The following is a 72089-nucleotide window of genomic DNA, read 5'->3' as shown; positions in this document are numbered from 1 at the left end:
TCCCACACTGCAGGCAGATTCCTTGCCAGCTGAACCACAAGGGAAGCCTCTATCTGTATAACAGTCATCATCTAGTACAATTAGTTTTTACACATGTCTATCTCTTGCTAAAATGTGATGTCTTTGAAGGCGGTGGGGAAGTTATTAGTCATGTTTATAGCCACTGATCTAGTATGTTGCTGACAGGTATACTGTAAGTGTTGATTGATTCTTTTATGTAAGAGGCATTTGGTAGACATTGCTAAGTAAATGAACTAGGAAGGAAGTGGATGGAAGCACTTCCTTCTTGCAACTTATACACACACATGTGTATGTTTATGTAGCATGTACTTCACAAGAAATACTGGTGAAAGGTACCTTTGTATTCTGATCAATAGAATGTTCAGTTGACAGGTGATCGGTGAACTTCTCTGTGAATGATTGCTGGACCTGAAATGATACTTGAGATGTCATTTTAGTACAAAAGAAATGGGATAAAAGAGGTAAAAGTCCTCACATGCCCCAAGAATAATGGCAACTGTATCACATCTATGATAAAGCGACTTATAATGAGCATCATTTAAACCTTTAAGAGTCAAATATAACATACTTGTAGCTCAGTGGCACAATTGTATTAATATTAAATAAAAGCGAAAGCAGCCAGATCAAAAAAAAGGCCAACTTATAGATGTTTAGCTTCTCAGAGATTCTATATAATATGATACTTAACCTAGTTTTAGGGGAAATTATTTGACTTATAATATGTATATAATATATTTAGTATTTATATATAGGTTATATATATAAATATAATATATATTTATATATATTTCATATTTATAATATATTTATACTAAATATAAAGGTCTGATAATTTTTATATTATATAGTATATTTTAGTATAAAACATTACAATTTGTCTTAAAGCTGTACAACAGAAAATTTAAAAATGGCTTTATTGTCCTAAATCACTTGGTTATAAAATAATTGAAAAAATAATAAAAGTTGTTTTTTTTTTCCCCAAAGCAGGATGCATTAGATTGCACTCAGCTTTCAGGGTACAAACTTGTCTAGGAACAGAATGTGAGTTCACAGCACTTCTGCCTTTTTTTTTTTTTTTTAACATTGCTTTGCATTTTAGAGAACAAAATGTATCAGTACCATTGAATGTTTTTACCCCAAGTAACCTCCAAAAGGAACTTAAAAAAACATAATAATGATTACTGCTTGGAATTTATCCAGCTATAAAGATGACATCAGCACTATGCAAACGGAGCCCCAAATAGGTATTCTGTTGTTTTGTGGTTGAGATAGGAGTTAAAATTTTTAGTCACTTTCAAAAATGTTCTTAAATTGTTCTGAAAACCCTAGACAGAAATGCCTCAGAATAATCAAATATATCACCTTTCCACATAGCAATAAGGGTGACAACAGAGATTCTCCCTGAAAACCACTGGCATGTATTTTTTTAAATTCCAAAAGTCAATTTTAAAGAAATGAATCATATCATTTATTACCCATATCAGCAAGAATTGTTTTGGTCCATAAAACACAGCTGAAATAGTATTAAAACTTACCTCCCCTATAGTTCATACTTTTACAAAGAGATATATAATTTATCACATTGTATTTATGGTATCTCCAAAAAAATTACTTCTTTTATTTTATTTATTTATTTATTATTTTTTAAATTTAAATTTATTCATTTTAATTGGAGGCTAATTACTTTACAATATTGTATTGGTTTTGCCATACATCAACATGAATCTGCCACGGGTATACACGTGTTCCCCATCCTGAAGCCCCCTCCCTTCTCCCTCCCCATACCATCCCTCTGGGTCATCCCAGTGCACCAGCCCCGAGCATCCTGTATTCTGCATTGAACCTGGACTGGCGATTCATTTCTTATATGATATTATGCATGTTTCAATGCCATTCTCCCAAATCACCCCACCCTCTCCCTCTCCCACAGAGTCCAAAAGACTGTCCTATACATCTGTGTCTCTTTGCTGTCTCGCATACAGGGTTATTGTTACCATCTTTCTAAATAGAAAATGTGAAGAGGAGTTAGAGATTTTCTTGCTAATAAAAAGTACTTGAAAATCCTTTGCTAAAGACACCATAAATGAAAATATACTTTTAGCAAAAAGAAAAAAGAAAAAAAAGAAATTCTCCCTCCTTGGTCTTTGTTATGACTCCTCTAGGATTTCAAGCTATAGTGCTTTCTTGCTAGTCCTTTAAAATAAAACTGTCCTGAATTAATACACATGTAATTTACTTAGCAATCTGAAGTTCTATTTAAATCGAGGACAGGTCTAATTGTTAGTTCTTCCTGGCTGACTGCTTGATGTTGGCTATGGTGCCTGATCTACAAAAGCCTGAACATTCTTTCATTGATTAACATTTGTCCAAAAATATATATTCAGAGATGTCAGAAAGACAAGGCACATACAAAAATAATATCCATCTACCCCCCCTATCTTTGTGTTAGGCTTTGGCAGAATTTTTAATATCTGAGAAAAACCTCTGACAAGAGAGAACTAGGTACATTTAAAGTGATGGCATTCTGTGCGTACTTTTCAGAAAACACTGTCCAATGTAAATGCAATTTTTGGAAACTCAAGAAGATTATAAGAACAAATTGATATGAACTGCATACTTAATAGGTTATAATTATGTCTTATCAAAAGCTCAACCTTTTAAATCCTTTATTCTTTAGAAATATGGTAATTGTCCCCTTTCCTGTGTAGTTAATTATAAATTTCAGGAAGAATTAAGTCAGCTAAAACTCTTCACTGTTTTTTCTTTGTCTCTATGGTAGCAGTGAAAATAGAAATGAATTGCTTTGATCTTGTTTCTGAATGGCATTTCTTTCCTCAAAGGATGGGCCTTATTTGGCAGACCTGAGATTTTAGATATTTTCATTAGCTGTTTATTCAAAAGAGGTGTCTTTTACAGATGAAGTTTAAAATGTGTCAGGAAGAAAAATGTAGCTTATTTTGAAAAATCACAGGCTTTGTTTCCACAGGAGTTTGTAGTTTATGATATAATAGATCTGCCAATGAAAAATATTCACTGACTATGGTAGTAGATAATGTTCAAAGTTTCTTTCTTGCAAGGAGAAAAGTACAATTGTAGTTCATTTCGCTTGTCTCATCTTATTATGTCAGTAGGATGCAGTGACAGCATGCAAATATCAATGTCATTTAAAGTATTTTATAAGACTGGATTTTTAATCTTGTGTTTAGAAGCTTAAATTACTCTATTGAATCTAACTCTATGTAGCAATAATTCAACTTTGGAGATTTCTAGAGCTTCAGGGATTATTGGAAGATGTTTCCACAAAATTCTATAATATATTTCTTGGAAATATTTACAGACCAATTATTTCAAATATGTGATACCAGACTGCAGAGTCAATTCTAGCTCCCAAATTTAGTCATCCTAAAACTATTGCAGTATTTCAGATGTTCTTTCCAACTTAAATTGAAAACTTAGATTTAAAAATCCTGATGTGTGTAAAGTACTTTTGTATAAGCGGGAGACCTGGGTTTGGTCCTTGGGGTGGGGAAGTACCCTGGTGAAGGGAAAGGCTACCCACTCTAGTTTTCTGGCCTGTAGAATTCCATGGGCAGTCCGTGGGGTTGCAAAGACCCGGACACGACTGAGCAACTTTCACTTTCATAGTTTTTCTCATTTAGTTTTCATAGTGAACATGTGAGATTTGTGAGATACATACTATTTTATACTTGGGGTGAGAAAACAGGTTTAGAGAAGCTAGTGGGATAAGGGGAAAATCTCTGTTTAATAAGATAAATATTAATCTTATTAACTTATATGGAGAAGGAAACGGCAACCCACTCCAGTGTTCCTGCCTGGAGAATCCCAAGGACGGGGGAGCCTGGTGGGCTGCAGTCTATGGGGTTTCAGAGTCGGACACGACTAAAGCGACTTAGGAGGAGGAGGAGGAGGAGGAGGAACTTTTATGTCTCTAATTAATAAATATATTTTATTATATAAATATATACGCTTACTCCTTGGAAGAAAAGTTATGACCAACCTAGATAGGATATTCAAAAGCAGAGACATTACTTTGCCAACTAAGGTCTGTCTAGTCAAGGCTATGGTTTTCCAGTAGTCATATATGGATGTGAGAGTTGGACTGTGAAGAACGCTGAGCACCGAAGAGTTGATGCTTTTGAACTGTGGTGTTGGAGAAGACTCTTGAGAGTCCCTTGGACTGCAAGGAGATCCAACCAGTCCATTCTGAAGGAGATCAGCCCTGGGATTTCTTTGGAACGAATGATGCTAAAGCTGAAGCTCCAGTACTTTGGCCACCTCATGGGAAGAGTTGACTCATTGGAAAAGACTCTGATGCTGGGAGGGATTGGGGGCAGGAGGCGAAGGGGACGACAGAGGATGAGATGGCTGGATGGCATCACTGACTCGATGGACGTGAGTCTGAGTGAACTCCGGGAGTTGATGATGGACAGGGAGGCCTGGCGTGCTGCGATGCATGGGGTCACAAAGAGTCGGACACGACTGAGTGACTGAACTGAACTGATATACACTTCTGATTAGAATGTATATTGGACCCTGGGTTAAATATATTCCATTATTATTTTATATAACCCTTCTAATAATCCTGTAAACTGGGTATTATTCTCTCCACTTTGGATGAGAAAACTGAAATTCACAGAGTCTAAGAAACTTACAGAGCTAAAAAGTGACAGATTTAGCATTCTAAATGTGGATTCTAAAACAATGGATTCCTCATTGTTTTAAATGCTTTCTTCCACTGCCTTTCAGGATAAATAATTTAATGTTAGAATGAACTAACAACTCACTTCAAGTACCTGGCATCTAATAGTACTCAGTAAATATTATTTTATTATGGACCTGGGAAATGCCTTCTTCCAGGGCCCTCTCTCCATTGATGCCATAAAATAAGTTACAACAGTGACTCTCATATATAATAAATATTTAAATATGGTCTGCTTTGAACAGTCAGAGCTTATATAACTCATCATAGTTAATTTATCCAGGTATCCAAATGATTAGAAAATATTTTAACATGGCATATTTAATCCTCTTATGTACTGGTTAGCACCTCTGCTAACCCAGGCAAATGCCTGCTTGGAGAGTCACAAGAGATTTTGGAAAACGTGATCATGACTCAGCATTACCATCACTGTCTACTGAAAAACTCTCTCTCAGCATTCAGCATCCTTTGGAGAATGGGTCAGCAGCATTTTTCTCATTTGCAAAAGAGCTGAATGCATGATTTCCCAGCACGATGTCAATCTTACTAAGGATTTCTTCAGACACTAGTTAGGCCAGCTCATTTTAAACATCTTTGACACCTGAGAAAATACCAATAAAAGGAAGCAAGTATGAAGATAAGCCCAGGAAGGGATAAAGTTGAATATTGAGGAATTAAGCCCAAAATGTAATGACAAATGGTAATGCTGACCTTGAGTGGGTCTATCATCTGTAGTAGATATCTTGAATGAGCAGGATGTAGTACTAGAAATCTTCTTATCTGGGCTCTCTGTTGTTACTTTAAAACTTCTTAAATCAGAGTAGAGTTGATGAATGATATTGTGTATTATATGTGTACAATATAGTCACTCACAATTTTTAAAGCTTATACTCTGCTTACTGTTTCTATACAATGTTATCTATATTTTCTGTATTGTACAATATATCCTTGTAGCTCATTTTATACAAAATTGTTTATTTAAAGCTTCTTAGTATCAGTGATCCCTACTTTGGTCTCTTGATGAAAACTCAAGCAGCCCATGACTTTCCAGGTACTTGCAAAGAATTAAAAGCCCTACAGTCACTTAAAATCACAAATTCAGCCTCAATTAATTAATTTATATTGTCCAGTCTCAAATATTAATCAGAACTCTGAACACTTTTCTTGATTAAATATTCTCTTTTTCTTACTATGGGGTCTTCAGATAGAGTGTCTGCTTTGGGGTAATGCTATAGGTAGGGCTAGGTTTTTTTTTTTTTCTTCTTTCTCATTTGCTAGTTGGTTATTGATCCCTCCAGGTTTGAAGCATGGTAGGGAAATTTAAAAAAAGGAGAGCAGAAAGTTATTACACTGGGATTGTCATATTTTTTGCTCTCTAAGCCTGACATCATCATAATCATAATAATAACAAAAACAAAGAAAATAGCTGAAGCATATGTCATGTTGATTATGTCTAGAAATAATTCTAGGCACTTGTAATAATTCTTTTAATCTTCATAACTGAGACAAAGAGAGTTTAGCAATAGACCCTGGGTCATCATTGTTGTGGGTCTTAGAAAGTTTCTCTTTCTGGGCCTGCCTAAATTTCCTGTGGGGTTACCCGGGTGGTTTACTGGTAAAGAATCTGCCCACCAATGCCAAGAGACACAGGTTTTGTCCCTGGGGCAGGAAGATCCCCTAGAGAAGGAAATGGTGACCCACTCCAGTATTCCTGAGTGGGAAATTCCATGGACAGAGGAGCTTGGCAAGCTGTAGTTCATAGGTGACAGAGTTACACATCTTTATGGCATATTAGGAAACTAATTGGATGAAAATCTTTATTTCTTTACGTACAATTATTTATATACATATGTATATACACAAACATGTATGTATGGATGAATGTATACATATGCCTTATATAGCTCTATAAAATCAATGATTTGAAGGTATACTAAGAGTTGTCTTTTTCCCCCAATATTTTGAAATTTATGTAAATATATTGAAGCATATATTAACTCAGTTCAGTCACTCAGGTGTGTCCGACTCTTTGTGACCCCATGAATCGCAGCATGCCAGGCCTCCCTGTCCATCACCAACTCCTGGAGTTCACCCAAACTCACGTGCATTGAGTCAGTGATGCCATCCAACCATCTCATCCTCTGTTGTCCCCTTCTCCTCCTGCCCCCAATCCCTCCCAGCATCAGGGTCTTTTCCAATGAGTCAACTCTTCACATGAGGTGGCCAAAGAATTGGAGTTTCAGCCTCAGCATCAGTCCTTTCAAGAACACCCGGGACTGGTCTCCTTTAGGATGGGCTGGTTGAATCTCTTTGCAGTCCAAGGGACTCTCAAGAGTCTGCTCCAGCACCACAGTTCAAAAGCATCAATTCTTTAGCGCTCAACTTTCTTCACAGTTCAATTCTCGCATCCATACATGACCACTGCAAAAACCATGAACAGATGGACCTTTGTTGGCAAAGTAATGTCTCTGCTTTTGAATATGCTATCTAGGTTGGTCATAACTTACCTTCCAAGGAGTAAGCATCTTTAAATTTTATGGCTGCAGTCACCATCTGCAGTGATTTTGGAGCCCCCAAAATAAGGTCTGCCACTGTTTCCACTGTTTCCCCATCTATTTCCCATGAAGTGATGGGACCAGATGCCATGATCTTCGTTTTCTGAATGTTGAGCTGGAAGCCAACTTTTTCACTCTCCTCTTTCACTTTCATCAAGGGGCTTTTTAGTTCCTCTTCACTTTCTGCCATAAGGGTGGTGTCATCTGCATATTTGAGGTTACTGATATTTCTCCTGGCAATCTTGATTCCAGCTTGTGCTTCTTCCAGCCCAGCGTTTCTCATGATGTACTCTGCATACAAGTTGAATAAGCAGGGTGACAATATACAGCCTTGATGTACTCCTTTTCCTATTTGGAAACAGTCTGTTGTTCCATGTCCAGTTCTAACTGTTGCTTCCTGACCTGCATACAGGTTTCTCAACAGGCAGGTCAGGTGGTGTGATATTCCCATCTCTTTCAGAATTTTCCACAGTTTATTGTGATCCACACAGTCAAAGGCTTTGGCATAGTCAATAAAGCAGGAATAGATGTTTTTCTGCAACTCTCTTGCTTTTTTGATGATCCAGCCGATGTTGGCAATTTGATCTCTGGTTCCTCTGCCTTTCCTAAAGCCAGCTTGTACATCTGGAATTTCACGCTTCACATATTGCTGAAGCCTGGCCTGGACAATTTTGAGCATTCCTTTACTAGTGTGTGAGATGAGTGCAATTGTGCGGTAGTTTGAGCATTCTTTGGCATTGCCTTTCTTTGGGATTGGAATGAAAATGGACCTTTTCTAGTCCTGTGGCCACTGCTGAGTTTTCCAAATTTGCTGGCGTATTGAGTACAGTACTTTCACAGCATCATGTTTTAGGATTTGAAATAGCTTAACTGAAATGCCATCACCTCCAGGTTCATGGCATACCTTTCTCTGGAAGGCCCTCTACTCCTCCTTTCACTCCTAAAATCTTCACTAGAAAACTGAAGTATCTTCTCTATAAAGCCATACCTGACTCAGCCATTCACAGTTCAAGAGTCTAGCCTTTGGCCTCAGTTTCTCTGCACCATTTTTCAGGGTCCTTGCTCATCCCTTACTCCTGACCCTAAAAATGAATGAGATAGATCTTTTTCATCTGTTCATGTCACATTTTATTTATATCATATGGTATACCATATACCAGCTTTCATGTTGCTTTATAATTTCATGTTGCTTTGTAATTTCATGTTTATTAGTGGCCCTTTTCCTTGGATCAAGAACTTCTCTAGAGATAGACTGAGTCTTGATATATCCTTATTTCTAAATAATACAATAGCTAACTTATTAATGAATGTTTGTTGACTAAATGAATAAATGAATGAGTAGACCTAGTTTTTAATCCTGTTTTAAAAGTAACATGTTGCACTATATCTCCTAAAATATTGGGTGCATTTAAGAGAGGATTTAAATTTTGGTATTTCTAAATTTTGTTATCTCTGTATATACCAAGCATGTATGAGAAATGAGTGGCTGAATAAATAATTGAAGAATATGTATTAATACTATTATATGGTGCTTCTGAACACAGGAAAAAGTTCTATGATTATGAGAATCATTTTATTAAGAATAGAACAGCAGAGGTTTTTAGTTTTTTCTCTCCTTTTAGAAGAGCATGCTGTTTTGAATGAAGCATTTAGGTCAAAATTTTATTTGGATATATCAATTCTTATTCTACCACACACAAACTTGTTCTGAAGATTAAATGACTAAAATGTCACTTTGTTGTTGTTGTTTAGTTGCTCAGTTGTGTCCAAGTCTTTTTGCAGCCCGATGGACTGTTGCCAATGGGCTTTTCTGTCCATGGGATTTCCCAGGCAAGAATACTGGAGTGGGTTGCCATTTGGTTCTCCAGGGGATCTTCCTGACCCAGGGACTGGACCTTCATTGGCAGGCGGATTCTTCACCACTGGGGAAGCCCATACAGGCACTTCAGTTCAGTTCAGTCGCTCAGTCATGTCTGTCTCTTTGCGACCCCATGAACTGCAGCACGCTAGTCCTCCTTGTCCATCACCAGCTCCCGGAGTCCACCCAAATTCATATGCACTGAGTCAGTGATGCCATCCAGCCATCTCATCCTCTGTTGTCCCCTTCTCCTCCTGCCCTCAATCTTTCCCAGCATCAGGGTCTTTTCAAATGAGTCAGCTCTTTGCATCAGGTGGCCAAAGTATTGGAGTTTCAGCTTCAACATCAGTCCTTCCAGTGAACACCCAGGACTGATCTAAACTTAAAAGTACTGTAACAAATGTAAGCCTCTGATACACAGAAAATTTCTACTCTCTCTGGGGATGGAATGGGTTGAGTAAAAAATCTTTATAGCGTTTTCTTGAAGTTCTTTGTGGTTACATATTTATATAATCAGTCTGAGATGTAATTGTCCAGCGTATTTGGCTCATTTGCTCAGCATATTCTGGAATGAAATATGTGAAGATAATTAAAGTCAGAAAAAGACAACCAACGAAGATGAGAGAGCTGTAGACAGCATAGTATTTTAAAAAGATTGAAACTCAATGGATAGTTTTGTCTCTTAAGAAAACATGTTTTTTCAGAGTTAGCTTTTGAAATCCCTAAATTCTGGTCAAGTCATATATCAACAGTCTAGAGGCATAAATATCCAGTGTAGATGGATGAGAGGGAGAAGGAAAACTGAAAGCTGTCTTTAGGGTAATTTGTCACCAACTTCTACCTTAAACTCCAACTTGGGGAGTTAGACTGGCCATTGAGGGAATTCTAATGTTTCCTCTTGATTTTTGACCTAAGAATTAACATGTATACTATCATGTAAGAAACGAAGTGCCAGTCTATGTTCAATACAGGATACAGGATGCTTGGGGCTGGTGCATGGGGATGATCCAGAGAGATGATATGGGGTGGGAGGTGGGAGGGGGATTTCAGGATTGGGAGCTTGTATACACCCGTGGTGGATTCATGTCAATGTATGGCAAAACCAATACAGTATTGTAAAGTAAAATAAAGTAAAAATAAAAAAAAATAGAGAGGGATATATTAAAAAATAAATATAAAATGAGTGCAGATCCTTTTTTTAATAGAATGCATTAAATTTATGTATTAAAAAAAATAGACTAGAGAGTGTCCTTTCACCTAGTATTTATACTGATTATTGCTGGCCTTCTAAGGGCTGTGATGTGCTGTGCTTAGTCGCACAGTCGTGTCTGACTCTTTGTGACTGTAGCCCACCAGGCTCCTCTGTCCCCAGGCTCCTTTGCCTGGGGATTCTCCAGGCAAGAATACTGGCATGGGTTGCCATGCCCTCCTCCAGGGTATCTTCCCAACACAATTATCACACCCAGGTCTCCTACATAGCAGGTGGATTCTTTACCTTCTGGGCCACCAGGGAAGCCCATAGCCAATAACCCCAAACTCTGTTTTGTTGCCCGCATTAAATATTAGAGAGAAAAATACTAAAGATGGAGAAGGAAAAATTCTAGGAAAAAGAGAATTTTTAACCTTGTTCTTCCCTAACTGTGACAGTACCCATGACCCATGTTAGATTCTGTCTTCTTTAGAAGTAGAATAAAGGGGTAGGTAAAACCTGAGGTTGGGATTTTCAGCAAGGACACTGAGTGGAAAACTCTTGTGTGAGAGTGTTTGGTCCAGCAGCTCTTAACCTTTATTATCATGCAAACTCACAGAGAAGTAACCATATCCTGTGCTAACAGTGGATTAGGATGATAGGGATCCTCAACTGGAGAGTGTACCTCTTTGGAGGAGGAAACAGATTAGATTATTGGAAGGAATATAGGTGGCTGTGTTCTTCTCTGGTGGCTCGGCTGCAAAGAACTGCCTGCCTGCAACGCAGGAGACCAGGCTTTGATCCCTGGGTTGGGAAGATTCCTGGAGAAGGGGATGGCAACCCACTCCAGTATTCTTGCCTGGAGAATCCCATGGACAGAGGAGCCTGGCAGACTGCAGTCCATAGGGTCACAAAGAGTCAGACATGCCTGGAGTGACTGAGCATGCATGTGGCACTCATATGGGTAGATTAATGAGTGGGTCAAATAAAATCCTCTCATTTTACAAGTGAGAAAAATGAAGTTTGAAGTGTTAAAGTGACGTTCCCAAAGTTCCACAAATAGATTCATGGAGACCCTAATAAAATCTAAGATCCCAACTTCTATTCCAATCTTATTTTTTTCTAGTTACACACTATAGATTACAAAATAATATATGTTTTCATAGCATCTGTCTTCCATAGGCCTTTTTATGTTATCTGTCCCTGTGTGATCATATTGTTAATTTTTGTAATTAAAGCACTGATTAACAATATGATCACACACATATTGTGTGTGTGTGTGTGATCATATTGTTAATTTTCATGGTTAAAACACCAATGTGTGGTGGTTCAGTCGTTAAAGAAACCTGCAATCCAAGAGACCGAGGTTTGATCCCTGGGTCAGGAAGATCCCCTGGAGATAGGAATGGCAACCCATTCCAGTATTCTTGCCTGGAGAATTCCATGTACAGAGGAGCCTGGTGGACTACAGTAGCCCACGGGGTCGCAGAGAGTCTAACACTTTCACTTTCAAAACACCAATGGGAAGGCCGTAATATCTGAAACTCTGGTAATAGACAAGAAACTCAGAAAGAGTTCTATCTTTCTTTACTCCATGGTATATATCCATAGAAGTTTAGACACTCCTTATTTATGCCTCCCATCACATTTTATGAGTACTCATATTCCTACATCTAAGCACAGCTCACTTTTTAAATTAAATTTTGCCTCTTTACCATCTGCTCCATAAAAATATATATTATCTAGATATAAAAAGGGCTTATTAGTAGTACTATTACTACTAATAACTATTATGAATTATTACAAAAGACACATTCTTCACTACTAACATTATTTCGTATGACTTCTCATAATTAGAAATAATAGCATTTTAATAATGCTTTCAAATTTCAAAAAGCTTATCTTTATATGTAGGTAAATTATATCTATCTGACTTATCCTATCAGAAAAGGAAAATAAAATTGTCCTTTTACTTCGCATGTCCTTTTTCATAAAGTCCTTGCAAATTGTGATAGTTATCAGAAGCAAATCTTTATCATCTGAGAGCGGTCCTACGAATTAGTACATGCTGAGACACACAGTCATGTCTGACTCTGTGACCCCATTGACTGTAGCCCCCTGGGCTCCACTGTCCATGGAATTTTCCAGGCAAGAATACTGAAGTGGGTTAGCCATTTCATTCTTTAGGGGCTCTTCCCAACCCAGGGATTGAACCTGCATCTTCTGCACTGGCAGGCGTATTCTTTACCAGTGAGCCACCTGGGGAGCCCTGTGAATTAGGCAAGATACTAGTTCTGTTTTACAGATGTGACTACCAGACTCACAGCACCTCCTGACAGCAGGCACGAGGTAGAGCTTAGCTTGAAATTGTGGTCACCTGACACCAGTCCAGGGTACCTTAAATACCCTGTTGGTACTTTACGTCCTATTTTGATTTAAACAAGAATACTGAGCCTGGAGATTGATGATCTAAGTATTTTTATGGTGACTTTATCAATAATCACTCAAACAGCATTTCAGAGTTTAGTGATGCCTTAAAAATAAATCACCTAAATAAAGGTTGCTCTGAAAAGCTTACAAATCAGAAAGTAAGATTCTTAGCACAAGTACTGAATCCAATACTTTGTTCAAGTTAAATTAGACATGTTAGGATCATTGATAAGATGAAATCATGTTAGTTGATGACATGTCTTAAGCTCCATTAAACAGAAAATGAAAAATATGAGCTTCTCATAGAAGGAGCATGCATGGGCTGCAGAGTCAGTCAGATTTTTGCTGCCGTCTCAGTTATGCTGCTTTCCTGTAGGATAACTTATAGATGAGTTTCTTACCCTCTGTGAGCCTCAGTTTTCTCTTCTGTCAAATGGGCATAGCAATACTTCTATCCATATTTGTTTTAGTAATGAGTGATAAAATACTGAATCCAGAATAATCTTTAGCATATTTAGTAGTTCAGTAAATCACATATGTGGTTTATATGATTATTGCTAATATTGTTAGTAATTTTTATGTATTATACTTGAGTGTGCAATAAAATAAAAGATAAAAGTTTTGTTATAATCATTTCCTCCCGCTTTAGCACTAATCAGAGCTCGTATTACAGGATGGAGCTGTATTGCTGGTTAAAAAAAAGCACTTCATTTTCTCTAAAAGGCCAATTAGCATTGAATTTATAGGAGTTACAACAAAAGAATAGGTTAGCCTGAGACATTTCTTCTGTATCTCATAGTGAAATATCTCATATGAAAAGTACTGCCTGGCAAACGATTTAGAATGTTAAATTTCTGTGCTCCTGGTTTCAGTTCTTTGCACCTCAGTCTCTGATCTGACAAGAAAAGCCCCTAAAATCTATCCTATCCAACTTTACTTTCTCTGGTTCTGTGAACTGCCCTAGAGAGATCTTCACTACTAGTTCACAGTCTGGAAGGGGAGACAAGTAAACACATCTTTCTGTTACTTGGCTCAAGTGGTCTCACAGGAATACAGGATGTATCAGGGTCTTCGGGGAACCCAGAGGAGAAACCAGGTCTGCCTCTGGCTTTGGAGGCTTCTCAGATGGTTCCCACTGGGATCTGAAAGGCCAACTGCTGAGAAAGCCTGATTCCCAAACCCCAGAATTTAGAATAATACAACAAAGCAAAGAATAGTTTCTTGGGCCTTGATAAGAGTAGAAATAACATACCTTGTTTCTTTCAGCACTGCACCAAAAAATCATCCTCAAAGATTTCTCCTGTACTTGTAAATATGGCAATAAATACGTTGATGATAAACCTATCAATGGTGTATATTGCTGCACATAGTGTATAGAACATAATATCAGTTTTATTTATTTGCAGCAAAACCAAGGCAAGTGTCCAGCCCAGAATTGTTCGGTGGAAGGTCCTGCTTGGATGCCTGTTCACCACTGTACTGTAAGTGGCTTTGATTATTCTAAGATTGGCCAGGTTAGGAGATAATTATTTTTATATTTTGGAACAACCTTCATGGAATGTGCTAGAATACACTCTGAAATTCTAGACTTCAGCAGACCTTTCGAAAGGAGAAAGAATGTCTCCTCAGAAAGCTCTTCATTATAAAAAACACCTGTGATTAAGGATTGCTTTTTTTTTTTTTTTTGGAGTGAAAGCAAATTGCAAAAGATTTGTCTAAATGGATTATTGATGGTTTACAATTGAATAGTCTTTGAAATGAATATATTTGCCCATTTATTTTTCTCAGTAGCTGCATGTTCATGAATACTTGATTTTAGATGCCTTAGAGAAAGATTCTTTCTCTTCTTCCATTCTTATGTTGACTGTTTAATAGTGATGAGTACACAGATTTGCAGTTTTCAACTCTTCGTGTTGTAATAATAGACTCTGCATTTGTGTGAAGTCTTCCATCACAGAATTTTCAAGTGCCTTAGAAACAAACAGGTACTATGTCATTATTCCTGTGTAGCAAATGGAAGACTTAAATGCCGAAGAACTAAGAACAGTGCACGAATTGTAAGTCTGGGAATAGATTCTGGACACCCTGACTGTCCTTTCGTGAACTGACTCTGCTAAGCTGTGCTCTGAATAAGTGAAGAAAGTGACCGATTCATATGATTCTCTCTTATACATACATTGCCTAATAGAAAGCACAGTGGTTCCTCTGGGAACTGTGTGTGCTGTAACTGACAGTTTGCATGTCATGAAATAATTTGTGTGTGATGAGGACAAAAAGTTCAAAAGTTCCTTTTGAGACATTCCCCTCATTTGACCCACCTTGCAGGCAGTGTAAAGTGATATGTGGAACTCTTTAATAAATACCCTCATCTTTTGTTAAGGTACAGGCTTCTGAAAGGCGCAGCTGCACTATCATAGCATGACTGATGACTGTGTTAAAAGGCAGTAGGTCTGGGGGAGCCTGCTTCTCACACAGATTGTGTGAGAAAATGGAAGCTTGTCTCTTTGTCTTTTGTTTATCTGTGGAAGATGAGATGGTGGGGTCACCTTTAGTGAAGGAGAGATGATGGTGGTAAATTTTGGAGGCATTTTTGCAGTGTGGAGGCAGCTGAGACTTGCTCGAGACTTGGAGAATAAAAATGTCACACTTTTGTGAGCAGATGGTCAGAAGGGAGTGTATGCTTCGGGACTCTGCTGATGCCAGAGAAAAGATGAGCTTTAATAATTCTATTTCTTCATCAATCACTGGTTTTATTGTTTCCCTGATGATATTATTTCACAGTTACTGATTTATATGTCTGTTTCTCCAAAGAAATCATGTATTCTTCAGGGTCCTAGTATACCTACATCTAGGTAAATCCCTGAGTTCATGGTAGGAGCTCTGTGAGTGTAGATTTAATAAACGCATCTTCAATCTGTTGATTTCTTCTTTATAATATAAGCTTCAGTAAATTTTTTGCAACCCTCATATTTCTTGCTGAAGAAGAATAAATATATATTTTACCTTCTTAGGTGGTTTCCATTTCTGACTTTCAGGTATCCTTTTATACTTTTTCCTTAAGAGTGTGTGTTTTGAGGAATTTTGTTTTCATACTAAACAAAATTTTGTCATTTGATTCAGCTGTGCCAGGCACTATGGCAATTGCTAAAGATGAAAAATAAGTAAGATAGTGATTGCATTTTATCAAACACATTCATGTATTCCAGTTAATAGCTGATCCTCCAGTATACTGATAATTCCAGCTCCAAGTAAAATAAATTTGACATTCTAGTTATTTTGTATAATCTTACTGCAGGAAAATCCATTATTAGAATTCTGTGTCTTATGGTTTAACAAAACAGTTGAGCCTTCATTATTGCCTTGGAGTTGGACCATTGAGGATCTGAGATTCCCAGATTGTCTTCCTGCTGTAGGACACTAAAGATCAAATATGGAGATGACTACACTTAAGATCCTTCCTGAAGATCACAAGTGCGAAGGCCCAACATTAAAATCTGATGTTCAGTTCTATGGTTAGGTAAGGGCATCAAAAAGATGTTTCTTCTTGCTCCTGCTTTAGAATTGGGAGCTGCTGTTTACATAGATTTCCTTTGCTATTTACTTAAAAGTAACAGTGAGCTGGCCAAGAGGTTCGTTTGGGTTTCTCCATATGATGTTACAGAAAAACTTTTTGGCCAACCCAATACATCTCCTTCTGGGGCAGACACTTTCTGCACGAATTCTGCAACCCATAATGATTCTACTTTCTCTGTTCAGTAACTCCTTTCTGCAAAGGTAGGCACCTCACGGCCATGTTTGGGCTCTCTGAGTCTGTCCCGGGCCATGACTGACTGATCCAGAGCTAAATATTTGATTCTAGGTGAGCCAGTTGGATTCTGTTTCCTGGGTATTTGAAATCTGTACCAGAGAGATATGAAACTGATAGCCATCAATATTGAATCATATGAATGACAATAGTTTGGGAAACATCCTGTGAACCTCAGTTGCTAAAATTCCTTGTATTTGCCCTTTGAGGTTTTGCTTACTCAAATCTCTCTTTGATTTTGTGAAAAGGTCCCAATAATCTGCTGATAACCAGTAAGTTACCTTTTTCCATTAAGTTATATACATTTTTTTTTGATACTGTAAACTATTTTGTATTGGGCTATGACTGATTAACGATGTTGTGGTAGTTTCAGGTGAACAGCAAAGGGATTCAGCCATACATGGTCAGATGTCCATTCTCCCCCAAACCCGCCCCCCACCCCAGTCCAGGCTGGCACATAACATTGAACAGAGTTCCATGTTAGATTTTATTTTGTTTGTTTTGAGAAATTTATTGTTCTTTGATTTATTTGTAGCCAAAAAGTAAATAAAACTCCCTTAACTAATATCCGCTGGTCAGCAACATTTATGGAGCTCCCACTAGAGTTAAAGTTGATGTAATGAGTAGTAATCTCAGACAGAAAGAAGTACTCAGAATTGTGGGATTTTGATAATTTATAATAGTCCATCCATTTCAGTATTTGGTTATATACAATAGTTGGGTACATAAAAATGAGCAAGGAATAATTTGGTAATGACTTAATCCACATTCTAAAGTGAGAAGTATGGATAGTTAACTATACAGTAATAAAAAGCATCTTTACATAACAAAACTGTATAAGATATGTAAAGTAGTTCTGGTATTAATTTTCATTTTCTCATCTCTCAAGAAATAGAGAAAATCTTAGTCTCCTGTGTTTAAGAGAATGTCTTTTTAGTCTCAAATCCCCCATGGGCTGAAGCAGGTTATAAATAAATTAATACATACTTTCATTCATAATAAATAGATAGTTTCTGTTATCTTTGTGCATTTTTAAAATTCACTTGATTCTTTCCTACATTTCTATCCCTATTGCCTCGTTCTTTCTTGGTGTTTTGTTCTAGGATGATTGTATCCTTATAATTGGGCTTTATTACTTTTTTCAGAACAGTCCTGATCTTTGTGTGTTCATTTGCCCTCAGGTTCATTTCAAATGCAAAGCTTTTGTCACTGGTTTTTCCAAGAAAATTTATCCCTCCAAATTGCTTTGCAGATGCCTAACAACAGCTACCTATTGCCTCAAAAATGACTTCTATTACTTCTTGCTCATTCTCTTCTAGGAGCACTCCACATCTCTTTTGGCACTCCACATCTCTGTAATAATGGGACCAAGAAGTATTTTTAAAGACTTTTCCTTTTAGATAGAATGACAGTGTAGAGATTGTGATTCATGCTGGATAGAAAATTTACCTCCAGTAATCATACAGAAACATGGACACATTTATAATTCCTGGATACTTGTCGGTGAAGTATCTTTTCTAGTGAGAAGTGTGACAGTTTTATTGTTCACTTAACTCTTCTTGCAGGGCTATATTAAACACTAGGATGGTAGCCTTCCTCTCCTCTGTACTTTAAATTTAGTTGGGTTCTATGCACATTGGTTTGTATGACCACAGCTATGAACACAGTGATTACCTGAACCCCTGCCACTTATTAACAAATAAGAAGAGACCCATAGGTTGTGGGACTCAGGTGAAGACAGGCAGGTCTCTGAATCTGGAGTGAAATAGGCTAAGAATTAGTTTTTGGCTGTTGACCAGCTGCAGGAGGCTTGACCAGCTACTGCTGTTCAGCACAGCTCTCTGGTCCACTCAGTTTGACTCTGGCCTATGCATGGATTTTGTCACCCAACAATCCTTAATTATTAAGCATTACTCAGAAATGGCTGTAACATATTTTTTTATTGATTGGACATGTGGTGTATCAATACATAGAATAATTGTGTGCTTGCACACCCCTTAATTCCTGGAAATTTAAAAAGAGTATCATGAAAGGAGTTTTGAAAAGCTAAGTTGAAAATAAAATCTCTGCTATTAAGGAGCTTATCATGGATATTGTTATATCTACCTATCTCTATTGTTATATGATATTCACCTATAAATAGATATGGGAAATATTTTCAAAAGTCATTTAAGCATTTGCAAATATTAGAACACTGTACTCTGAATATATCAGTCCTTATTTACTCATTCAAGAAGCACCTACTGAGCATAAGTTGTAACTAACCCTTCAATTCCTCTGGATAGAACAGGGAAAAATACATGCATATAATCATTATAGTGGGTAATACATGCTCTATAATGGTCTATATAATGGTCTATAGTGCATGCTGAGTCAAAAAGTCATTTCCAACTCTTTCTGACCTCATGGATTGTAGCCCGCCAGGCTCTTCTATCCATGGGATTTTCCAGGCAAGAATCCTGGAGTGGGTTACCATTTCCTTCTCCAGAGGATCTTCCTGACCCAGGGATCGAACCCTCATCTCCTACATTGCAGGGGGATGCTCTACCACTGAACCACCTGGAAAGCCCATGGTCTGTAGAAAAAACTATAAATTCTCAAAACGGAGATTTACCTCAAGATGGATTTTAGAAGAGAGAAGATGCAATATTTGATGATAGTTAAGTATAAAAGCATTAGAACTGAATAAGATTTGTGTTGGGCATCCCTGGTGTCTCAGATGGTAAAGAATCTGCCTGCAGTGGGGTCACCGAGAGTCAGACATGACTGAGTGACTCACTTTTGCTGTTTTTACTTCAAAGTTTGTGTTAAAATATGAATTCTGCCACTTACTTGTCTTTATAACCTTGAACAATTTGCTTAATCTCTCTGAGTTTACACCTTTAATGAGATATTTTGAGATTCACATGAGATGATGCATAGCAAGTGTTAATACACACTGGGCATATGGTAATTGCTTGAAAACTGGTGAAAGGAAAAAAAGAAGATGGGTCATTTTAGAAGAAAGTGAAGGGGGATGAACTGGTGAGGGAAAGCATAAAGACGGGCAGTACATCATCATTAACTGAGGGCTCCTTATTTAGGAGGGCCCTTCCTTCTGAAGGGCTTCCTTGGTGGTCCAGATAGTAAAGAATCCTCCTGTAATGCAGGAGACACGAATGCGATACCTGGATTGGAAAGATCCCCTGGAGAAGGGAATGGCTACCCACTCCAGTATTCTTGCCTGGAGAACTCCATGGGCAGAGGAGACTAGCAGGTTTTAGTCCGTGGGGTCGCAAAGAGTCAGACACAACTGAGTGGCTAACGCTTTCTTTTGAAAGGAATTCAGGCTGGGACATGAAGTTTCCATGAGTTAATACACAACTCTTTATGACTATAAACAGAGAAATCTTGAAGCTCTTGAAAATAAACATTTGCCCTCTGACAGGAAAGAACTGATGATATGGAGTGTCATATTGCGATGTTTGTATTTTGAGTAATATAAAGCCATTTTTGAAGAGTGGGGCTAGATACTCTAACTTAGAAGCATATGAACAATTTCCCTACCATGCCTGTCTAGATTATGAAAGTAATTTTTCTGTTTTATAGGAAGTCAATAAAGACAGACCTTCCTCTAAGAAACCAGAGGAGATGTTCTTTTAAAGTGTTAATTGTTTCAGCATGTTCTCCCAGTCCGCCTCCCATTATCCACAGTTGGATCATACGCTCTAATTGAAGCCGGTTAATACAATGTGCATAAACTCTGCTATACTAGCTTAAAGCTTTTATTCACTTTGTTTTGGTAGCTCCTCTCTCCCCCTTTCTTTCCTCCACAGTTCTTTATGTGACTTCATTTTGTGTACCTCCCAAGTAAATACACAGACCATGGCACTAAGAAATGTCCAGTCATAAAATAAATAATGTTGTGTCTGTTTTCTGGGTGTTTACAGAATTCTTAGGAATGCAGAACCTGCTGGGCCAACTCTGCTGCTGGGAAATTTCACCCAGGATGGCTTTGATGGGTACTGTATTCCAAAGACTGGATGTGATTTTTATTTCTTAGGACAAGGATTTCATACTATCAGTGGTTAATTCCCTTACAGAACAAAAAGTTAGGATAAGATGATCACAGCTTTAAGAAAATTATGGAAAATTAGAGTACAGGGCTTTAAGTTGGTCTACAATGGGATTAGAGTGCGTCTGGCCATAGAGCTGGTAGCCATGGAATCAAAAAAGAATCCAGAGGGGAAATTATCTTAGAAAAATCACAATGCACTTTAAGAAATGTCAGCTCTGTGCAATGGCTCAGATTCCAACTTGGTTGTAGTTAGGGCTTTGAATCAAGAAAGTGTGAGGAGGACTAGGCTGACACAATGGAGACATTCCTGTTTCCTCCTCTCTTCTGGCCCTTACAGTACTTTCAGCTTGTACACTTCCTCTCTGGGTTTGAAAGAGCCTTCTGGGAGCTGCAGTTGTGGTTGTTGTTCAGTTGCTAAGTCATGTCCAACCCCATGGACTGTAGCACAAGAGGCTTCCCTGTTCTCAACTATCTCCCAGAGTTTGCCGAAGTTCATGTCCATTGAGTCGGTGATGCTATCTAACCATCTCATCCTCTGCCATCGTCTTCTCCTTTTGCCTTCAATCTTTGTTACAGTGATTTTTGAAACATACTCAGAAAGGGAACCCATGATATTTATGGGGCTGGGGGTGCCTGTTGGTTCATGCAAGAGAGGAAAGGGCATTTCCAGTGAGCACACATAAAAACTACACAGAGTAAAGAACAAAAGACATGTAAACATGTACCCAACATGCCTGTGCAGAGATGAAGCTTTCACATCCTGAGGTTGCTGGCAAGACCTGAGAAACTAGAGGATGGTAGGTAACCATCTGGGAACAAAAGGCAGGCCCACAGTAAAACTGGAGCCAGCAAAGTTTGTGTCTCCAGCTTCCTCTTTCTGCGCCTTTTAATATTTCCCTAGAATTCCCACTTTATCCAACTTAATTAATCTTCAGTCTGTTCAGTTCAGTCCTCAGTCATGTCTGACTCTTTGCGACCCCATGGACTACAGCACACAACGCCTCCCTGTCCATCATCAACTCCCAGAGTTTACTCAAACTCATGTCCATGGAGTCAGTAATGCCATCCAACCATCTCATCCTCTGTCACCCCCTTCTCCTCCCACCTTCAATCTTTCCCAGCATCGGGGTCTTTTCCAGTGAGTCATTTCTGCACATCAGGTAGCCAAAGTATTAGAGTTTTGGCTTCGGCATTAGTCCTTCCAATGAATATTCAGGACTGATTTCCTTTAGGATGGACTGGTTGGATCTCCTTGCAGTCCAAGGGACTCTCAAGAGTCTTCTCCAACACCACAGTTCAAAAGTATCATTTCTTTGGTGCTCAGCTTTCTTTATAGTCCAACTCTCCCATCCATACATGACCACTGGAAAAATCATAGCTTTGACTAGACGGACCTTTGTTGGCAAAGTAATGTCTCTGCTTTTAATATGTTGTCTAGGTTGGTAATAGCTTTTCTTCCAAGGAGAAAGCATCTTTTAATTTCATGGCTGCAATCATGATCTGCAGTGATTTTGGAGCCCCCCAAAATAAAGTCTCTCAGTGTTTCTATTGTTTCCCCATCTATTTGCCACGAAGTGATAGGACCAGATGCCATGATCTTAGTTTTCTGAATGTTGAGTTTTAAGCCAATTTTTTCACTGTCCTCTTATACTTTGATCAAGAGGCTCTTTAGTTCTTCTTTGCTTTCTGCCATAAGTGTGGTGTCATCTGCATATCTGAGATTATTGATATTTTTGCTGGCAATCTTGATTCCAGCTTGTGCTTCATCCAGCCCAGCATTTCGCATGATGTACTCTGAATCTAAGTTAAATAAGCAGGGTGGCAATATACAGCCTTGATGTACTCCTTTTCCTATTTGGAACCAGTCTGTTGTTCTATGTCCAGTTTAGGGCCTTCACGTTCAGCTAACCCTTCCTACCTTATCTTTTTATAACATGCAGCCAAGAATCTGATAGATCACACAGAATTAATATAAATCCTTATGACAATTCTTCCTATGTGTATTTGGAATTTTTTGTTGTTGTTTTCCATCAGTGTTTTTATTTTTTCACAGATTTACTGAAATATAATTCATACACTATAACAAGTCAGCAATTTAAATGCACAATTCAGTGATTTCAGTACATTCACAGAGTTGTGCTACTCAACTACCAATTTTAGAACATTTTCATGTCTTTAAAAGGAACCCCAAGCCCATTAGCAGTCATCCCCATTCCTTTTGCCTCAAGCTCCTGGCAATCACTAATCTGCTTTCTATCTCTATGAATTTGCTTATTCTGGACATTGCCTATAAATGGAATTATAAAATATATGGTCTTTTGTGACTAGGGTCTTTCACTTATAGTATTTCCAAGGTTTATCCGTGTTGTAGTGTGTGTCAGTTCCTCATTCCTTTGTCTCAATGAATAGTGTTTCATTATATGGACATACTATCTGTTCATCAGTTGGTAGACATTTGTGTCGTTTGCCTTTTTTCAATATTGTGAATAATGTGTATGGACATATGTCTTTAATTCTCTTGAGTACATACCTAGGAGAGGAATGACTGCCTTGTGTGGTAACTGTGTTTCACTTTTTGAGGAACTGCCAGACTGTTTTGCAGAGCTGTTTTACCATTTTATATTCCTACCAGCAATGTATGAAGGTTCAGTTGTCCACGTCCTCATCAGCATTTGTTCTTACCTTTCCTTTTTATTGTAGTTTCCCAGTGTGTATAAAGTAGTATTTCACTGTGGTTTGGGATTTGCAGTTCTCTAATAATTAGCGATGTGCTGAGCATCTTTTCATGTACTTTTGGGCTATTCACTTGTCTTTGAAGAAATGTCTATTTAAGTTGTTCATATTAAGTTTGTTTCATTTTGTGTGGGGTTTTTTTTTTTTTGGGTCTTTAGTTCTGTCATAAGAGTTTTCTATATGTTCTTGCTACTAGTTCGTTATTTTATACATGATTTGAAGGTATTGTGTACTATCCCATGGTTTATCTTTTTATTTTTTGATTGCATCATTTTAAGCAAAAAAAAATTTAAATAGATGAAGTCCAGTTTACTTTTTTTCATGTCACCTGTCCTATCTAAGGCGGCTTCATGTAACAAGGTCACAAAAATTTACTCCTGTATTTTCTTCTAAAAATTTCATAGTTTTAGCTCTTACATTTAGCTCTATGACCTATTTCTAGTTAATTTTTACATATAATTGAATATGGATAGCCAAGTGTCCCTGAACCATTTGTTGAAAAGTATTTTATTTCCCCACTGAACTGCTTTTACATCCTTGTTGAAAATCAATTGACTGTTAACGTAAAGGTTTATTTTTGGACCTTCAATTCTATTACATTGATTTATGTGTTTTTCCAGTGCTATACTGTCTTGATTACTTGCTTTGTAGTAAGTCTGAAACTGAGAAGTGTACATCTTCAATTCTGTTCTTCTTTCAAGATTGTTTTGGATATTTGGGGTCCATTGCATTTTTATATGAATTTAGAATCAGCTTGTCAGTTTACAGAAGAGTCATCTGGGATTTTGATAACGATTGCTCTGAATCTGTAGATTAATTTGGGGATTATTGCCATTTTAACAATACTAAATTCTCTGACCCAGTGAATGCTTTACTCTTTATTTAGGTCTTTGATTCCTTTCTACAGTGTTTTATAGTTTTCAAAGTACCAGGTTTTGCATTTTTTTGGTTAAATTTGTTACCAAACATTTTATTATTTATTATGCTATAAAATGTTTGTTTCCTTAATTTCACTTTCAAATTCTTCATTGCTGGTATATGGAAATACAATAAATTATTTACTTATTGTTTGTGTACCCTGTAATATTGTTGAACCTCTTTGTTCTAATAGCTTTTCAGTGAATTCCTTAGAAGTTTCTGTATACAAGATCATGTTATCTGCAAAAAGGGATAGTTTTGCTTTTTCCTTTTCAATCTGGATGCTTTCTATTTTACTTTCTTGCCTTGGTAAGAATATTCAGTACAATATTAAATAAAATTAGGACAAGCAGACATTCTTGTCTTGTTCTTGCTTTTAGGGGAAAGTTCAGTGTTTCATTATTAAACATATTATTAGCTGTGGGATTTTTATACATGGCTTTTATCAGCTCAAGGAAGTTCCCTCTGAGTCCTAGTTTGTTGAGTGTTTTATCTTGAAAGAGGGATTTTGTTTATTTGTTTGTTTGTTTTGATATTTGTTTTTAATACTTAAAATTTTCATGTGCTGTAAGAATGCCTTGACTTTCTATTGAGAACACTATGCAAAACTTGTCTAGGATTCCTGAAAGTACAGTCTACCTACTCATAGTCTACACCTGGCTTTGCCGAAGGATAATTCTTCCCTTATTTGACAGATAAGAAAGCTGAGGCTCAGAGAAGTGAAATGTTTTTTTGACCTTGCAAAAAAATATTCTTTGGTATTTTTATGTACCCAATCTGGTGCTATTTCTGACATAATTCACTGTCTCTCCTGAGCAAATATATTCTCTTGAGTTTTCTGTGAACAATTCAGTTCAGTTCAGTCACTCAGTCATGTCTGACTCTTTGCAACCCCATGGAATGCAGCACGCCAGGCCTCCCTGTCCATCACCAACTCCCAGAGTTTACTCAGACTCATGTCCATTGAGTTGGTGATGCCATCCAACCATCTGTGAACAATAATTCAAAAGAGACTGGTTTTTTAGCATCTGTGCCTTATGTCATGAGAGGTGCCAGCTGGATTCTGTACATTGAATGCTGGGTACCACGGCATTGCTGGACATCCATACTGGCAGCCACAGTAGCACATCTGAAGGTCTTCCTTCACAGCACCAGCAGGATGTCCATTCTCATATGACTTATTTGGAGAAGAACACCACGTAGATAACCACTATATAGGGAGTTAAAATAAACCTGACCATTTAGGAATTTAGTTATGTCCTTCCATTCAGAGCTAATGAAATTTTAATAATGGATTTTCTTTAAAAGGATTTCCAGACTCTATCTTTCTTTTTCTTGGTTTCATCATTTGACATAAGAATTAAGTATGAAATTTTCTCTCAGAGATCATTCCATGATAAGCTGCAGGGTTGTTTGTCACAGACTTGTAGAGGGATGCTAATATAGAATATGGTCCTTCACATGAAAAGATGCTCAACATCACTCATTATCAGAGAAATGCAAATCAAAACCACAGTGAGGTGCCATTTCATGCCAGTCAGAATGGCTGCGATCCAAAGTCTACAAGCTGGAGAGGGTGTGGAGAAAAGGGAACCCTCTTACACTGTTGGTGGGAATGCAAACTGCTGCTGCTGCTAAGTCACTTCAGTCGTGTCCGACTCTATGTGACCCCATAGACGGCAGCCCACTAGGCTCCCTCGTTCCCTGGGATTCTCCAGGCAAGAACACTGGAGTGGGTTGCCATTTCCTTCTCCAATGTATGAAAGTGAAAAGTGAAAGTGAAGTTGCTCAGTCATGTCCGACCCTTAGCGACCCCATGGACTGCAGCCTACCAGGCTCCTCTGTCCATGGGATTTTCCAGGCAAGAGTACTGGAGTGGGGTGCCATTGCCTTCTCTGGGGAATGCAAATTAGTACAGCCACTATGGAGAACAGTGTGGAGATTCCTTAAAAAACTAGAAATAGAACTGCCTTATGACCCAGCAATCCCACTGCTGGGCATACACACCGAGGAAACCAGAACTGAAAGAGACACATGTACCCCAATGTTATCGCAGCACTGTTTATAATAGCCAGGACATGGAAGCAACCTAGATGTCCATCAGCAGATGAATGGATAAGAAAGCTGTGGTACATAATACACAATGTAGTATTACTCAGCCGTTAAAAAGAATACATTTGAATCAGTTCTAATGAAGTGGATGAAACTGGAGCCTACTATACAGAGTGAAGTAAGCCAGAAAGAAAAACACCAATACAGTATGCTAACGCATATATATGGAATTTAGAAAGATGGTAACGATAACTCTGTATGAGAGATAACAAAAGAGACACAGATGTATAGGACAATCTTTTGGACTCTGAAGGAGAGGGAGAGGGTGGGATGATTTGGGAGAATGGCATTGAAACATGTATAATATCATATAAGAAACAAATCACCAGTCTAGGTTTGATGCAGGGTGCAGGATGCTTGGGGCTGGTACACTGGGATGACCCGGAGGGATGGTGTTGGGGGGAGGGGGGAGGGGGGCTCAGGATTGGGAACACATGTACACCTGTGGCAGATTCATGTTGATATGTGGCAAAACCAAAGCAATATTGTAAAGTGAAAAATAATAATAAATTTATATATATATATATAAATTTAAAAATAATTAAAAAATAAAAAATTTTTAAAAAGAGCTGTACAAACCTGGCAAAGTAGTAAGGGACATTTTGGGTAGGTCTGTGAGCCCTCAGAAAAACAGTGGTGGCCAGGAAACATTATTCAAAATAACCCCTTTTCTGATGCCACTGCTGAATATGTGTGTGCACATCTAATTTTCCCTTACAGTACAGAAACCATATCCTGAATTGTACTCTTGTTCACAATAAAAAGATAAACCCACACTGAAAAAAAAAATGAATATGGTGCTTCAGTTATTTATAAATGATTAAGAGCAATGCTGTGATAGGTCTAGGTATTTTCAAATTCAAGGGCTTTTTCTCTGTGTTCAGAAAAGCCCCTGGAAAATTTTTTTGTTCCCTCTGACATCGACTTAAGGAAGCTGCAGCTGTATCTGCTGAACAACATTTTATTTACTTAGTGTCCCATAACCTCAATTATGTAGTATAAACTGAGAACCATCTGGAAATAAATATTGTGTTGAAGTCAACTAAACCAGTATTTCAAAGCTCACAGCTCACTTACAGGGCACCTACCTATTTGTGACCTCACTGTGTGAGCTTCTTATTATTTCTCAGGCACCTGTGTTTGAACAAGAGAGACCCATTATACCTTTTTTTTTTTCTGAGCCGACATTTCTAATAATCCTGGCTTATTGAATTCTGGAGTGGGTAACCTTTCCCATCTCCAGGAGATCTTTTCAATCCAGGGGTCATACCCAGGCTTCCTGCATTGCAAGCAGATTCTTTACCAGCTGAGCCACAAGGAAAACCCTAATAATCCTGGCTACATACTGTCTAAACCATTAGAAGGTCCAGATAATGGAACAGGTATATGGAAATTCAGGAGAAAGCATTAATAAAGCCTGGTATATTAGGATCTATGGGGAATGTCAGACGACAGTGAAGAAATAAGGAAACATTAAGAATAAGCAGAAGACCTTAAACTCTATGAGGTAACTGAGTGGTGGAGCCTGGGTTCTTTGCAACTTGATATTTTAATTGACGTTCATAAATGTTGGCCAGGAGTCAAAATATAAAATTATATCCAGTGATTTTTTTTGGAGAAGAATTACCTTTGTGACTTCTAACAGCAGTTACTGAAACATTCACAAATTGTTAAAAAATGTTCAAAATACAAAAACACATTATGCTGCAAAGGATAAATTTTAATTATCTGGTAGATTCATGTTTGAAAACACCTCTTTCTGTGATGGTTTTGTGGATGAGCAGGGAGGTGGCATGCTTCAATGTGAACAAACTGTCAGGGCAGTGGATTCTTCTCTCAACTTAAGTAGTTGAGTTAGTTATTTGAGTTTGTGGTGGAGGCAGAGGTGGCATTGAGGGAATCAGAGAGACTGACGGTGGAACAAGGAGCGCTGGTGACGTGTGAAAGGTGTGCCTTGGGTTTTCCAGTGTCACTGATTTTTAGCAGTGTAAGATCTTGGCACCTGTTGGCATTCCACGAGCTTCTCAGTGTGGGTAGCGTTCTTCCTATTGAATTTTGCCTTTGTTACTTAAGGAAGCAGTGTTAGTTACATAGTAACAGGGTCCTGAGTATTGGAGTCAGGAAGAGCTTGAGATCTCTCTCTCACTAGCCAGCTGAACTTCAGTAAGCATTTCAACAACTCTTTGTCTCCCTTACCTCATAGGTGAAGTAAGAACAATAAATAGATACCTACCTTGTAAGACTATTTTCAGAATTAAAGACAATAAATACAATATGCCTAAATTAGTGTCTACTATGTTATCATATAGTAGGCACTCAAATGTGTGTTGATTTTGTTATTATTTTGGCCTTCCTGTTTTTGGCACGGCAGAATTCTGAAAATGGTTACAGCTTGAGATCCGTATTTACCCCACCGAGGCATTTGAGCAGTGAACTCTCGATAGGATGACCTACTTTCCTCGTATCTCAGATTTTAGATGTAATTGAAAAGGTATAGAGTTTGAATATTTAAATCAGTGAATTTCATTTTAAAAAGCATAAAGGTTTGATTTTTTGACAGTGATTTCTAATACGATTTCTATGTCTTTGAAAGTTGTTTGTGAATTCAGTACCATTGCTGTATTATGTTTTGGCCACCTGATTCCTAGAAAGTATGATGAGAGAATGGGCGTCAGCGCTGCAGGGTGAAGGTTCCTCTAAAGCATGCATGATTGGGTTGTGGAGTGCTGTCTCGTGCAGGTACGATGAAATCTCCCTTCCTTTTCCAGTAACAAGGTAAATGAGTGTCTTATGAGCTCCTCTAGGTTCCTTTCCCTAGCTCTCATATTATCTCCTTTAATTGATATTTTTAGATCACGTGGAAGAAATAGAGACATTATCAAGTATTGATTTGGGTATTGGAGCTGTTCATAAACCAGCTACAGTTATGAATCATGAATGACAAGCTCTTCCAAGTGAATACTCCTACCTGGAAAACCTCATACTGCACACATCTTGATTCAGGGGATGGGTATATTGCACAAATTTAGATGAAGGCCATACGACACATGAGCAGGAGGGTACTCCATGTAGTGATGCTTATAGGCTTTTAAAAATATTTGTTCTTTGAGTATTTTTTTGTACATTAAAAATTATTTATTGGGCTTCCCTGGAGGCTCAGATGGTAAAGAATCTGCCTGAAATGTGAGAGATCCAGGTTTGACCCCTGAGTAGAGAGGATCCCCTGGAGAAGGGCATGGCTACCCACTCCAGAATTCTTGCTTGGAGAATTCCATGGGCAGAGGAGCCTGGTAGGCTACAGTCCATGGTGTCACAAAACATTGGACATGACACAGACAAATTATTTTTCATGAATCCAGAAATCCGAGGACATAGCAAGAAAGCAGTGTTATTTAAATAATTGAATTACACAAAGAAGATATGAAGGTGTTTTTGCCAAAGACTTCCTCACATCTGCTAACCATTCTGACTTTCTGTGCGGCTCTTCTGATTGTGCTTGTCCCCTGCTCAGACTTGCCTCATTAGACTTAGCCCCAGGTAGTCCAAACAGAGGAAGCTATTCTATGAGGCCACGTCTGTAGCAGCGGCTAGCTTCCTACGTCCAGTGCAGAGCGAGTGTCAGTGACAAACCTCTTGAAGCAGCCTCCAGCAACTTCGGATCTCTATGGACTTGTACACATGTTTGGACAAACTTGGCCTGGAGAAAAGTTTTAACAGTGCTTGACACAGAAATGGAACATTAATTGCTGCAGCTCCTCAAGGAGGTCCTGTTGACAGCAGGCAGCATTAGTCCCCTGACAGCCTCATACAAACAGCCCTTCCCAGCCTGGATTAAATGGGCTGGCTTCAGCAACAAAAGGTACAACAAATGCATTTAATCAAAACCCCAAACCTAAGCATGGTTGAAGGAGGTGGCAAAGGACCCAATTCCATAACAACCACTCTTCCTTTATAGCAATGAGAGGAAATGTATATAAACATTTGAGTACTTCATTTACTGACCCATATATTTTCAACCAACTCGGAACAAACACCTCATTTAAAAAATCAATGCCATTCAAGTTTGGATTGGCTAAATCTCCCAACCACAGGGAAAGAAATGCTAACTGCTCTTGAGGGCTATTTTAGATCGCATTTTGGTGAAGTAAAAAATTTACATAATTTAATATCCACAGCTTAATTAAAACATCCTGTAAATATCTTCTCTCTAAATATGCTAATCCTTATGCTGTTGAAAGAATCCATTTTTTTCTGCAATAAATTTGGTCATACACTGTTGTTCTTCAGGTTATATCCGCATTTTCATTAAAAAGTTGTGATCTGTTTATAACTCAGAAGCAGGAATGTCTTCTGAGCTAAAACTTAATGTCCAAAGTCTTCATCCAAAAACAGTTTTCTTAAGTACACACAGAATGGAAGTTTTATGACTCTGTGAAAGCTTGAGGTCTATAGGAAGACTTATAAGCCACCAACAAAAGAATCACATCTATTTCTGTGCACCAAGACAGCCCACAGAATCTGTGAAAGAAGCTAGGCTGTGGAAGGGAACATGACCTCTTCTGACACTGTGCTGGAGAATCAGCGTACATAGGTTATTCTTGGTTGCATGGCTTGAAGGATACTGGAAGGATCGTGGACTCTGGCACCTCCTGTAACTGGTTAGAGTCCTGCCTTTACTGTTTACTTGATTTGGGAAATTCCTTCTGAGCCATGTGTGTGGATTGAATGAAATGACACACAGAACTCCTGCATACCCTTCAATTTCTTCTCTTATGATTTGTGATGTTTTCCAAAACCGCTGACTTGCTTTTACTCCATTGTTTGTTATTGTTGTTCAGTTGCTAAGTCGTGTCTGACTCTGCGACCCCATGGACTACAGCATTATAAGAAGCCGGGCTTCCCTGTCCTTCACTGTCTCCCAGATTTTGCTCAAACTCATGTGCATTGTGTCAGTGATGCCATCCAACCATCTCATCCTCTGTTGCCCCCTTCTCCTTTAGCCTTCAAACTTTGCCAGTATCAGAATCTTTTCCAGTGAATCTGCTCTTTGCATCAGGTGGCCAAAGTATTGAACTTCAGCTTCAGCATCAGTCCTTCTAATGAATAGGTCACCACTAAAGAGTGTAAGGCCATGTCACACAATTAGAGAGTAGGTAGAAAATCACCTGTTTCTTCCCTGCCTATCCCTAGTTTGGGGACTTCCCTTGCTTTCAGTTAGTCTTAAACTATGTAGACAGGAGCCCACACTGCCCAGCAAGTCAACATGAGCAGGCATTCTTGTCAAGGAAATCCCTTGGCAACAGAAATGTGGCCTTTTGTAGATAAAGTGAAATGTTCTCTTTACAACTGTCTATTTAAAGAAAAAACAATTGAAAGTAAGGAAAATTTTAAATTTTCTGTCGTCAGAAGAACTGTCTTCTTGACAAGAGCTAGTTCATTATCTGAACATGTGTTATTTAAACAAGCCTCAGTCTTCTATACCACATCTCCATTATCTTTTAGGCTCATCAAAACCTGTTTATCCATCTGCCTTTCCTCCCTTCATTAATTCTATAAATATTTACAGAGTGCCTACTATGTCCCAGACACTGTATGAAGTCCTGTAAATTCACAGTGTGAGGAAACATACACAGTCCCTGCCCTCGAGGAGGGAGCAGCAATAAATTAAAGAATCTTATAAATGAAGATAAAGTGACTTGGGTGGGTGCTGCAGAGGAGATGTGCATGGTGCCCTGGGAATGCTTTTGAGGACATCCTTATGTAGAGAGGGAGGTCAAAGAAGGATTCCCTAAGGAGATGCTAATGTTGTTCAGTTGCTAAGTCAGTCCAACTCTTTGTGACCCCATGGACTGCAACACACCAGGCTTCCCCGTTCTCTACTACCTCCTGCAGTGTGCTCAAGTTCATGTCCATCGAGTTGGTGGTGCTATCTAACCATCCAAGGGGAAGAAAATTAAGCTTAAGTTCTAAAAGTAGGATCAAAATTGGGGAAGGAAGAAGATATTTATTTGGGAAAAGGGAAGCATATATACAAGGATCCTGTCTCAGAAGAGAAAAGAGCTGTATAACCAGGAGGGCTGGAGGGAGAGAATACAGGGGCAGCTTGGTAGGAGACGATTGGAAAAGAAGACACAAACCATCTAATATTAAGGATTTCATTGAATTATTTTAAGTAGATTGGAGAGAGGGGAGTGAAGCAGGTAACATGGTCATATTTGAATTTTGAAATTATCACTCTCGATGTTATGTGGAGAATAGATAGGATGATGCGGAAAAAGTTGCTGGTTAAAAACAAAACAGAAAACTACTTATGAAGCTTTTATGGGAGTCCAGGCAAATGATAGTGGTAGCTTGAATTAGGGTGGTGGTGGAGATGGAGACACAAGGAACAGATGTGAGATTTTTAGGTATAAACATTGCAGGACATAGATATGAATTGCTTATAGGAGTGATAAGAAAGAAAGTCAAAGTTGACTCCCAGTTACCTGTGTTATGTGAAACAGTGGGTAGAAGTATCAGTTACTGAATTTGAGAGCTCTACAAAATCTTCATTTCTGTAGGAAGATCAAAATATGCATTCTGGATAACTTAAGTGTGAAGACTTTCATTTTATTCATTTATTTAATGAAGTACAGTTGATTTATAATATATTCATTTCAGGTGTACGACATAAGGATTCAACTTTTTTATGGATCATACTCCATTTAATGGCATTATACAATAATGACTATTTCCCTGTGCAGTATGATACATACTTGTAGCTTATCCACTTAATACATACTAGTTTGTACCTCTTAATTTCCTACCCCTATCTTGCTCCTCGTCCATGCTTTTCCCCCACTGGTGGCCACTAGTTTGTTCTGTAAATCCAGAGTCTGTTTCTGTTTTGTTATTCTTTCATTTGCTTTGGTTTTCAGATTTCACATGCAAGAGATTAAATATTTGACTTGTCCGACTTGTTTCAGTAAGCATAATGCATAACACCCTTTAGATTCATTCATGTTGTTGCAAATGGCAGGATTTCATTCTTTATAATGGTTCAGTAATATTGTTATATTCACACACACATGATCACACATATCACATCTTCTTCATCCATTTATCTGTTGATGGACACACAGGTTGCTTCCTTCCAAAAGCACACAAAGTTTTGTAAATAGTGCTGTTAACATTGGGGTACATGTATCTTTTTGAATTAGTGTTTTCATTTTTTCTGGATATATAGCCAGGGGTGGAATTGTTGGATCATATGATAGTTCTATTTTTATTTCTTTTAAGGAACTTCTTTTTTAATATAAATTTATTTATTTTAATTGGAGGCTAATTACTTTACAATACTGTGTTGGTTTTGCCATACATCAACATGAATCCGCCACAGGTGTACACGTGTTCCCCATCCTGAACCCCCCTCCCACCTCCCTCCTTGTACCATCCCTCTGGGTCAGGGACTTCTGTACTGTTTTCCATGATAGTTACACCAATTTACATTCCTACCAACATTGTACAAGGCTTCTCCACAGTGTCTCCAACATTTGGTATTCGTAGACTTTTTGATGATAGCCATTCTGACATATCTGAGGTGGTTTTTTAATTGTGGTTTTGATTTATTTGCATTTCTCTGATAATTCGTGATATTGAATATCTTTTTTTCCCATGCCTGTGAGTCATTGTTATGTATTCTTTGAAAAAGTATCTGTTCTTGTCTTCTGCCCATTTTTTGAATGGGTCATTTGTTTTTGATATTGAACTGTATGAGCTGTTTATGTATTTTAGATATTAACCTCTTGTTGGTCATATCGTTTGCAATTATTTTGTCCCATTCAGTAGGTGGTGTTTTTTTATTTTGTTGATGATAATCCTTGGCTGCAAAAGCTTTTAAATTTAAATGTCTCATTTGTTTATTTTTGCTTTTATTTCTTTTGCCTTAAGAAATAGATCCAGAAATATACTGCTGCAATTTATGTCACAGAGTGTTCTGCTGATGCTCTTCCCTAGGAGTTTCATGGTTTCAGGTCTTACTTTTAGGGTATTAATCATTTTGAGATTTTTCTTTTTGCTATGATGTGAGAAAATGTTCTAGTTTAATTCTTTTACATGTGCCTGCCCAATTTTTCCAGCACTACTTACTGAAGAGATTATGTTTCTCCAGTGTATATTCTTGCTTTCTTTGCTGTAGATTGATCGACCATAGGTACGTGTGTTTATTTCTGGGCTCTCTATTCTATTCCATTCATCTATGTGTCTGTTTCTGTGCCAGTACCATAATGTGTGTGTGTTTATTTTTTATCTTTCATCTTTTTGGTTAAGTTTATCCCTAACTCTTTTATTCTTTTTGATGCTGTTGTAAATGGATTAGTTTATTTTTTGATGGTTTGTTTTTAGTATATGAAAACACAACTGACTTTTTGTTTGTTGACTTTGTACACTATAACTGTACTGAATTGTTTATTACTTTTAAAAATTTTGGTGCAGTTTTTAGTTTTTAAAAAATTTTATTGAAATATAGTTGATTTACAAGTGTTAGTTTCAAGTATAAAGTGATTCAGTTATATCTGAAGTGAAGTGAATTCAAAATCACTCAGTCGTGTCGGACTCTTTGCAACCCCATGACTGTACAGTCCATGGAATTCTCCAGGCCAGAATATTGGAGTGGGTAGCCTTTCCCTTCTCCAGGGGATCTTCTGAACCCAGGGACCAAACCCAGGTCTCCCACGTTGCAGGTGGATTCTTTACCAGCTAGAATACTGGAGTGGGTAGCCTATCCCTTCTCCAGCAGATCTTCCTGATCCAGGAATCCAACTGGGGTCTCCTGCATTGCAGGCGGGTTCTTTACCAACTGAGCTATCAGGGATATATCTATCTATATGTATATACATATTCTATTTTTACATTCTCTCCCATTGTGCTTATCCAGGCTTCCCTGATAGGGCTGGTAAAGAATCCACCCACAATGCAGCTGACACCAGTTTGATTCCTGGGTTGGGAAGATCCCCTGGAGAAGGGAATGGCAACCCACTCCAGTATTCTTGCCTGGAGAATCTGCATGGACACATCTATCTATCTATACATACATAGGCTTTTTTACATTATCTTCTATTATAGGTTTTAAAAGATATTGAGTATAGCTCAATAACATTTTGTATATACTTAAAAATACATTTTTAAAATTATATATGTGCGTACTTTAATCCCAAACTCTTGATTTGTCGTTCTTTTTCCCTCTTCTTCGGTAACAATAAATTTGTTTTCTATTCTGTGAGTCAATTTTTTTTGTAAATAAGTCCATTTGTATTCCTTTCTTTTTCAGATTCCACATTTAAGCAATACCATATGATATTTGTCTTTCTCTGGGTTACTTCACTTAGTGTGATAAGCTTTAGGTTCATACACGTCCCTGCAAATGCCATTATTTCATTCTTTTTTGGCTGAATAATTTTCCACTGTACATGTATACCACATCTTCTTGATCCGTCCATCTGTTGATGGATATTTAGACTGCTTCCACGTCTTGACTATTGTAAATAGTGCTTCTATGAACATTGGGAGTGCATGCATCTTTTCAGATTATGTTTTTCTCTGGATATATGCCAAGGAGTGGTTTTATAGGATTGTATGGCAACTCTATTTTTATTTTTTTAAGGAATTTCCATACTATTCTCCATAGTGGCTGCATTAGTTTATATTAACAGCAACGAGGTAGTAGGGTCCCCTTTTCTTTACCTCCTTTCCAGCATTTATTATTTGTAGACTAATGGTAGCCATTCTGGCTGAGGTGAGATGATGCCTCACTGTAGTTCTGGTTTGCCTTTCTCTGACCATTAGCAATGCTGAGCGTAGTTTCATGTGTCTGTCAGCCACCTCTATGTCTTCTTTGGAGGAGTATCTTTTTAGATCACCTGCCCATTTTTTTGTGTGTTTATTTTTTTAATTGAGCTGCATGAACTGTTTGTATATCTTGGAGATTAATTGCTTGTCAGTTTCATTGTCTGCAAATATTTTCTTGTATTCTGTATGCTGTCTTTTTGTTTTGTTTGTGATTTTGTTTGCTGTGCAAAATCTTTTCAGTTTAAATAGAGTTTAGTATGTTATTCAACAAGGAGGTCACTGATAGAGTAGTTTCAATAAAGTAGTTGGTGTTGAAGTTTTGGAAAAATAGTATGTTTACAATATATGCTTTAGGCTAATAAAATCTTGCACTTCATTGAAAAATGCTGATGGAAGGTATTATTAGAGTGAGAGTTAAATATGTAACAGAGAAAGCCTAATCACTATAAACGTTTCCTGAGAAGCTGGAGATGGATGAGATCCATAGACAGTGTGCCATGGTTGATCTCTAATATTTAAGTGCATATGCTTACATATAATGTACACAGATATTGCTATGTGTACACGTTTATGGTGGGAAATTGAGAAAGTTTCAGTTTGATGGCTCCTGTTTCCTCTGTGAAATAGAAAGTGAGGAATCAGTTTGTTTGCTGAGTGAGAGGAGAGGTGGAGAGAAGAGCATCAAATGTTGAGACTATCACTACAGAGAATGGGAGGATGACTAACAAGAGAGAGGAAGTGAGACTGCCTAGAGTTCCTCCAGGGTGCAAGGAAAAGTTTACTCCTCTAAGGAAAGTGCTTTCTGACCAACCCCACTCCGCATGGTGGTCACTGTTTTCAATTCATAGCTCTTAAACTACAGAGGCAGCCTTGATTGCATCATGCCAACTGACTTGTCGCATATTGGATGAGTCTCCGGCTCTTTCTTACATGCATGTCTAATCTCTGCAACAGAAGAGGGCAACTCAAGGGCACAAAACATGGCTCCTCGATACCTAATAGAATACTGTGCCTGTAAAGGATTATTAGAGAAGGCAATGGCACCCCACTCCAGTACTCTTTCCTGGAAAATCCCATTGATCGAGGAGCCTGGTATGCTGCAGTCCATGGGGTTGCTAAGAGTCAGGCATGACTGAGCGACTTCACTTTCATTTTTCACTTTCATGCATTGAAGAAGGAAATGGCAACCCACTCCAGTATTCCTGCCTGGAGAATCCCAGGAACGGCGGAGCCTGGTGGGCTGCCGTCTATGGGGTCGCACAGAGTCAGACGTGACTGAAGTGACTTAGTAGCAGCAGCAGAGCTTATAAATCTAAAGGGGATTATTAAGCATGTGTCAAATATGGATAGTCTATACTGTGACCTCAGAGCAAAGACATGAGTCCTTGTTTTATGTATGGTTTTATGTAATAAAATACAGAGATGGTCATCCCCACCTTTTTCAATGAAAACATGAGTTCTCTTTATCCTTGAAGACTTGGTCTACGAGTTGTCACTTTGAAGCTTCTCCCAACCTTCAAGTACTGTCGTTGATTCCCACCAAAGTTATTATAGCATTTTTCACACTGAAGAACATTTCAATGTTCATATGATTCTCTTCCCCATTGGTCTGATTACTTGTACAAAGTATCTGAATCTTACTTTGCTTTCATTTCCCAAGACTTGCCTAGGGTCTAGTGTATACAAGATGCTCATTAGAAGTTCTTGAAATGGAAATGCATGGAATTCAAAAGAGGAACACAACAGAAATCAATACTGATTCTTGTGATTAACTTCAATTCCAGGAAGACCTGCTTCTCTCTCAATTCTCTCTCTTACCATTTACCAAGTTGCTTAAACCAGGAGCTGAGAATTTCCTCTAATTCTTCCTTTTTTCTCACCTTCCCCATTCAATCCATCATCGGTCTAGTCAAATCTACCTCCAAAATATTTCTAGAATTCAGTTCTTCAACTTTGCTGAAACCATCAGTGTCTAAGTCACCATAATCTTACTTGAACTACAAAAATTTAATTTGATCTTTCATTTTCCTCTGCTCCTCCCCCAACCAGCTAATATTCACACATCAGCTGAAATACTATGAAAAAATGCAGATTTGACTAGAATGATGATGGACTGAATGGGGAAGGTGAGAAAAAAGGAAGAATTAGAGGAAATTCTCAGCTCCTGGTTTAAGCAACTTGGTAAATGGTAAGAGAGAGAATTGAGAGAGAAACAGGTCTTCCTGGAATTGAAGTTAATCACGAGAATCAATATTGATTATCTCAGCTCCCCTTCCATACTCAGAACCTTCTGATGGCTTTCCACTGCACTAATGATGTATTTCAAGCTCCTTAATGCAGTGTCGAGTCCTTGCAGAGTGTTGCTTTTACCTGTCTCCAGTTCACGGTAGGACAGTCTTTCCCTCACTTACTGCCTCTAGCTACAATGATTCATTTTTTATTTTTAAGAAGGCTCCAATGGCTTCCTGCCTAAGAAACTTGGTCATCACTGTTTTGTGTACCCAGTGCTTTCTTTTACACTTATCGACTAGCTCCTCTTGGTCTTTACGTTTCAACTTAACGTTATTTTTTCAGAGATGTCTTCTCCTTCCATGGATTTCTCCTGGGGAATTTCTCTCTCTCCCTACTGCTATTTACTTACTGTTTTTCTTCATAAACCCTTATCACAATTTCTGTATTATTTGCTTCATTATATTATAAATTGTAAGCTGTATAACAGACAGGAATTTGTCTGTTCTATTTACTGTAGTATATCTGTGGCATAGAGTTCATTATATATTTGTTTGAGGAATGACTGCCTGGATGTATCTAATGAGTTTGTAAGAATGAATGAATGAATGTGTAAATGAATAAAGTAGGCAGAATAAGATAGTTTGACCTCACAGGGTTATTGAAGGGATAACATATGTTAGAAATGAACACAAAGACGTTTGGAGAGCAAATTATTTGTTATTATTAAGTATTTACATGTTAAATTGGGCAAATCCTGGATGGCTTCATTGCTTCATATTTTAGTTTGTTTTTGTGCTGTGAATAAAGATTTAGAGCATTTTTCAGTATAGATTTTCTTGTCACTCTTGCTCAGAAGCAGGCTCTTGATATGCCATAGTTAATTAACTGAAACAAATTTCTTAATAAAAGTCAAACCTTATGAACTTTGGATGATTTGTGTATTTGTGTGTGTGCACATGTAATGCATACTATTAATGCTAAGATGTGTGCATCTTACAGAGAGGTGTGATGTGCCTTTTCTTTTTGAGTGTGGAATGCATGTGTGGAGTGCTACTTTAGCTTAATTGAATTGTTTATCTTTAGACAGCGAGATCGTAAGAGCTACTATGTCTTCATGACAAGTAATATCTGGTATTACTGTTTCTCTTGGTTTTTCTTTCCTCACTCAATTGTTCTTTTCTTTTTTGTGGTCTAGATTTGCTTTTGCTTTGAAATTTCATATCAAAGGCCACCTAATGTAATATTTTTATTGAAAAGCTAATAATTTTCTCATTCTTCTTGGCTATAGTTTCTCACCCTGTGTTCTGTAAACTATTGATTCTTGAGAATAGCTTACATGACCAATACAATTTTATGCATGGTATAAGAAGTGGAGGAAAATCCTAACAAAAGTAGTAAGTGACTTCATCTCCATTATGCTAAAAACAGGCTCACATTTATTATAATTGATGAATTCCAGAATCTTGGTTCTGCTGATTTACACTGTAGCCTGAATTAGACCTCAACTATGAGGAGAATGTCAGAATTATGGAAATCCAGGCAGTTAGATGTAACATACTTTGATGAATTAAAAGCACATAGCTGACAAAGGTATTCTTTTCTGTTGTCCCAAAGGCACAAGAATTTTTGACAAAGGCATTATGAAATAGAAAATACTCATGATTTGTTGTAATTATTGTTTTTCTTCTCTGCAGCCCAATCATACAAAATTCACAATAACGCCCATGAGACTTTTCACTCATCCAGTAGACATATATGAATTACGTGTTATAACAAAGGACTTTTTAAGGAAGGTAGAGTAGTAAAGTGTTTTAAGAGCACTGACTTTGGCGTTGTAGTTCAGATTCCTCTTAGCTGTGACCTTGAGCCTGTTCAGTTCAGTTCAGTCGCTCAGTCATGTCCGACTCTTTGTGACCCCATGAACTGCAGCATCCCGGGCCTCCCCGTCCATCACCAACTCCTAGATTTTACCCAAACTCATGTGCATTGAGTCAGTGATGTCATCTAACCATCTCATCCTCTGTTGTCTGCTTTTCCTCCTGCCTTCAATCTTTTCCAGGTTCAGGGTCTTCTCAAATAAGTCAGCTCTACGCATCAGGTGGCCAAAATATTGGAGTTTCAGCTTCAACATCAGTCCTTCCAATGAACACCCAGGACTGATCTCCTTTAGGATGGACTGGTTGGATCTCCTTACAGTCCAAGGGACTCTCAAGAGTCTTCTCCAACACCACAGTTCAAAAGCATCAATTCTTCTGTTCTCAACTTTCCTTATAGTCCAACTCTCACATCCATACATGACTATTGGAAAAACCATTGCCTTGACTAGATGGACCTTTGTTGACAAAGTAATGTCTCTGCTTTTTAATATGCTATCTAGGTTGGTCATATTCCAAGGAGTAAGCATCTTTTAATTTCATGACTGCAGTCAACATCTGCAGTGATTTTGGAGCCCCCCCCCCCCCCAAAATAAAGTCTGACACTGTTTCCACTGTTTCCCCATCTATTTGCCATGAAGTGATGGGACCAGATGCCATGATCTTCGTTTTCTGAATGTTGAGTTTTAAGCCAACTTTTTCACTCTCCTCTTTCACTTTCATCAAGAGGCTTTTTAGTTCTTCACTTTCTGCCATAAGGGTGGTGTCATCTGCATATCTGAGATTATTAATATTTCTCCTGGCAATCTTGATTCCAGCTTGTGCTTCATCCAGCCCAGCGTTTTTCATGATGTACTCTGCTGCTGCTGCTAAGTCGCTTCAGTCGTGTCCGACTCTGTGTGACCCCATAGACGGCAGCCCACCAGGCTCCCCATCCCTGGGATTCTCCAGGCAAGAATACTGGAGTGGGTTGCCAGTTTCTTCTCCAACACATGAAAGTGAAGTCATTCAGTGGTGTCCGACTCTTAGCGCCCCATGGACTGAAGCCTACCAGGCTCCTACGTCCATGGGATTTTCCAGGCAAAAGTACTGGAGTGGGTTGCCATCTACTAGCATGTGAGATGTGTGCAATTGTGTGGTGGTTTGAGCATTCTTTGGCATTGCCTTTCTTTGGGATTGAAATGAAAACTGACCTTTTCCAGTCCTGTGGCCACTGCTGAGTTTTCCAAATTTGCTGCCGTATTGAATGCAGCACTTTCACAGCATCATCTTTTAGGATTTGAAATAGCTCAACTGGAGTTCCATCACCTCCACTAGCTTTGTTCGTAGTAATGCTTCTTGAGGCCTACTTTACTTCACATTAAAGGATGTCTGGCTCTAGGTGAGTGATCACACAATTTTGATTATCTGAGTCATGAATATCTTTTTCAAATAGTTCTTCTGTGTATTCCTGCCACCTCTTCTTAATATCTTCTGCTTCTTTTACGTCCATACCATTTCTGTCCTTTATTGAGCCCATCTTTGAATGAAATGTTCCCTTGGTATCTCTAATTTTCTTGAAGAGATCTCTAGTCTTTCCCGTTCTATTATTTTTTTCTATTTCTTTGCACTGATCCTGTCCTTGCTATTCTTTGGAACTCTGCTTTCAAATGGGTATATCTTTCCTTTTCTCCTTTGCTTTTTGCTTTTCTTCTTTTCATGTCTATTTGTAAGGCCTCCTCAGACAGCATTTTGAACTTTTGCATTTCTTTTTGTTGGAGATAGTCTTGATTCCTGTCTCCTGTCACAAACCTCTGTCCATAGTTCATCAGGCACTCTGTCTCTCAGATCTAGTCCCTTAAATCTATTTCTCACTTCCACTGTATAGTCATAGGGATTTGATTTAGATCATACCTGAAAGGTCTACTAGTTTTCTCCACTTTCTTCAATTTCAGTCTGAATTTGGCAATAAGGAGTTCATGATATGAGCCACAATCAGGTCCCAGTCTTGTTTTTGCTGACTGTATAGAGCTTCTGCATCTTTAACTGCAAAGAATATAATCAGTCTGATTTTGGTGTCGTCCATCTGATAATATCCATGTGTAGAGTCTTCTCTTGAACTTGTAGTTAATCTTTTATGTAATTTTATTAATTCACCTATGTGATAAGTTTTATGAAAGAGTTAAAAAGATGGAAAGAAAATATTTTCTTCACATTGATGCAATTAAATTACATTACATAAAACTCTTAACATAGATCCTGGCATGAATAAATACTTGATAAACAAGAATCACTCTTAGTCTAGTTCATTTGCTTATTCCTATTTTTTAAATAAATATGGTTATTTTAGGAAAGGTAACATTTCATGGTAAGATCATAATTATAAAATTTAAATTAAATAATTTTGATGTAGATATATCATGAGAAACGCTGTGCTGGAGGAAGCACAAGCTGGAATCAAGATTGCCAGGAGAAATATCAGTAACCTCAGATATGCAGATGACACCACCCTTATGGCAGAAAGTGAAGAGGAACTAAAAAGCCTCTTGGTGAAAGTGAAACAGGAGAGTGAAAAAGTTGGCTTAAAGCTCAACATTCATCAAACGAAGATCATGGCATCTGGTCCTATCACTTCATGGGAAATAGATGGGGAAATAGTGGAAACAGTGAAAGACTTTATTTTTGGGGGGCTCCAAAATCACTGCAGATGGTGACTGCAGCCATAAAATTAAAAGATGCTTGCTCCTTGGAAGGAAAGTTATGACCAACCTAGATAGCATATTGAAAAGCAGAGACATTACTTTGCCAACAAAGGTCCATCTAGTCAAGGCTATGGTTTTTCCAGTGGTCATGTATGGATTTGAGCTGGACTGTGAAGAAAGCTGAGAGCCAAAGAGTTGATGCTTTTGAACTGTGGTGTTGGAGAAGACTCTTGAGAGTCCCTTGGACTGCAAAGAGATCCAACCAGCCCATTCTAAAGGAGATCAGTCCTGGGTGTTCTTTGGAAGGAATGATGCTAAAGCTGAAACTCCAGTACTTTGGCCACCTCATGTGAAGAGTTGATTCTTTGGAAAAGACTCTGATGCTCGGAGGGATAGCGAGCAGGAGGAGAAGGGGACGACAGAGGATGAGATGGGTGGATGGCATCACTGACTCGATGAACGTGAGTCTGAGTGAACTCCGGGAGATGGTGATGGACAGGGAGGCCTGGCGTGCTGCGATTCATGGGGTTGCAAAGAGTCGGACACGACTGAGTGACTGAACTGAACTGATGAAAGCATAGTTTTTTACTTTGCTTGGGAGTGGGGATGGGGAAGGGTGTAAGATCCTTCTTTGTTATTGTTCAGTTGCTAATTTGTGTCTTAACATGTAATAATTCAGCAAACTACATACAAGCACTCTCTTAGATATCTACCATATTAGAAATTTGTGATCTAATTGAGAGGGCAAAACATAAAAATACAAAGAGAAAAAGAAAATCATAGTCAGGAAATATTAAGTTACAATAGAAAAATATGGACAGTTTTTCTGCAGATATTCAGAGAAGGAAAGAACACTTTCTCAGTATCATCAAATGCCCTTGAGATAGGATCTAGGAGTTTCTATATTCCTAAGACTAATTTTAGAAATGCATAACTAAAAAGACTTGTATGGAATGATGGACTGCTTTCGTGAGTTAGGATGACACTACGAATTGATGGCAGTCCAGGCAAGGTACAGTATAGCTCCAGAGCAAGGATGCTAAATGCTACTGTGCATTTCTTAGCTGCAGTGGACAGTGTTGTCATCCTGTTCCCTTTCTACTTTAGTCCCTAAAAAATTATCTGGGAGTAAAATTGTAGAAAAGTAACCAATAGAATTAAGTCGAAAGTTTCTTGGCAGGTAGATATCCAAAGTCTGAATGGTAGGAATCACCGTGCCTTCATGCTCCAGACTGAACTAGCAATTTACATAGAACACATTATTTTAGTAGCTCTGAGGATATTTGCAGAGCTTTGAGGGGCTCATTTGGTTATTCAAGAGCATATCATTTTTGTCAATTCACGTTCTTTCTAAACAAAACATCCTTGCTCAGATATTATTGAGTACACATATGTGTGAAACAGGCTTCCCATGTGCCACTAGTGTTAAAGAACCTGCCTGGCAGTGCAGGAGACCTGGGTTTGATAATTAGGTTGGGGAGCTCTCTTGGAGAAGGAAATAGCAACCCACTCCAGTATTCTTGCCTGGAGAATTCCATGGACAGAGGACCCTGGTGGGCTACAGTCCACTGGATTGCAAAGAGTAAGACACGACTGAGTGACTAACACTCACTTTTTTTCACATGCTAAGTATTGGTCTCTAGAAGCATCATGGTGAGCCAGTCCTTACAGTTAAGGAGCTGACATTTTTCCCATCAGAGGCAGAGTGGTAGGTTATGTCTGTCTATTGTCGAAGGGTAGTGGATAAAGACATGGACTTGCCCTGCCAAGAGAGGCATCCATATAGCTGTCCTCCAGTTGTATCGCTTAGATTTAGTTCATAAATTTCTCATCTGCTCAAACCATGATGACTGATTCCACTTTTTATTCATACTGTTTATATCGAGGGATCTCTGAAGGTCACCCTTAATTCTACTATATATTCCTAGTCCATTCAGTCTCGACTCTATGGTATTTCACTTCACTTTCCTCAGAACTCCATTCTCACTCTCAACCAAAATTCTTGCTTTCTATTTCACTGAGAAAGTGGACACAACCAGAAACATTCACAAAGTTCCATTCCCAAACTCTCTAACCTGCTTTCATCTGTACCCACATATTTTAACTTCACTTTTAGGGCCCTACTTGAGGCCACCTCCTACCCCTTGTTGCTAGATCTCATCTCATCTCCTCTTTCCTTTCTGAAGACAGTTTCTCTGAAAATTCTCTACTCTTTATCTCTCATACATCAGTATTTTCTGTCTATGGATGTCCTTTAGATACTTGCTATAATATCTTTCATTTTAAGAAATCACTTTATCTTGCATGCCCTCCCCCCTGCTGCCCCGCTTCTCTGCTTTATTTTGTAGCAAAATCCTCAAGAAGTATCCATGCTTCTGTTCTACATCTTTCATCTCGTCTTCCCGTTCTTACTTGAACTGACTCAGTTGAGGTTTCTGTTTCTGATATGTTGCTGCATCACTTTTGACAGGGTCACCAAGGGTTTCCATGATGACAAATCCAGTGTATGAGTTCTCAGTTCTTAACTTATTCGCATTCAGTATCCTTCCTTGAAAGACTTTCTTCATTTTGCTTTGAGGCATTTCTGTCTCTCCTGGTTCTATTCCTACCCAAGTAGCTACTGTAGCTCTGTCTCTTTCAGTGGTTCTGCCTCATCTCCTTACTTCTACATTTCAGAACACTCCAAGGCTCAATTCTAAGACCTCTTCTTTTCTTTATGTAAGCTCATTCCCTAGATGTTTCACCTAGTCCCTTTGCTTTAAATTCTGTTTATAAACTGATAAGGCCCAGATTTATGTTTTCAGTTTAGACTGCTAACTTGTTCTCCAGATTTATCTATTCATAAGCCTACTAAATATCTTCTCTTGACTCTCTAATGGTCATTTCAAACTTGTCCAAAACTCAGTTAGTGTATTTTCTACTGTATTCATTTCTCTCACAGTCTTTCAAATATTAGTAAATGGTAACCTTTCTTTCTACTTGCTTAGGCCAAAAATACTGAAGTCACCCTTGCCCTCTCTCTTTTTCTCACCCTGTATGTCAGCAAACCCTGGTGGCTTTACCTTAGAAATGTCTCTAGAATTGGAACATTTCTTATCACCTATACTTCTTTCACATTGGTCCAAGCCATCTTTTTCTGGATTACTGTAGTAGCATTCTAACTTAAAAAAAAAGTACTTTTTTTTTTTTTTTCTCATCTCCAACAATCTGTACTCCTGCAAAAAATGAAAGTCTGATTATGGCACTCCTCTGTAAATCCTCTCCTGGACTCCAGTCTCACTGGAAGCCAAAGCTGAGGTCTTTCTAGTCATTTAAATAGCCCAGCACACACCCCTTCTTCATCTACTATTTTCCCTTTTCCTTCACTCCACTGCAACCACTGTCCTTCTAGAATATTCTAGGCATGCTGCTGCTGCTGCTGCTAAGTCGCTTTAGTTGTGTCCAACTCCATGCGACCCCATAGACGGCAACCCACCAGGCTCCGCCATCCCTGGGATTCTCCAGGCAAGAACAATGGACTGGGTTGCCATTTCTTTCTCCAGTCCATGAAAGTGAAAAGTGAAGTCGCTCAGGCATGTTCGACTCTTCACAACCCCATGGATTGCAGCCTACCAGGCTCCTCCGTCCACGGGATTTTCCAGGCAAGAGTACTGGAGTGGGTTGCCATTGCCTTCTCCATTCTAGGCATGATGCACCCCTAAAGCTTTTTCCTCTGCCTGGAATGTTCTTCCTCTAGATATCCACATGGCACATTCTCTGGCTTCCTTCTGATCAGATCAAATTACATGCATGGTATTAGAGAGGACTTCCTGAGTGACCCTGTGTAATACTCCTTCACACATAAACAGACACATGCTCCTTGTCATTTTTAGCTTGGTTTATTTTTTATTCATAGCATTTATCACTACCATCATCTTATATATTTGTTTAACCACTTTTCACAATAGAGTACTATACTCTGTATAGTACTGTAGGGCAGTGATTTGATTCACCATTTCATATAGTTTTTTTTTTAATATAAATTAATTTTTTTTTAATTGGAGATTAATTACTTTACAATATTGTATTGGTTTTGCCATACATCATCATGAATCTGCCACAGGTATACACGTGTTCCCCATCCTGAACCCCACCCCCTCCCTCCCCGTACCATCCCTTTGGGTTGTCTCAGTGCACCAGCCCCAACATCCAGTATCATGCATCGAACCTGGACTGGTGATTCATTTCATACATGATATTATACATGTTTCAGTGCCATTCTCCCAAATCATCCCACCCTCTCCCACTTCCACAGAGTCCAAAAGACTGTTCTATACATCTGTGTCTCATTTGCTGTCTCACATACAGGGTTATCATTACCATCTTTCTAAATTCCATATATATGCATTAATATACTGTATTGGTGTTTTTCTTTCTGGCTTACTTCACTCTGTATAATAGGTTCCAATTTCATCCATCTCATTAGAACCCTGGGCATGAAATAGTACCTGACTCATACCAAGTGTTCAATAGATTTTTTAAATGAATAACTTTCTAAAATGAAGGTAGTAATATCTGCATCAACACTGGAGTGATGATAAAATAATATACTGAATATTGTTGTTCAGCTGCCCAGTCATTTCTGACTCTTTGCAACCTCCTGGACGATAGCCTGCCCAGCTCCTCTGTCCATGGGATTTTCCAGGCAAGAATACTGCAATGGTTGCCATTTTCTTCTCCAGGGGATCTTCCCATCCCAGGGATCAAACCTGTGTCTCCTGCATTGGCAGGCAGATTCCTTACCATTGCACCACCAGGGAGGCCATATAATGTATATTAACCCACTTAAAAAAAACTGCAGGCCCACAGTGTGTTGGCTTTTATTGCTTCTTAGATCCTGCAAGATTGTGGAATGCTGCTAAATAATGATCATAGATGGTCCAACCTTGCCTTGGGGAAATCAGAGATGGCATGTCTCAGTCATACAAAATGGAGAATATCCCTCTAAATAGAAACAGAAATTGCAAGCCAAGAATTGGTCTACATATGTAAGGCAGGGGAAAAAGAAATGTTAGATTTTCTTTTTTTTTTTTAACATATTCCCCACACAGAGATAAAATTAGTGTCAGCCTTGAACTTGAAAGATGGTATTATATGTGCAGTAGCACATTTTTCATTTTTGTGTATAATTTTTGACAATTATGATGTTAAATGTATTTTTAACCTATAGATTTGCATTAATATTGAATAAGGCTTTAACTTTTTATTCAGTGGCATTTAAATTTTGTACTTTTAATTTTGGAGCTGATTTCCTTTAAATTCCTCCAGAGAAGTTAGAAGGGAAAAAAATTTAGGAAATAGGCATTTGAAAATTTTATTGTCCAATGGCTCCAGCAATATAGGCTTTTAAAGCAATTTCCTGGTCCACATTTGTTCCTAGCACTCCTTTTATTTCCTATGAGGGGCTCCTGAAAAGATATATGTCCCAGATGAAACTTTAACCTCCTATGAGAAGTCTTCCCTGTTGCTTTTCTCCATAGGTAGAAATGGGAGCTCTTTTCTCTCAGACTCTAACCCTAAACGACAACACTTTCTCATACTATCATTATGGTGATCATCCTATTGATTATGTTTTTGTAAAGATAAAGTTTCTTGGCTATGTTGATATATATCAACAGACTGAGTTGTTGAATCTTTGTCGAGCGTTGTCCTGGGACTGTGGGTCTCAGTACCTTTGTCCCTTCACTAGACTGTGAGTTCTTTGAAGTTCAGTGACAGAAGCTCTTATCTTTCTATGCCTGATGATTGTTGTTTAGTTGCTAAGTCGTGTCTGAGTCTTTTGTGACCCCGTGGACTGTAGCCCGCCAGGTTCCTCTCTGTAAGAAAATTTCTAAGCAAGAGTACTGGAGTGGGTTGCCATTTCCTTCTTCAGGGGATCTTCCTGGCCCAGGGATCAAACCCCTGTCTCCTGCATTGGCAGGTGGATTCTTTACCCCTGAGCCACCAGGGAAGGAAGCCCCATGCCTGGTAATTAGCACAAGCCTAAATAAATATATGCAGAATGATGGACAGGTCTCCTGGTTAGAGCAGGAGTCCCTGAGGACAGAATCATCAGTGTGTCTCTAGTGCTTAAAGTAGTGCCTGGCAGATAATGAAAGCTCAGCGATGTTGTGTGGAAGGTAAACAGTGGGCAGTAAAGAGCCATCATCCATTCTGGTTTCTCAAACAAGCCAACAGTAAAGAAAGAAACCGAGCAGAGAATCTATAAGGCCTCTTGGCTCAAATTAAACTTTTATCAGTACTTCTCTGGAGACTCTTTTTTTGTGTGTTTTCATATGTAGGTAACTAGCAGAAAAATGCTCTAGATTGAGCAGCTGAGTAAACCAGGTTATGACTAGTTGCCCAGCAGATGCTGAGCTTCACTGAGGAGGGGCCACATTTACGGGCTGATGCTTTATGTCAGTTCACTTGCTCACCTTGATTACATGTCCATGACACATGAAATTACTCTTGAAATTTGAGACAGGTTTGGTGCCTGAAGGATTTGTCAAAACATTTCAGGGATGTCACCTCCCGGTGGGTGTAGAAAGTTTGGAAAGTTAATTGGCTATTTCCTGACTGAAGCCTGAAAGTTGAAATCAGGAAGTGCTTCCCAGTGTGTACCCATTTTCAGATATTATTAATTCTTAATTAAGCTGTTTTGATTTCATATGGTACATTTAATCAACAGTTTCCTGACTAGCCCATCCAGACAAACCCATGTTGTCTCTTAGCATAGTGAAGAAAAATACTCTGATTCCAGCATATTTTGATTGGAATCCATAAATCTTTGTAAAACTGCCAAGATCTTTGAGATTCTAGATACACCTTACTCATTTGTGTAACTCAGCTATACCATACTTTCTAGTAACATGGAAAATAGTCATTAACTACTTTGATGAAATAGTGACCAAGAGGCCAAATGTATGAATGAAAATATTCATTTACGTGAAGATGAGATTACCAGAGGGAGGGATATTTTTAGTGAAATTACTAAGTAAAATGGCAAAGGGGTGTGAGTGTTCTGCTATCCTCTTTGGTGCAATTTTTAGTTCATAAACTAACACATGAAAACATCTGCCTTGTAATAATTAATGGGCTACAGTCAAGGCCCTCTTGACTAGAATGCCTAATTAGTTTTATTCCCAGAGATATCATTATTACCAGTTTGGTAGGTATTCCTCTATACCTTGGTTTTTGCAAATTAACATATATAGTCATCCCTTGGTGTCTCTGACAGATTGATTACATGCCCTGTGGCAGATAACAAAATCAGCAGTAGTCAATCCCATAGTCAGCCCTCTGTATTAGCCATTTTGCATCTGGGATCTCAACCAAACACAGATCACGTAGTACTGTATTTAGTATTGAAAAATATCCATGTGCAAGTGGACTCACACAGTTTGAACTCACCCTGTTCAAGGGTCAGCTGTTTGTATGCATGTGTGTATGGATATGCATGTGTGTATGGATATATGTGTATGTGTGTGTGTGTGTGTATCACCTTATAGAATATATTGTGAAGTTGTATGTATGTGTGCATGTTTAACTTGTTTAAATAAGATATTACATTATTATGTTTTTTTAATTGCTTTTCTCACTCAATAGTATGTTTAAGATCTTTCCATGTGGGCATAGTTGGATTTACTACATTATTTTTGACTACATACACACTATTCTAAGTAGTATAGCCCTAACACACTTTACCTGTTTCCTACTGAAAGCAATTCAGATCGCTCTCAAGTTTTCAAAGGTTTAAGGAATGATGCAGTGAACATCCTTAGACATGCATACCTATGTATGTGGTTTTCTCCTTTTAGAACTAGAACTAGAATTGTTAGATCCCTTAGTGTGCATATTTAAAGTTTTAAGAGCTACTACCAAATTTATTATCCAAAATGGAGAATACCAATGAACATTCCCACTAACAGTGTGAACAGTATGTATGTACTTCCTCATACCCTTGCTGCTGCTGCTGCTAAGTTGCTTCAGTCATGTCCAACTCTATGCGATCCCAGAGACGGCAGCCCACAAGGCTCCGCTGTCCCTGGGATTCTCCATGGCAACCCACTACCATTTCCTTCTCCAATGCATGAAAGTGAAAAGTGAAAGTGAAGTTGCTCAGTCATGTCTGACTGTTTGCGACCCCATGGACTGCAACCTACCAGGCTCCTCTGTCCATGGGATTTTCCAGGTAAGAGTACTGGAGTGGGGTGCCATCGCCTTCTCCTCCTCATACTCTTACCACTGTTTTATTTTATAAAAGTTTTTGATTTTTGCAAATTTTACTAGGTGAAATCACATCCCAAAAGAGTTTTAATTCACTTATTTTGGCATACTCCTCTTGTAAGATCGAACATCCTCAGGTGTTTATTTCCTAGTTCTATTTTCTCTTCCATGTGTATTCTGCTTCCCTTTCTAGTTCTAACTTAATAAACAGTGGAAAGGAGCACATGGCAACCTCAGTTTAGGCTCAATTAGGTTTAATCCAACCTCAGTCCTCAGTCCTTAATCTAAGCTTCTTCCATGGAGCATTTCCCTCTTGGTTTATTTGTTCATTTATTCCTTCATTTATTAGCCAAATTCATATTGAACACATACTGTGTGCCAAGCGTATACTGAGTCTGGGGTAATAGTAGGAAACAGTCATAGAGTCTCCACTCACAAAGCTTACACTGAGCAGGAAGCATCAGCTAGCGGCTCAGACTCCTTTTCACATTCCTGACAGTATTTCTCACAGTAACGTTGCTAACTTTTACAAAGCTATTGATGTTTTACTCATTTTTTTTTTCTCCAAAAGAAGATACAGTATTTTTCTACCAGTAACATAAATACCCGTCTTATGTTTGTGGTTTAAGGTTGTTCAGATATATGTATCGAGGAATGAATCTTTTGCTGGAAGTCATGTTTATCGCTATTATGAATTTACAAAATATTGAGTTGGCCAAAAAAGTTCATTTGGTTAGTGAGTACGTTGTTCAAGACAGTTCTTTGTAAAAATGAAAAATGTGTCTTTTATTTTTGCTTAAAATCAAAACAAACTTTTTGCCCAAACCAATAAAAAGAAGCATAGTTAAGTTATCTCATGATTCCAGCCTATATCCTTAAGGATACAATTTTGTCCCAGTTAATCATGTATAAGGCAAGTCATCACTTTCTGATTGTAAGCACTTGCTGATTCACTAGCAGAGTGGTTGAAATGGTAACCCAAAGATCCTTTGTCGTAAAACTTCAGAGGGAATGTTCTGTGCCAGAAAGACTTGGTCAAGCACTTAGTTTAGTGCTGCTGGTGTTCATTGCCTTGTTGTGTATCAGAACATGATATGTTCAAGAAAACACAACTCAAACCATATTTACAAGTGATGCTAATGAGATGCCTACAGGAAACAGAGCCACATGGATGTGAAGACAAGAAGAAAATATCCACTACCCATTTATTACCAGGAACTCTGGGAAGAGTTTTCTAGGCTCCAGTATCACTGCAGATGGTGACTGCAGCCATGAAATTAAAAGACGCTTACTCCTTGGAAGGAAAGTTATGACCAACCTAGACAGCATATTAAAAAGCAGAGACATTACTTTGCCAACAAAGATCAGTCTAGTCAAGGCTATGGTTTTTCCAGTGGTCATGTATGGGTGTGAGAGTTGGACTGTAAATAAAGCTGAGAGGAGCAAAATTGATGCTTTTGAGCTGTGGTGTTGGAGAAGACTCTTGAGAGTCCTTGGACTGCATGAAGATCCAACCAGTCCATCCTAAAGGAGATCAGTCATGGGTGTTCATCGGAAGGACTGATGTTGAAGCTGAAACTCCAGTACTTTGGCCACCTGATGCGAAGAGATTATTCATTGGAAAAGACCCTGAAGTTGAGAAAGATTGAGGGCTGGAGGAGAAGGGGACGACAAAGGATGAGATGGTTGGATGGCATCACCACTTCAATGGACATGGGTTTGGGTGGACTCCAGGAGTTGGTGATGGACAGGGAGGCCTGGCGTGCTGCGGTTCATGGGGTCACAAAGAGTTGGACATGACAGAGCAACTGAACTGACCTGGAAAGAGTTTTGTCTGCATTTGCCTCTGTCATCCTCATGGTGCCCTTGTAAGGTAGATATTGATATTCCAGTTTTACAGAGAAAAATGAACTTGAGATAGGTTAAGAACTTGCTAAAGGATATATAGCTACTCAGTGGCTAAGATGGGCTTTTAACACAGGTCTGTCTGGTTCTGTTGTCTGGTTTCTTCCTCTGTGCTATTGCTGGGAAAGCTGAAAATCCACTATTAATGCCACCATCAGAGAGGAGACTGAGGGCTCCTGGACTGACCTGCAGAGAAGTCACCCTGTTTCATATGCTGGGTTTTCCTAAGACTCTAACGCCACACAGAATGTGGGAAAAGTAAACTAGGGGCCCATAGTCTTCATGAATATATGTTTTTATCTCTCCTTGGTTAATGTTGCAAAGGAAAAAATATCTTTTTTTTTTTTTACATTTAGAAACAAATATATTTACTTAATACATCTATGATCAGTTTTGTTCTTTTGGTTACCTTCTCTCATGTTTTAGTAAGAAGAATACACATTAGTATCTAAAAATAGTTCTGTTGTTATTTCAAAAGAAAAAAAAAAGCTCTCATTTTGACACTAACATGAAATGAATGTTCTCATTTTGAATGTGCTAGGCTGTTGATTGTTCTGTGCCCTGTCGAAATATGAAACCTTTGTGACCCATTACCCAGAATATTTGAAGATGATATTCAAATGATGAAATGTCATAGATATGAATGACTGATTAATTTTCTTAGCCACATTTGTGCATGGCATTTGCTGATATGTTGCTAAGAAAAAACTAACAGCATGTAGACTTTGATTTTTGCAACAGGGTGTGTTTGTTAGAAGCATGGGCTTTGGAATCATACAGACTTGGATTTGTATCCTGTCTCTTCTGTGAGCCTTGTAACCTCCTACAAATTACTTGACTTCTCTATGGCTTAATTTCCTCATTGGAAAAGATGATGAGAGCAAAGTCTATTCTGTAGAATATTTTGAGGATTGCATGAGGGAATGCCTGTAGAGCCCTTGGCAAGAAGAATGTGCTCAGTATATCTCAGCTATTATTATTATTATTAGTTTAAAAATTACCTGAAGGATAGTGTCCTTACACTGTAGTCACTGGAATACCTGCATGAGGATTAACTAGATTCTTTGCTGAGACAATCAAATTTCTGGGTGCCAGTCAGAACTCTCAATTCAGAATCTCTGTGGGGAGGGTGAACATAGGATTTGCACAGTAGCACTCACCCACAGAGCTCATGAACACCAAAGTTTGAGGAGGACAGCCCTGGGAAGACTGGGAGAAGTAGTGCCTTACGCTGTGGTTCCGCTGTGTTGATAAGGGACTGCCATATGCCACGACCTGCCTTAGGGATAATGGCCATGAACAGGATCTCCACTTCTCAAAATCAGAATGAAAGAGAAAAAATAGCTTTTGCTTCTATACCAGGTACAACTGTTGCTCTGAGGAGAGTGAGCTGCAGATCATTTTCTATTCATATTTTATTGGAAATCACCAATGTTCATAAATCCTCCTTTGAGTGACGTAGAGATGCTAAGGTTAAATATCTTCCCATTCCATTTTTGTTCTGGTGTGGACTGAACTATGTGTAGAGAAAATTTTCATCTGTGTGGTGGATCATATAAAAACAGGGTTGAATGTCTTGCTTCTTTTTAGAAATACGTTTTTAGAGAAATCATTTCCATTTCTGTGTGAAGGAGAGAGATTGTAAGGGTAGTTAATGCAACTGTTTAGCTTCAAGGCTTAGTCCAGTCTGTTCTAAACATAGGAATCTCCAAAATTTAAATTGCTTTTGAAATTGGACTTTAAGGCATGTTCCTTCCCTAGAGTGCTTGTTTTTTTTTTTTTTTTTTAAGTTACAGAGATCATTTTATGGTTGGATTGCTTCCGTTTAGTAGAGACACAGAAAATTTTTTTGCAGCTGACTTTCACATAATTTATAGGAATGATTTGGCATGCCCATGAACGTCATCAGTGAAGCAACTGCACATTTTCAGTGAAGGTAACATTTAAGAATTAGATGCAGTTATATAAATAAAGTACATCCAGTTCTTGAGATGTCTATCAGCTTGTCACTTTCAAATAATAGTTGCCATTTATTTACCATGTTACTATCTATAGGGTGGTTTTTCACACGTTGCATTTGATCGAAACAATAGTTCATTTAACTGATCCACAGTCAAGTTTGCTTTACCCTTGAGACATTTTGCCTGGCCTGGCTTGGAGTCAACGTATGAAACGAGAGTAATCCCTATCTTAGCGCCTGTGTCATTCTAATGATCACTTCTATTTTTATACACATACCCTAGGCTGCCACGGAATGATAAAGTCTAGTTTCCAAGTTTTGAAAATAGTATTAGAAGAGATGAAGGTAAGCATAGATTAGTGTTCCGAGAACTTAATAAACTTGTTTAATCCTTGCAACAACTTTGTACATTAGGCAGCATTATGGCCACTTTACAAATGAGAAAAGAGAGTTGCAGAGAGATCAGGAAATTCTCTCAAGATCACGCAGCTGAAAAACAGTAGCGCTAGGATTAGATTTTAGGAAGCTGGCTCCAGGGTCCATGCTCTTCATTGCTATTTGTGGGCCTCACCAACCTAGTTCTGAAAGGAAGAAGGTTCCACAGGAACTTAAATACCAACATGAAAGTTAAAAATTGATGACACAATTAGAAACTTCACAAAGCAAAAGTTATAAATTTTATAAAGATTTAGAGCAAGGAGAGTAACCTGAGGATAGACCAGATAGAAGATTTGCTCCCTGGAGGGTGACTAGTAACTGACTCTACGTAGCACAGTGTAGTGAAGAAGCAAAGTCTTTGGAGTAAAACAGACCTGGGTTCAATTTCCAGTCCCTACCCATAGCTAGGGGACCTTTTGCAAATAGCATCAGTTTTCTCAACTATAAAATATTAATAATAGTACCTATCTCACAAGATTTATTTTTAGTTGGAAGGATTGAGGATGGAAAGATGGGTAGGATCCTGGAAATCAGCCGGCAGAAAAATCGGGAAGGCAGAAATGCTTTCAGAATCATGTGAGAGGCTAGGTCATCTGATGTAACGGAAGAGCTAGGATCTGTATGGGTATAAAGGAGAGATGTAAAAACATGGTTTGGGATCAGAGAGTAGTAGAAGTCTACTGATGCTTAAGATTTTGGGGCTTGGCAGATATATTTGGTTCAACCCGTTACTCCCTAGATAACTTGAGTGTGGGCATGTGGTGTAAACTCTGTCTCAGTGTTCTCATCCATAAAATTAGGAGTGAGTAAAATGAAATATGTAAAAATTTAAGCCTAGTTTGTGACACATACTTAATGGTCAGTTAACATTATGCATTAATATTACTATAAGTGGTTATAGTATTCATCAGGATATATATATATATATATATAGATAGATAGATAGATATTTCTCTGTGTGTGTGTGTGTGTGTGTGTGTGTGTGTGTGTAGGGGGATTTCCCTGCTGGCTCAGTGGTAGAGAATCTGCCTGACAATGCAAGAGATACAGGTTCGATCCCTGGGTCATGAAGATCTCCTGGAGAAGGAAATGATAACCCACTCCAGTATTCTTGCCTGAGAAATCCCATGGACAGAGGAGCCTGGCTGGCTACAGTCCATGGGGTTACAAAATAGGCAGACATGACCTAGCGACTAAACAACAACGTGTGAAAGTTATGTTTCTGAATAAAGTGCTGTCAGTCTACAGGATAAATTGGAGAGGACTCAAGGGAGAGGGTAGGGCCAGGATATTTGTTAGATAGGGTGGGCAGCGAAAGCTGAACGTAGTTGAAAAGAAGGAAATCTGGTGAGATGCCTTTAGAATCCTGACAGCTGGATGGGAAAATTTATGACCATCTAGGTGAAAATAAACTTCCCAGGTGGCGCAGTGGTAAAAAATCTGTCTGCCAAGCAGGAGATGCGAGTTCATTTCCTGGATTGAGAGGATCCCTTGGAGGAGGAAATGGCAACCCACTCCAGTGTTCTTACCTGGGAAATCACATGGACAGAGGGGCCTGGCAGGCTACAGTCCACCGAATAACAAAGAATCAGACACAACTCAGCAACTAAACAACAGCGGCAACAAGGATGTGATTTACTGCTGGGCCAACAGAAATAGAGAACTCAGGAAGAAGATCTGACCTTTAGGGGGACAATGAGTTTTATGTGAGAGGTGTTCAATTTGAGTCCACAAAATAATCAAGCAAATAAAAAAATACTGAATTGGAGTTTTAAAATATATGGTTGGAGCTCCAGAGACAAACCGTGGCTGAAGATAAATATTTAAAGGCAAATATTAGAAGTGATAATTTCAGCTATAATTGTGAAAAAATTCTTACTAATTATTCAAAATATTTATCTATCTTTTTTCCAGTGTTTAAAAAAATGATGGTTACATTTTAAGATCAATGTTACCAGTGTGTTGCTATTTAGCTACCATATTTTCATGTGGTGCTAGTGGTAAAGAACCCGCCTGCCAATGCAGGAGATATAAGAGACGAGGTTTGATCCCTGAGTCAGGAAGATCCTCTGGAGGAGGAAATGGCAACCCACTCCAGTATTCTTACCTGGAGAATCCCATGGACAGAGGAGCCTGGCAGACTACAGTCCATAGCATCACAAAGAGCTGGACACAACTGATGTGACTTAGTATGCATGCATGCATGCATTAACAAATGACAAACTGGGGTATATCCTGAAAACTGACAACAGGATATGTGAATTGGATCCCATGAGGCAAGAAGAGTCATAGAAAGAACGTGGTTTTTATTCTAGAGAAGATGTAAATGTGTGTTTAGGGGTGTTATGTGGAAGAGGAGAAGGATTTATTCTGCATGATCTAGGGAACAAAAGGATGAAAAATCCTGTGTTTTAAGTATGAATAATAATTTCTCTAATGAATGGTGAACTTCTCTTAACTGGTCACATTCTAGAAGGGCTGAGATGAACACTTCTCAAAATACTGGAGAGAGGAGACTTAATTTGTGGATTGGAGAACTGAAGATTTATAGGATCCCAGTAAACTCTACAGTGTGATTAGACTGGCTTTTGGGCTGATTGCCTGGAACGAAGTGGTGTATAGTCCTAAAATAACTAAACAAGTATTTGAAAAAGATAAGAGAAGGATAATGGGAAAGGGTATTCATTTTCAGTTGAAACAGAATGGCTGGAGTGGTTTCATTGAACCAAGATGGGGAATGTGGTGAGTGTGGAGAGTCAGTCTTGTTCATGAGCAAATTCAGAGAGGAAAAAAAGGAGGCGAATGGGAAGAGGCATCCCTAATAAGCTTGACTTGGTGTTGACTTTAGTCCAGGTTAATTGTTGTCCGGTGACAGGTTAAATGGGAGTGAGGGTAAGGCTATTCTTTTTTTGGCATGAAGCTAGGAAAAAGGAAAAAAATCCAGCTGAACTTCATGATAGCTTACCTCTGTTCTTAATCTTAACCTGTGATAGAGGTAGCATAACAGGGTAAAGAACTCCCCACCCAACTGTTTATTCAGTAACTTCCAGAATGCCAGATAGTATATTCTAGATGTGTTCTCTCTCTACATGTGTGTGTGTGTGTGTGTGTGTGTGTGTGTGTGTGTGTGTATGGTGGTGGTGTTTAGTCACTAAATCTTGTCTGACTTTTTTGCGACCCTGTGGATTGTAGCCCACCAGGCTCCTCTGTCCATGGGATTTCCCTGGCAAGAATACTGGAGTGGATTGCCATTTCCTCCTCCAGGGATCTTCCCAACCCAGAGATCGATCAAACATGCACTTTCTGCTTGGCAGGTGGATTCTTTGCCACTGAGCCACCTGGGACGGTATTTATGTGTACCCATATACATATGTATGCCCATATATATTTCTTTGTGTGTGTATGTGTGGGTATATCTGTTAGCCTATTTAATCCCAGTATCAATTTCTAGAGGAGGAGATCACCTGTATTTTACCGATTAGGAGCTAAAACTCTCTTACATAGTAATTTGCTCAGAGTCTCATAAACTAGTTAGCAGATAGAGAGTATCCAGATGTTGATGAACCTGGCAATAAAACAGCATGTTCCTTGAAGAAAATTGGATAGCTGGATTGCAGTATCTGGTTTAACAACCTGAATTTGCCTCCGCATCTTGTGCAACCTTGGGCAAGTCATTTAGCTAACTGGATCTCATGTTCTCCTCTGTGATGAGAGGGCACTTGCCCTGCCTGTGGGTTTCTATGGAAGCAGAGATGAGAAGTTCCAAACCTGGAGCCAGCAAGGAGTTTTAAACAAGGGAGAGATATGATCAAATTTACAGTTTACAAAAATCTGCTAGATGGTGTGGAAGATATAGTTGAGGGGGCAAATATATTCCCAGAGAGCCTATGAGAAGCAATGCTCTTGATAATGAATGGTTTACTCCCCTACGTGGTGGCATAAAAGATATAGAATAGAGGACATGCTTAAAAATATTTAGTAGAGTGTTTCTCGCTATTTTTTCACTATCACTGCCCACCATAGGAGACTAGGAGACCTTTTAGACATTTTATCCTAACTGACTCCCTGCTCAGTGAAATGTTAATACTACAGGTATACCGCACTAGCTGTTTATGTACAACATGCATATTGTGTTTTATATAGGGAATACTTTTTATCCTTTTTATTAGGAAGATACAGAGAGAGAGATCTATTTATTTAAAGAAATTGGCTTACAAGGTTGTGGGGGTTGGCAAGTCTGGAATTTGTAGGGCAGGTCGGCATGTGTGTGTTGCAATTTTGAGGTAGAATTTCTTCTTCAATCTTTGCTCTTAAAGCCTTCACCTGATTAGATGAGGCCACACATTATAAAGGTAAACTGTTCACTTAAAGTCTACTGATTATAAATGTTCAGTTCAGTTCAGTCGCTCAGTCATGACCGACTCTTTGCAACCCCATGAATCGCAGCCCACTAAGCCTCCCTGTCCATCACCAACTCCTGGAGTTCACTCAGACTCACGTCCATCGAGTCAGTGATGCCATCCAGCCATCTCATCCTCTGTTGTCCCCTTCTCCTCCTGCCCCCAATCCCTCCCAGCATCAGAGTCTTTTCCAATGAGTCAGCTCTTCACATGAGGTGGCCAAAGTACTGGCGTTTCATCTGTAGCATCATTCCTTCCAAAGAAATCCCAGGGCTGATCTCCTTCAGAATGGACTGATGGGAACTCCTTGCAGTCCAAGGGACTCTCAAGAGTCTTCTCCAACACCACAGTTAAAAGCATCAATTCTTTGGCACTCAGCCTTCTTCACAGTCCAACTCTCACATCCATACATGACCACAGGAAAAACCATAGCCTTGACTAGACGGACCTTAGTCAGCAAAGTAATGTCTCTGCTTTTGAATATACTATCTAGGTTGGTCATAACTTTTCTTCCAAGGAGTAAGTGTCTTTTAATTCCATGGCTGCAGTCACCATATGCAGTGATTTTGGAGCCCCCCAAAATAAAGTCTGACAGTTTCCACTATTTCCCCATCTATTTCCCATGAAATGATGGAACTGGATGCCATGATCTTCGTTTTCTGAATGTTGAGCTTGAAGCCAACTTTTTCACTCTCATCTTTCACTTTCTTCAAGAGGCTTTTTAGTCCCTCTTCACTTTCTGCCATAACAGTGATGTCATCTGCATATCTGAAGTTATTGATATTTCTCCCAACAATCTTGATTCCAGCTTGTGTTTCTTCCAGTCCAGCGTTTCTCATGATGTACTCTGCATGTAAGTTAAATAAGCAAGGTGACAATATACAGCCTTGATGTACTCCTTTTCCTATTTGAAACCAGCCTGTTGTTCCATGTCCAGTTCTAACTGTTGCTTCCTGACCTGCATATAGGTTTCTCAAGAGGCAGGTCAGGTGGTCTGGTATTCCCATCTCTTTCAGAATTTTCTACAGTTTATTGTGATCCACACAGTCAAAGGCTTTGGCATAGTCAATAAAGCAGAAATAGATGTTTTTCTGGAACTCTTGCTTTTTTGATGATGCAGTGGATGTTGGCAATTTGATCTCTGGTTCTTCTGCCTTTTCTAAAACCAGCTTGAACATCAGGGAGTTCATGGTTCACGTATTGCTGAAGCCTGGCTTGGAGAATTTTGAGCATTACTTTACTAGCATGTGAGATGAGTGCAATTGTGCAGTAGTTTGAGCATTCTTTGGCATTGCCTTTCTTTGGGATTGGAATGAAAACTGCCCTTTTCCAGTCCCGTGGCCACTGCTGAGTTTTCCAAGTTTGCTGGCATATTGAGTGCAGCACTTTCACAGCATCATCTTTCAGGATTTGAAAGAGCTCAACTGGAATTCCATCACCTCCACTAGCTTTGTTTGTAGTGATGCTTTCTAAGGCCCACTTGACTTCACATTCCAGGATGTCTGGCTCTAGATTAGTGATCACACCATCATGATTATCTGGGTCATGAAGATCTTTTTTGTACAGTTCTTCTGTGTATTCTTGCCACCTCTTCTTAGTATCTTCTGCTTCTGTTAGGTCCATACCATTTCAAAAATACCTTCACAACAACATCTAGGCTAATGTTTGACCAAATAACTGGGTACCATAGCCTACCTAAATTGCTACATAAATTTAACCATCACTCTCCCTCTCCCCAAGAACCAATTTTCACTCCCTTGGGGGTGATATCACCCTTGTTGAGAATACATGGTTTAGGAGAAAAGATGGCAGGATATACTATATATTAGATTAATTTATTGATCGAAAATATGAGGAAAGGAATAGAGAGATACTGGAGTTGATTTCCAGATTTTTAACTTGAGCAACTGAGCAGATGGTGGTGCGATTCACCTAGACAGGAGAAGCAAAAAAGGGTAGATTTTATGTGGACTGTAATGAGATTTATATACAAGCATCTGTGCATTTTACATTGATACTTTAGCATTTTTATTCATAAGTCTCTCTGATGGTTATACCTGGAATTGAATAAAGTTTATTAGAAAATATTTTGAAAAGAGAAAATTGTTTATATATAAACTTAGTGATAGTGTGATTTACTCACCTTTAGCTGCTGTTGCAGCTAAGTCACTTCAGTCGTGTCCAGCTGTGTGCAACCCCATAGCCGGCAGCCCCCCAGGCTCCCCCATCCCTGGGATTCTCCAGGCAAGAACACTAGAGTGGGTTGCCATTTCCTTCTCCAATGCATGAAAGTGAAAGTGAAGCCGATCAGTCGTGTCCGACTCGCAGTGACCCCAGAGACTGCAGCCCGCCAGGCTCCTCCGTCCATGGAATTTTCCAGGCAAGAGTACCGGAGTGGGGTGCCATTGCCTTCCTCACGTTTAGCATCCATGTCTGAAAGAGCTTCTGGAAATATTTTCTGGCTTCTATTATATTTCGATTACTTGGATACATGCAATAGGATATATCTGCTGAGAACAAAAGTGTTGATTTTGTTGCAGACATTTAATTTCATCCTCATATTTATCTTGCTGACAAACATGCATGCCCACTAACCACTGTCAACTTTCTGTCAGTATTACTTTTTATTTTCCTTGCTTCTCAACTGAACTGTGGGCTCATGAAGGAAAGAAATAGTGACTACTGAGTCAACAAATATTTAGGGTCCAAAATCATCTTATTTGTTTCCAGAGAGCCCAGATGAGTGCCTTGCTTATGTGTGCTTAATTGTTCAGTCATGTCTGACTCTTTGCAACCCGATGGACGGTAACCCACCAGGCTCCTCTGTCCATGGAATTCTGTAGGCAAGAATACTGGAGTAGGTTGCCATTTCCTTCTCCAGGGAATCTTCCTGACCCAGGGATCAAACCTGCATCTCTTATGTCCTGCATTGCAGGTGGATTCTCTACCCACTGAGCCATCAGGGGTGCAAATAAACGTGTCAAATCTTTGTTGAAGTGCAAGTTGTGACACAACTGAAAGTTCTGTAAGTTCTACAAACTGCTGCTTCTCATCAAAGCACTTTTCATACAGTTATGAAGCAGGGGGATTGTTTCCAAAACACGGCCTAGATTTTACATTTTACTCCAGAAAGAGTAGGAAGAGTGCACTGAACAGCCTGTAAGTTAGAGAGGGCCATATATATCGCCTTTTAGTGCTGAAGTCTATTCCTCATAACTTAAAACTGTTTTGTTTGTAGAAATAACTAAGCTGGTATTCATATCAGCCTTTAAAAATGATTTTGGTTGTAAGTGTGCCATTTTTCAATATGATAGCCTCATTATGTGTGGAATCTATATCAAACTTTTAAGGAGTTCCACAAAGTAATATCAGCTCCATGTAAAAGAATTACTACTCTGTCACTTGACGTTGAGAAAATAGAAAGAGAGTGTATGTTTTGTAATAATGGTAAGAACCTTAAGCTGTGGACGAGAGAAAAATTCAGGATTAGTTCTGGTCATTGGTCAGATTCTGCAGAAAAGAGTCTCAAAAATTCTGAGATCTGTATGCATGAGTTTATGAGGGAATGCTCTAGGAACTATACCTGGGTGTGGGGAGGGACCCAGAATTAGGCAAAGGGAGATGAACCAGCATCCAGTTGTAACAAGGCCTTGGCCCAAGCCTCCAGGGAGCTTTGATCCTGGAATGGCTCTTCAAAGCCCTGTTATCATCAAGCAAGGTTTGCTGCTGAGTCATTGTACTGCCACATCAGCTAGTAATTGGATGCAAGTTGCCTAGGGGTGGGGAAATAATTTTTGTCAAGGTAACTTCATCAAGAGAGAGGGACTCAGCTGTGAACCTTAGCAAAATGAACACTCCTATCATCTGGGGGAATGAGTGTGTTGATCCTGAATTTAGAATGCAATATACATTAATGCTTAACACAAATCCTCAAAATTTTGTATAATTATCATTGTTCTCCCATTTAGAATTTTTATTTTATTTTTTTTATAGTTTTTTATTTTTTTAATTTTAAAATCTTTAATTCTTACATGTGTTCCCAAACATGAACCCCCCTCCCACCTCCCTCCCCATAACATCTCTGTGGGTCATCCCCATGCACCAGCCCCAAGCATGCTGTATCCTGCGTCAGACATAGACTGGCGATTCAATTCTTACATGATAGTATACATGATAGAATGCCATTCTCCCAAATCATCCCACCCTCTCCCTCTCCCTCTGAGTCCAAAAGTCCGTTATACACAGCTGTGTCTTTTTTCCTGTCTTGCATACAGGGTCATCATTGCCATCTTTCTAAATTCCATATGTATGTGTTAGTATACTGTATTGGTGTTTTTCTTTCTGGCTTACTTCACTCTGTAGAATCGGCTCCAGTTTCATCCATCTCATCAGAACTGATTCAAATGAATTCTTTGTAATGGCTGAGTAATACTCCATTGTGTATATGTACCACAGCTTTCTTATCCATTCATCTGCTGATGGACATCTAGGTTGTTTCCATGCCCTGGCTATTATAAACAGTGCTGCGATGAACATTGGGGTACATGTGTCTCTTTCAATTCTGGTTTCCTCGGTGTGTATGCCCAGCAGTGGGATTGCTGGGTCATAAGGGAGTTCTATTTGCAATTTTTTAAGGAATCTCCACACTGTTCTCCATAGTGGCTGTACTAGTTTGCATTCCCACCAACAGTGTAGGAGGGTTCCCTTTTCTCCACACCCTCTCCAGCATTTATTGCTTGCAGATTTTTGGATCGCAGCCATTCTGACTGGTGTGAAGTGGTACCTCATTGTGGTTTTGATTTGCATTTCTCTGATAATGAGTGATGTTGAGCATCTTTTCATGTGTTTGTTAGCCATCTGTATGTCTTCTTTGGAGAAATGTTTAGTTCTTTGGCCCATTTTTTGATTGGGTCATTTATTTTTTTGGAATTGAGCTGCATAAGTTGCTTGTATATTTTTGAGATTAGTTGTTTGTCAGTTGCTTCATTTGCTATTATTTTCTCCCATTCAGAAGGCTGTCTTTTCACCTTGCTTATATTTTCCTTTGTTGTGCAGAAGCTTTTAATTTTAATTAGATCCCATTTGTTTATTTTTGCTTTTATTTCCAGAATTCTGGGAGGTGGATCATAGAGGATCCTGCTGTGATTTATGTCAGAGAGTGTTTTGCCTATGTTCTCCTCTAGGAGTTTTATAGTTTCTGGTCTTACATTTAGATCTTTAATCCATTTTGAGTTTATTTTTGTGTGCGGTGTTAGAAAGTGATCTAGTTTCATTCTTTTACAAGTGGTTGACCAGTTTTCCCAGCACCACTTGTTAAAGAGATTGTCTTTACTCCATTGTATATTCTTGCCTCCTTTGTCAAAGATAAGGTGTCCATATGTGTGTGGATTTATCTCTGGGCTTTCTATTTTGTTCCATTGATCTGTATGTCTGTCTTTGTGTCAGTACCATACTGTTTTGATGACTGTGGCTTTGTAGTAGAGCCTGAAGTCAGGCAAGTTGATTCCTCCAGTTCCATTCTTCTTTCTCAAGATTGCTTTGGCAATTCGAGGTTTTTTGTATTTCCATACAAATCTTGAAATTATTTGTTCTAGTTCTGTGAAAAATATGGCTGGTAGCTTGATAGGGATTGCATTGAATTTGTAAATTGCTTTGGGTAGTATTCTCATTTTCACTATATTGATTCTTCCGATCCATGAACATGGTATATTTCTCCATCTATTAGTGTCCTCTTTGATTTCTTTCATCAGTGTTTTATAGTTTTCTATATATAGGTCTTTAGTTTCTTTGGTTAGATATATTCCTAAGTATTTTATTCTTTTCATTGCAATGGTGAATGGAATTGTTTCCTTAATTTCTTTTTCTACTTTCTCATTATTGGTGTATAGGAATGCAAGGGATTTCTGTGTGTTGATTTTATATCCTGCAACTTTACTATATTCATTGATGAGCTCTAGTAATTTTCTGGTGGAGAGATCACAACAGACAACACAGAAATACAAAGGATCATAAGAGACTACTATCAGCAGTTGTATGCCAATAAAATGGACAACGTGGAAGAAATGGACAAATTCTTAGAAAAGTACAATTTTCCAAAACTGAACCAGGAAGAAATAGAAAATCTTAACAGACCCATCACAAGCACGGAAATTGAAACTGTAATCAGAAATCTTCCAGCAAACAAAAGTCCAGGTCCAGACGGCTTCACAGCTGAATTCTACCAAAAATTTTGAGAAGAGCTAACACCTATCCTACTCAAACTCTTCCAGAAAATTGCAGAGGAAGGTAAACTTCCAAACTCATTCTATGAGGCCACCATCACCCTAATACCAAAACCTGACAAAGAGGTCACAAAAAAAGAAAACTATAGGCCAATATCACTGATGAACATAGATGCAAAAATCCTCAACAAAATTCTAGCAATCAGAATCCAACAACACATTAAAAAGATCATACACCATGACCAAGTGGGCTCTATCCCAGGGATGCAAGGATTCTTCAATATCCGCAAATCAATCAATGTAATTCACCACATTAACAAATTGAAAAATAAAAACCATATGATTATCTCAATAGATGCAGAGAAGGCCTTTGACAAAATTCAACATCCATTTATGATAAAAACTCTCCAGAAAGCAGGAATAGAAGGAACATACCTCAACATAATAAAAGCTATATATGACAAACCCACAGCAAACATTATCCTCAATGGTGAAAAATTGAAACCATTTCCCCTAAAGTCAGGAACAAGACAAGGGTGTCCACTTTCACCACTACTATTCAACGTAGTTCTGGAAGTTTTGGCCACAGCAATCAGAGCAGAAAAAGAAATAAAAGGAATCCAAATTGGAAAAGAAGAAGTAAAACTCTCACTGTTTGCAGATGACATGATCCTCTACATGGAAAACCCTAAAGACCACCATTTAGAATTTTTAGAATTTAGAATCTAAATTTTAAAATTTAGAATTTTTTGAAATTTAGATTCTAAATTTTAGATTTTAGAATCTCTATTTTAGAATTTAGGATTTTCACTTGTCTAATGTCTGCTGCTGCTGCTGCTATGTCGCTTCAATCATGTCCCACTCTGTGTGACCCCATAGACAGCAGCCCACCAGGCTCCCCTGTCCCTGGGATTCTCCAGGCAAGAACACTAGAGTGGGTTGCCATTTCCTTCTCCATGTCTAATGTCTAGATGCTTTGATTAAAATGTGTATTGAATTAATTTAATGTATGTATAAGTGAATTTCATGATGTATTATTCCAATTCCATCTCCACTCCCACCCCTTTCTGGCAGACTTATTAAACAAATTTGAACTGTTGTATACTGCTGTAGATCTGTTACTTGGATCCTTATTTTTCTGTGATATTGATTACTCAGATCAGAAGCCACAGCTTAGTTGTGATTATAGTATTCACTGTTTCTAACTTCTGGCTTCAAGTGTTTCAAAGGCAGGTCCATGTACTGTGCCCTTTTTATTTTAGCAGATCTGCCTCTTCAATTAATTTAGTGACATATAACTTTCAAAGCACTCATTTCTATTGCCTTATTAGATCTCTGTGAAGCAAGAGTTAATATCATGGATTTGCATATAAAGCAAGAATAATCTAAATACAAGCCAACAAGCTGTATGACCTTGCACAATAACTTACCTTCTCTGAGTCTCAGTTTTTCTACAGGTCTGTAGTATTACTTATCTCAAAGAGGTAAAAATTTAGCATAGTGTTTAGCACATAATAGGCTTTCTATAAAAGGTGATTGTATTATTATTATCTTTTCAACAACACTGTGTTGGAGTGAGGTGGGAACCACTAGCCTTAATTTGCATATGCATCTTTAAAGTAGAAGACACTATTTAAATACAAGATATTGTATTACTTTTATAGCTGGAATATAGTAATCAAACATTAATTAAACCTTACTTGTTTCCTACATTTTTCAGTTGTTGCATGGATATAGGATTTTATCCATCAGTAACAAACTTTATCTTTGGGGCTTCCCAAGTAGCTCTAGGGGTAAAAAACCCACCTGCCCATGCAGGAGATGCTAGAGACACGGGTTTGATCCCTGGGTTGGGAAAATCCCCTGGAGGAGGGCATGACAACCCACTCTAGTATTCTTGCCTGGAAAATCCCACTGAGAGGAGCCTCGCGGGCTACAGCCCATAAGGTCACAAATAGTCACGCACAACTGAAGGGACTGAACACGCATGACATAGAAGAGTCTCATCCTATGTTCCGAATTGCTCAGAGAGCATTATAAGAACTTGGAGTCTGAACTCTGCTTAATTTCAGATAACTAAATCGAAAAAGGTGCCACTTCAGGTTTTATCAGTACAATAATGGCAAATACCTGCCTACTTACTATATTATAACCTCCAGAGTGACCCCTCTTTTTATAAGTTATGCTCGTCTTCAATCATCTGGTTGTACTAACCTCAAACCCTACAGCTGAGTCATCTAAGTACTGAATGGGGAAAAATTCTAGTGTCATGTGATATGTTAGGAGCAAAGTGACTGAGGCATTGGAACACTTGCCTGAGGAAGAAATTATAAAATAGACTGAACTGAAATGATACTCAGAGAGCAAAACTCTTGGGAAAGTTAATGGGGTCAATGCCTAGTTACTTTTTGCTTTAGACTTTCTAACATTTTTTTTATCTACCAAAACATAAATGAGAAAAATACAATAGAGAAACGTATTTTAAATGTATTGAGATAACTTAATGTTAACATTTGTTCCTCACAATTATTCAGAATTTGACCAACAGGATTCATGTTAGTGAGGTTTGAAATTATATATGTGTTCCTAGGAAGGACAAAAATGTGAAATATTTACATCCTAATCATCAGCTTCTCCTTTGGGAGGAAATGTTAAATTTCTACAGCTTTTACTGCCTTTCTCTTTTAAGATTTGATTAACTTGTTGCCCTTCAAACAATATGACACTTTGTCTCCTGAGAGATGTCTCCTCAGAAGAAGGGTATTGGTTTCTAGGGTCAAAGCTTAAGTTGCCAATTGTGTATTTGCAGCTAGTCAGATCAAGTAGTTTGTGGGGAAAAACATAGCAAAAGAATTCAAATCATTTGTATCCAGTCTTGAAAATGTTTGTAGAAAAGGGATGCCATTACAGAAGGAGAAGAATCACAATGAGCCAGACAGAAATTTCAATTAAATAAAAAAGCACAGGCAAGAAAGACAAAATAGTCACATGGGACTACATCAAACTAAACAGTTTCTACACAGCAAAGGAAACAATCAACAGAGTGGGGAAAACACTAGAGAAATATTTGTAAACCATGTATTTGATATAATGGGTTAATATCCAAAATATATGAAGAATTCCTGCAACTCAATAGCAAAAAACCAACTAACCTGATTGAAAAATGGGCAAAGGACTCAGATCTTTGTCCAAAGAAGACATATAAACGTCCAGTGAGTATCATATGAAAAGATACTCAACATCAGCAAGGAAATCAAAACCATAGTGAGATATCATCTGGCACCTGTTGGGACAGATGTTATAAAAAGCAAAGCAATATGAAATCCCAGAAAAGAGCGAGAGAATGTGAGAGAAAATAGGAGCCCTTCTTTGAGCACTGCTGGTGGGAATGTAAAATGATGAAGCCAATATGGAAAACAGTATGAAGTTTCTCAAAATATTTAAGAAGTAGATCTATCACATGATACAGTACTTCTGTGTACTTATCCAGAATAATTGAAATCAAGATCTTGGAAAGGTTCTGTACCCCTGTATTTATTGCATTGTTAGTCACAAGAGCCAAGAAGTGAAAACAACTGAAATGCCCATGAATGAATGAATGGATAAGGATTAAATGAGATACTCATGCAATGGGATAGTATTCAGCCTTAAAAAAGAAGGAAATTCTGTCATATGCTGCAACATGGTTGAAGCTTGAGGACATTATGCTAATTGAAATAGACCAGTCACAGAATGGCAAATATCCCATGATTCCACTTACATGAAATATCTAAAGTAGATTTATTATTACATAATCCAATTAGTTGAGAAAAGTGATGGTCTTGTTTTCTCTTTTTCAGTCTCTTACTTTTTAAATCTTACTGCACCAGCTAAAGTTTCAGTATAATACTGAACAGAGAAGATGATAGCAAACATTTAATCCTGAGAGAGATCATTTCAATATTTCACATTAATATAATGTTTTAAAAGTATTTTCAGGCTAATATAATTCATTTCTATTTCTAGTTTACTGTGATTTAAAAAAAATTCATGAACGAGTATTGAGCTTAACAAAACACACTTTCTGCATCTATTGAGATGACCATATTTTTTTTTTCCTCTCTGTTCTGTTAATTGCATTGGTTGATTTTTGACAGTTGAAACAAGCTGTGTTTTTCTTAAATAAACCTAACTTGGTCATGAAGTGTTATATGTTCATGTTTTGGATCTGCTTTTTTTTTCTTTCCATGTTAATGAGAAAAATTGACCTGTAATTTTTTTTTGTAATTTTATTTTGTTATTTTGGTGTCAGTTATGCTGGCCTCAAAATAAATTGGGAAATGTTTTATCTTCTCCTGTCCTCTGGAAGTTTGTTTAAAATTGACATTTATCCTTACTTTCATATTTGAAAGAATTCACCTTTGAAGTAGTTTGGGTTGGCAGTTTCTTTCTAAAAGAGACTTTAAATTAATTCAGATTCTTTATTAGACATCAGAAAATGCACATTTTATGTTTAGTCTTATGTTAGCTTTGATAAGTTTTTCCCATTGAGGATTTCTCCATTTTAACTAAATTTTGAATTCTAATTGGCAACTTATTGTTCGGAAGATCCCCTGGAGAAGGAAATGGCAACCCACTCCAGCACTCTTGCCTGGAAAATCCCATGGACAGAGGAGCCTGGCAGGCTACAGTCCATCGTGTCTCAAAGAGTTGGACACGACTGAGCGACTTCACTTTACTTTACTTTACATTGTTTGTAGTGTCTTCTATAAAATCCAAAATGATGTTCCACTTTTCATTCCATGTATTAGTAATTTGTCACATTTATTTTCTTGATCAGTCACACTAGGTGGTTATAAATTTAATTTAAAATCGTTTCTAATTACCACCTTTAGGTTGTCTTGATTTTTTTTTAAATTCTACATTTATATTCCATTAGTCACTGTTCTTTTTAATCCTTATTATCTTCTTCAATTTTTTTTTTTTTTAGGTTTTAATTCTTGTGCTTTTCCAGGTTTCTGAGTTGGAAAATTTGGTTTTTCAGATTAAAAAAAAAAGTATATATTTAAAGCTGTAACTTTTCTTCTAAGGAATTAAAGTAACAATTATTGTTTCATGTACCCAATATACATTTAGATTTACCTATGTATTTTCTTTTAAATATAGTAGTGTATATATGGTTATATCTATCTGTTTCCCCCTGACCCATACAATTGCTCTACCCTTTGGTAAGCATAAGTTTGTTTTCTAGGTCTGTGAATCTGTTCTGTTTTGCAGATAGGTTCATTGGTATCATTATTTTAAGATTGCACATGTAAGTGCTATTGTATGATATATCTGTATCTGATTTACTTAGTACTATAATCTCTAGGTCTCTCCATATTGATACAAATGAAATTATTTCATTGTGTTTTATGGCTGAGTAGGATTCCATTGTAGAGACGACTCTACACATGGACATCACCAGATGGTCAACAATGAAATCAGATTGATTATTTTTTTTGCAGCCAAAGATGGAGAAGCTCTATCAGTTCAGTTCAGTGCAGTTCAGTTGCTCAGTTGTGTCCAACTCTGCGACCCCATGAATTGCAGCATGCCAGGCCTCCCTGTCCATCACCAACTCCCAAAGTCCACCCAAACTCATGTGCATCGAGTCGGTGATGCCATCCAGCAATCTCATCCTCTGTCGTCCCCTTCTCCTCCTGCCCCCAAACCCTCCCAGCATCAGAGTCTTTTCCAATGAGTCAGCTCTTCCCATGAGGTGGCCAAAGTATTGGAGTTTCAGCTTCAGCATCAGTCTTTCCAAAGACACCCTGGACTGATCTCCTTCAGAATGGACTGGTGGGATCTCCTTGCAGTCCAAGGGACTCTCAAGAGTCTTCTCCAACACCACAGATCAAAAGCATCAATTCTTCTGTGCTCAACTTTC

Source organism: Capricornis sumatraensis, chromosome 8 (assembly GCF_032405125.1).
Source record: "Capricornis sumatraensis isolate serow.1 chromosome 8, serow.2, whole genome shotgun sequence".
Lineage (NCBI taxonomy): Eukaryota > Metazoa > Chordata > Mammalia > Artiodactyla > Bovidae > Capricornis > Capricornis sumatraensis.
This window is presented reverse-complemented; position numbering follows the sequence as displayed.